Source organism: Xenopus tropicalis, chromosome 9 (assembly GCF_000004195.4).
Source record: "Xenopus tropicalis strain Nigerian chromosome 9, UCB_Xtro_10.0, whole genome shotgun sequence".
NCBI lineage: Eukaryota > Metazoa > Chordata > Amphibia > Anura > Pipidae > Xenopus > Xenopus tropicalis.
The window spans coordinates 890-72,012 of NC_030685.2; the positions used below are offsets into that span (position 1 = coordinate 890).

Below are 71,123 nucleotides of genomic sequence, written 5' to 3' on the forward strand. Positions count from 1 at the left end.
TCATCTCTCATCATCTCTCATCATCTCTCATCATCTCTCATCATCTCTCATCATCTCTCATCATCTCTCATCTCTCATCATCTCTCTCCCTATGCTAATGCAGAGGCAGCAGAAAGTAGAGGACGCTGAGAATTGCTAGCCTGTGCGGCCCTCTCTCCCTATGCTAATGCAGAAAGTAGAAGGTGCTGAGCATTGCTAGCCGGCAAGGCTAGCTAGCCTGTGCGAACCTCTCTCCCTATGCTAATGCAGAGGCAGCAGAAAGTAGAGGATGCTGAGGATTGCTAGCCTGTGCGGCCTTCTCTCCCTATGCTAATGCAGAGGAAGCAGAAAGTAGAGGGTGCTGAGGATTGTTAGCCTGTGCGGCTCTCTCTCCCTATGCTAATGCAGAGGCAGCAGAAATTAGAGGACGCTGAGGATTGCTAGCTGGCAAGGCTACCTAGCCTGAGCGACTCTCTCATCTCTCATCTCTCCTCATCTCTCCTCATCTCTCCTCATCTCTCCTCATCTCTCCTCATCTCTCCTCATCTCTCCTCATCTCTCCTCATCTCTCCTCATCTCTCCTCTCTCCTCTCTCCTCTCTCCTCTCTCCTCTCTCCTCTCTCCTCTCTCATCTCTCATCTCTCATCATCTCCTCTCTCATCTCTCATCTCTCATCATCTCCTCTCTCCCTATGCTAATGCAGAGGCAGCAGAAAGTAGAGGACGCTGAGAATTGCTAGCCTGTGCGGCCTTCTCTCCCTATGCTAATGCAGAAAGTAGAAGGTGCTGAGCATTGCTAGCCGGCAAGGCTAGCTAGCCTGTGCGAACCTCTCTCCCTATGCTAATGCAGGGGCAGCAGAAAGTAGAGGATGCTGAGGATTGCTAGCATGTGCGGCCCTATCTCCCTATGCTAATGCAGAGGAAGCAGAAAGTAGAGGGTGCTGAGGATTGCTAGCCTGTGCGGCCCTCTCTCCCTATGCTAATGCAGAGGAAGCAGAAAGTAGAGGGTTCTGAGGATTGCTAGCCGGCAAGGCTACCTAGCCTGTGCGGCCCTCTCTCCCTATGCTAATGCAGAGGCAGCAGAAAGTAGAGGACGCTTAGGATTGCTAGCTGGCAAGGCTACCTAGCGTTAGCTACCCTCTGCGGCAATCTCTCATCTCTCATCTCTCATCTCTCATCTCTCATCTCTCATCTCTCATCTCATCATCTCTCATCATCTCTCATCATCTCTCATCATCTCTCATCATCTCTCATCATCTCTCATCATCTCTCATCATCTCTCATCATCTCTCATCATCTCTCATCATCTCTCATCATCTCTCATCATCTCTCATCATCTCATCATCTCATCATCTCTCATCATCTCTCATCATCTCTCATCATCTCTCATCATCTCTCATCATCTCTCATCATCTCTCATCATCTCTCAATCATCTCTCATCTCTCATCTCTCATCTCTCTCTCCCTATGCTAATGCAGAGGCAGCAGAAAGTAGAGGACGCTGAGAATTGCTAGCCTGTGCGGCCCTCTCTCCCTATGCTAATGCAGAAAGTAGAAGGTGCTGAGCATTGCTAGCCGGCAAGGCTAGCTAGCCTGTGCGAACCTCTCTCCCTATGCTAATGCAGAGGCAGCAGAAAGTAGAGGATGCTGAGGATTGCTAGCCTGTGCGGCCTTCTCTCCCTATGCTAATGCAGAGGAAGCAGAAAGTAGAGGGTGCTGAGGATTGTTAGCCTGTGCGGCTCTCTCTCCCTATGCTAATGCAGAGGCAGCAGAAATTAGAGGACGCTGAGGATTGCTAGCTGGCAAGGCTACCTAGCCTGAGCGACCCTCTGCGGCTCTCTCATCTCTCATCTCTCATCTCTCATCTCTCATCTCTCATCTCTCATCTCTCATCTCTCATCTCTCATCTCTCATCTCTCATCTCTCATCTCTCATCTCTCATCTCTCATCTCTCATCTCTCATCATCTCTCATCATCTCTCATCATCCTCTCATCTCTCATCATCTCTCATCATCTCTCATCATCTCCTCTCTCATCATCTCCTCTCTCATCATCTCCTCTCTCATCTCTCCTCTCTCATCATCTCCTCTCTCATCATCTCCTCTCTCATCATCTCCTCTCTCATCTCTCCTCTCTCATCTCTCCTCTCTCATCATCTCCTCTCTCATCATCTCCTCTCTCATCATCTCCTCTCTCATCATCTCCTCTCTCCCTATGCTAATGCAGAGGCAGCAGAAAGTAGAGGACGCTGAGAATTGCTAGCCTGTGCGGCCTTCTTTCCCTATGCTAATGCAGAAAGTAGAAGTGCTGAGCATTGCTAGCCGGCAAGGCTAGCTAGCCTGTGCGAACCTCTCTCCCTATGATAATGCAGGGGCAGCAGAAAGTAGAGGATGCTAAGGATTGCTAGCATGTGCGGCCCTATCTCCCTATGCTAATGCAGAGGAAGCAGAAAGTAGAGGGTGCTGAGGATTGCTAGCCTGTGCGGCCTTCTCTCCCTATGCTAATGCAGAGGAAGCAGAAAGTAGAGGGTGCTGAGGATTGCTAGCCGGCAAGGCTACCTAGCCTGTGCGGCCCTCTCTCCCTATGCTAATGCAGAGGCAGCAGAAAGTAGAGGACGCTTAGGATTGCTAGCTGGCAAGGCTACCTAGCGTTAGCTACCCTCTGCGGCAATCTCTCATCTCTCATCTCTCATCTCTCATCTCTCATCTCTCATCTCTCATCTCTCATCTCTCATCTCTCATCTCTCATCTCTCATCTCTCATCTCTCATCTCTCATCTCATCATCTCTCATCTCATCATCTCCTCTCTCCCTATGCTAATGCAGAGGCAGCAGAAAGTAGAGGACGCTGAGAATTGCTAGCCTGTGCGGCCTTCTTTCCCTATGCTAATGCAGAAAGTAGAAGGTGCTGAGCATTGCTAGCCGGCAAGGCTAGCTAGCCTGTGCGAACCTCTCTCCCTATGCTAATTCAGGGGCAGCAGAAAGTAGAGGATGCTGAGGATTGCTAGCATGTGCGGCCCTATCTCCCTATGCTAATGCAGAGGAAGCAGAAAGTAGAGGGTGCTGAGGATTGCTAGCCTGTGCGGCCTTCTCTCCTTATGCTAATGCAGAGGAAGCAGAAAGTAGAGGGTTCTGAGGATTGCTAGCCTGTGCGGCCCTCTCTCCCTATGCTAATGCAGATGAAGCAGAAAGTAGAGGGTTCTGAAGATTGCTAGCCGGCAGGCTACCTGCCTGTGCGGCCTCTCTCCCCTATGCTAATGCAGAGGCAGCAGAAAGTAGAGGACGCTTAGGATTGCTAGTTGGCAATGCTACTAGCGTTAGCTACCCTCTGCGGCACTCTCTCATCTCTCATCTCTCATCTCTCATCTCTCATCTCTCATCTCTCATTCTCTCATCTCTCATCTCTCATCTCTCATCTCTCATCTCTCATCTCTCATCTCTCATTCTCATCATCTCTCATCTCTCATTTCTCTCATCCTCTCATCTCTCATCTCTCCATCTCTCATCTCTCTCCCTATGCTAATGCAGATGCAGGAGAAAGTAGAGGACGCTGAGAATTGCTATCCTGTGCGGCCCTCTCTCCCTATGCTAATGCAGAAAGTAGAAGATGCTGAGCATTGCTAGCCGGCAAGGCTAGCTAGCCTGTGCGAACCTCTCTCCCTATGCTAATGCAGAGGCAGCAGAAAGTAGAGGATGCTGAGGATTGCTAGCCTGTGCGGCCTTCTCTCCCTATGCTAATGCAGAGGAAGCAGAAAGTAGAGGGTGCTGAGGATTGTAAGCCTGTGCGCTCTCTCTCCCCTATGCTAATGCAGAGGCAGCAGAAATTAGAGGACGCTGAGGATTGCTAGCCGGCAAGGCTACCTAGCCTTAGCGACCCTCTGCGGCTCTCTCATCTCTCATCTCTCATCTCTCATCTCTCATCTCTCATCTCTCATCTCCATCTCTCATCCTCTCATCTCTCACTCTCAATTCTCATCTCTCATCTCTCATCTCTCATCTCTCATTTCTCTCTCCCTATGCTAATGCAGAGGCAGCAGAAAGAGAAGGACGCTGAGAATTGTTAGCCTGTGCGGCTCTCTCTCCCTATGCTAATGCAGAGGCAGCAGAAATTAGAGGACGCTGAGGATTGCTAGCCGGCAAGGCTAGCCTTAGCCCTCTGCGGCTCTCTCCTCTCTCCTCTCTCCTGCTCTCCTCTTCCTCTTCTCCTCTCTCCTCTCTCCTCTCTCCTCTCTCCTCTCTCCTCTCTCGCTCCTCCTCATCTCTCATCAATCTATCATCTCTCATCACTCTCATCATCTTCATCTCTCCTCTCTCCCTATTGCTAATGCAGAGGCAGCAGAAAGTAGAGGGCGCTGAGGATTGCCCTAAGCCTGGCGGCCCTCTCCTCCCTATGCTTTGCAGAAAGTAGAACTGAGCATTTGCTAGCCGGCAAAGGCTAGCTAGCCTGTGCGAACCTCTCACCCTATGCTTATGCTGAGGCAGCAGAAAGTAGTGGGCGCCGAGGATTGCTAGCCGCCAAGGATAGCTTTAGTGGCCGTCCCTCTGCGGCCCTCTCTCCCTATGCTAATGCAGAGGCAGCAGAAAGTAGAGGGTGCCGAGGATTGCTAGCCGCTAATGCTAGCTAAACTTGCCGGCCCTCTCTCCCTATGCTAATGCAGAGGCAGCAGAAAGTAGAGGGTGCCGAGGATTGCTAGCCGCCAAGGATAGCTATACTGGCCAGCCCTCTGCGGCTCTCTCACCTTATGCTAATGCTGAGGCAGCAGAAAGTAGAGGGCGCCGACGATTGCTAGCTGCCAAGGCTAGCTAAACTGGCCGGCTCTCTCACCCTATGCTAATGCAGAGGCTGCAGAAAGTATAGGGCACCGCAGATTGCTAGCCGCCAAGGCTAGCTAAACTGACCAGCTCTCTGCGGCTCTCCCTATGCTAATGCAGAGTCAGCAGAAAGTAGAGGGCTCCGCGGATGGCTAGCCATCAAGGCTAGCTAAACTGGCCGGCCCTCTGCTCTCTCTATGCTAATGCAGAGGCAGCAGAAAGTGGAGGGCGCCGCGGATTGTTAGCCTCCAAAGCTAGCTAAACTGGCTGGCTCTCCCTATGCTAATGTAGAGGGTGCCGCGGATTGCTAACCGCTAAGGCTAGCTAAACTGGACGGCCCTCTGCGGCCCTCCTTATGCTAATGCAGAGGCTGCAGAAAGTAGAGGGAGCCGCGGATTGCTAGCTGCCAAGGCTAGCTAAACTGGCCGGCCCTATGCTCTCCCTATGCTCTCCCTATGCTCTCCCTATGCTCTCCCTATGCTCTCCCTATGCTCTCCCTATGCTCTCCCTATGCTCTCCCTATGCTCTCCCTATGCTCTCCCTATGCTCTCCCTATGCTCTCCCTATGCTCTCCCTATGCTCTCCAATGCAGAGGCAGCAGAAAGTAGAGGGCGCCGCAGATTGCTAGCCAGTGATCGCTTCTTGGCCTTTTTGCTCAGACCAAGTGTAGGACTGAGTCATTAGGTGCTGAAGGACACCTCTCCTCAGCCTTTGTTCATTGGTGGGTAACACCACCTTAAAGGACAACTAAAGCCTAAAAAAGAATATGGCTGGAAATGTTTAGCTATGTGTTTTGGGCCCTTGTACCAGCCCAGAATCCCCAAAGCTATATAGAAATAAAGATTCATGCCCCTGAAGATGCCCACAGTAGCTCTCCATCTTTTGCCTTGCCCAACTACTGCACATGTTCAGTTTGCTCTTGACTGATGTCAGTGACCTGAGCTTAGGGATTGACTCACAATATTTTTCTTTCCCCTGCCAGCTTGGTCTGGTCACTATTAAACATGCATACTAGCCAACCAATCACAGTCCTGTCTGGCTGCTCTCTTAAAAACTAAAGGCCTTTTGAGCTTGGGGTGAGACTTTAGCTGAATCCTTAGTGTGGCTTCTCTTTCCACCTTGTAATGATCCCAAATACTGAGCTGTGTAACAAATATAAGTTACAAAGGTTGGAAACAGAGGCAGAAGCTGTGACAAAGGTTTCAGTCACTTTGCTGTTACAAACAGCCCCTCTGGGAATAAACTTTCCCATTGGAAAGGTTTCTCTGTATGTAACACAGTGACTGTATCTGCCCCTTACACTCCCCCCCATGGCTAAGGTACAGAATATTATTAGCTTTAGCACTGGGGCTTGCTTTTTTTTTTTTTTTTCTTTTATATCCAACCACACAACAGACAAATAACTTCTCTCAGTGTATATGAAGCAGTTGCATGGGGGTGTGTGTGCATTACACACGGGGAGAGGCCAAACTGTGCCAGTAGGTGTATAGGCAGAACAACATGTACAGGGGAACCTCTGCACAAACACTATGTTCCTTCCCAGGCATGCTGATTTGCATATGCAAAGTGACTGACACTGAGCTCAGAGTTTGTGTCTCACTATTATAAACAGGCTGTGTATGGAACCCCCAGTCTGTATGGAACACCCAGTCTGCTCATCTGCCCTTTGCTTTGGGCAGTGTAATGTGAGTATAAGAAAAAGTCATTTGTAGAAGGATAGAATTCAGAATGTGTTTATGTCAGAAAAAGCCTCAATTATCTCCTGAGCTGATATTTTGGGGGATGGGGATATGGGAATATTTGGGAGTCTGTAAACAAGTTATGTCTAAATACTGAGCTAAAGCTTGTTTGTATTGATATCCTGTAATACAATGTGTATAATAGGGCAGCGCTAGTTTATATGTACCTGTACCCATGATGCACCTGTGTCTCTGTGCCAATGGGATCATTTGTAGGTTGAAGGAAAAAATATATACACAAAAGCATTGACCAATGAGAATGCTGATTAGATTCCCAGCACTATATCAGCCATTTTGATATTATCTTACATATAGAGATAATGATGCCATTTTCCCGTCATTATATGGCACAGGAATCAGACATGGGGATAAAGGGACAGACTTGTTCAGTGCTGGGAAACTGTGCTTATTGCTCCCAACTCCAATTGCAGGAACAGAGAACAGGGAGCCGGATTTACTCACATCAGCTGGGATTCTCATTGGGGGATTCTTTTGCATATTTATGCAGCCACTGGCTTTGTGCTGTTGTTTTGATAATTTACTACGTTCCCTAAGCTCAGCCTCCCAACAGCAGCCCAGAGCAAACTGAGCATGTGCAGGAGCCAGATCTTATAGAAGATGGTATAACAAAGTAACAAGATGGCGGCCCCCTGTGGACAACTTTGAAAGCATAAATCATTATTTAAATTAGGCTTCTCAACCCCTGGGCTTGTGCAGTAAGTTCAGAATGTTTATGTTTATGTTCAGTATATAAAATACAGCATTTCTAATGATTTTCTATTTTAGGGTTTAGTTCTCCTTTAAACTCTTCAGTGGGCCCCTGGTGTTCATATTTAGGGTGTTTTATCTTGGTACCTAATGCTATGTGGGAGATAAGATGCTGGAAACTGGAAGCTTTGAGTGGATTTTTGGAAATGTTATCAAAATTGCCAACTTTAGGAAAGCTTTGCGGCTTGGTACTGTGGAGTAGAAAGACATGGGTACCCATTTTAGATTCGGGGGAATGTGTACTTTCCAAAAATATATGGCTTTCTGGGGTGAATGTACTTTTTACTAGTTTTATCCCACATCTAATGATGTAAATGTTGATTTTGCAGAAGCTGAAATGACAGTACATATGGGGGTATGTTCCCATTGGGGCCCCTACATGCCACATACTTAGCTAAACCTATACATATTGGGCGTCAAACTGTTCAGTGGGCCCCTGGTGTTCATATTTAGGGGGTTTTATTTGGTTACTTTATGACCTTTAGGAGTTAAGATACTATAGACTGGAAGCTTTGAAGCGATTTAAAAAAAATTTCGCAAATTTTGATAAAAACCAATAACTTTAGGAAAGCATTGCGACTTCATAGTTTGGAGTAGACAAACAGTTGTGCCTATTCTGGATTCCCCAGAATCTCTTCTTTCTAAAAATTTAAAATTTTCTGGGATAAACTTTCTGTTAGTGGAATTTTTGGCCTTGAAATCTAAAGTATGCAGCTTTCTGGAGCAGTGCTTTGGAAATTTGGTAGTGTACTGCTGGGTGTTTTTGACCTATAAAAGTGAGAAATCTCCATAAAACTATATATATTTGGTATTGGCACGTTCAGGAGACATAAGACTTTCCAAATCAGTTGTAATTTCATGCATAAACTAATTTTTGTTTCTGGTGCATGTGTTTATATTATGGAAAATATGATTTTTTTTTATTTTTTAGACATTTAGAAGCCTATATCTTGTTACAGAATTGGAATTACACAAATATTCTACCATATTTTAAAAGCTTAGGTTGTCCTGAAAAAAACAATATATAGTTTTCCTGGGTAAACTAAAAGTCCCCCCAAGGAAAGGCCCCTAAAGTGAAACAGTTCAAAAACTGTCTGGCAGTAGAAGTTCCGCTTTGTCCAAAACGGCTGGCAGTGAAAGGGTTAATGCCATTTTACTTGCCTATGCAGTACTGCTCTGTCCATTTATTTTGGAAGAGTCCAATATTGAAGGGGCATAGTAGAACCCCCACTCTGCAGGCAACTTCAACCGTCTCTTCAAAACATTATTTAGTAGAATTAAGTTTAAAACAACTGGAAGGGTGGATGGGTAGAATTCCCTACCATGCAGTTGAACTGAAGAAGCCACTCGGATGAGGGTGAAATGTTTTCAAGAAAACTCAGAAAGTCCAGTTGTTTTAGACCTAATTCTACTAGATACTGTATATCATGGGCTGGGTGAATGAGAAGCTTCATAAACATCTCTTTAAAACATTATTAACCAACAATGGGCAAATCTGCCCCTTTTCACTGCGCAAATAAAATTGCGAAATGGCAAAAATTCACAAAGCACATTGAATTCACAAGGGTTTTTTTTTTCCAATTCTTGGCATTTTATTTTCCAGAGCACAATACATTGGAGTCTATGGAGCAAAGCCCGGCAAAAAAAAAGTTGCTTATCACTATTAGTAAATACAGCACCAACATATTCCTAAGGATTTGCAGACATGCTTGGATTTGTGCAACAAGTGACATCCTAGCCCAAAGCCATCGCTTGATAAGGTTATAGCAATAGGACAAGCCATATATACCCTACTGTACAAAACTCTAGTTCATGTTTTTATCTGTATATAGGCTGATGCCACACAGGGCTGAGGTACACACAGTGGATTTTGGTGTGGAAATGAATCCTCACATATGTACCTGCCCCGGGCCGGAGCAATGGTTCTGGGTGCAGACAAGGAAGGAGGTTGATGCCAGCATGGGGCTGATTCTCAGCCTGTGATTTTCCCACATTCACATACATTTGGCACAGCACATACATAATAATAGTAATAATAATGCTTTATACAATGTTAATTTTGCCTAAACCTTAACCTTAAGCTTTAGTGGCCTTTAAACTTGATTAGATCAGTGATTCTGCTCCTGTACAGCAGGGCCCCCCATAGAGTTACAAGGAAGAACGTTACCATTTAGAAGATGAGACAAATGACTTCTTGCTGCCAGAGATGCAAAATGGATCATTGCTCCTTCTATATTGCTGCAGTTGCAGTTGGTCAGTGCAGTTGGTGGAACAGACAGGGAGCTGCTCTATTTATTAGGACAGTGAGGGTGGGTATCATGGTGCTTATATACAGTTCCCTGTTTGCTGATGGCTCTTATGTGATGCTTGGAGCTACAGGGAAGAAATGATTCCCAAAATACCAGAGTTTAATACAGATATATAGAAAATTAAACATTTATAGGCACAAATGGAACTCACAGTAGATGGATTTGCTGAGGTAAAGAGGCCCAGGCACACTAAGTACCAGAGCGTATCCCACACTCACACTCCTCTCTGGGGACTGAGCAGGATCCCACTCCCCTCTGTGTGACACCCTGTAGGGGGCCTGGGTCACTTCCAGTGGAACCTCCAGGCCCTCAGTCTTCGCAGTGAATTTCCACATTTCGCCATTGGCAAATTGTTTCGCGAAACTTCTGTGAAAATTCACCACGAAAAATTTGGCGCGTGGAAATGTTTTTGTTGCGCGTCAAATTGGGCATGGTCGCATCAAAATGGGCATGTAGTGTCAAAAAAGGGTGCGGTCACGTCAAATAAGCGAGGGCGACAAAAAAATAGACACGAGTGACAAAAAAATAGCCACAGGCGACAAAAAAATCACAGAACAAATGCGTTTCACTAATTTTTGGCCATTTCGCGAATTTTCTGGCAAAGCGAAATGGGACAGATTCGCTCATCACTACTGTTATGGCAAAGAAAGCAGTGCCAGAGTGAAGCCCCATGATTAATTACATCACAGAGTCAGTGCAAGTTCAGGAAGTGGTGGTTGCACCTACGTTGGGGGGGTGCCCCTTTCCAAACCCACAGCAGAGGGAAGCAGCCAGAAGGAATTGTGGGCCTCACTCAAATGGGTGCGGCTGAGCTTTAGAAGACCTGCTCAGAGCATGCAGCAGATGTGAAGGTGAGATCCAAACCTACAAGAGACACTAAACCCTGCTGTGCAACACTGCTCAACCAAACTTTACTCAGTTAGTAGTGAATTAAAAATCCCAGTGTAGGGGACTGGAAAAATATCTACCACTTTCTCGGGCAGTTTCTCCTAGACAAGGCTGGCACCAGACAAAAGAGGCACCTGCCTAGGGCACAACTCTGGGGGGGGCACCAGTCAATTACCTCTCCTGCCTACCCCTGGTCCTAGGGCACCCAGTCAGCTTGGGCCTCCCCTGTTCCTTGATCTTAGAAAGCTAAGGAGGATCCTTGGGTATAGAGGGGCCCTAAAGTCCTGTTCCTAAGGTAAAGTTTGCCCCTGGCAGTTTAGAAACTAAACCACAGTCCAGAGAGAAAATCTGGAGAGTAACTTCTAAAACTTCTATATGCACCACATTAAAGGGAAACTAAAGTCTAAAATAGAAAATAATTAGAAATTCTGCATTTTGTATACAGAACATAAACATTATGAACTTGCTGCACCAGCCCAGAGATTGAGAAGCCTAATTAAAGTAAAGCTTTAGGGTTTCAAAGTTGTCCACAGGGGGCCGCCATCTTATTACTTTGTTAGACCTTTATTATAAGGGCTTGCACATGCTCAGTGAGCCCTGGGCTGCTGTAAGGAGGCGGAGCTTAGGGAATGTAGTAAATTATCAAAACAAACAACACAAGTCACATTACATCTGCCATAGAAGCTGATACAGCAAAGCTGATTAATAATAAGAATCATAATATGCAGCCTGCACTGGTTCCTGTGTTGCCCTGTAATGTAATGTGGGTTTTAGAGTTTTTTTCTTTTGTTTAATACAAGTTTTCCCAGCTCCTCAGTGTCAGTTGCTGCATTAATATGCAAAAGAATCCTCCAATGAGAATCCCAGCTGATGTGAGTAAATCCGGCTCCCTGTTCTCTGTTCCTGCAATTGGAGTTGGGAGCAATAAGCACAGTTTCCCAGCACTGAACAAATCTGTCCCTTTATCCCCATGTCTGATTCCTGTGCCATATAATGACGGGAAAAATGACATAATTATCTCTATATGTAAGATAATATCAAAATGGCTGATATAGTGCTGGGAATCTAATTAGCATTCTCATTGGTCAATTTTTCCAACCAAAACACCTTCTATCCTTCTATCCTTCTATCCTTCTATCCTTCTATCCTTCTATCCTTCTATCCTTCTATCCTTCTATCCTTCTATCCTTCTATCCTTCTATCCTTCTATCCTTCTATCCTTCTATCCTTCTATCCTTCTATCCTTCTATCCTTCTATCCTTCTATCCTTCTATCCTTCTATCCTTCTATCCTTCTATCCTTCTATCCTTCTATCCTTCTATCCTTCTATCCTTCTATCCTTCTATCCTTCTATCCTTCTATCCTTCTAATTACACTGACCAAAGCAAAGGTTTGCTGAGCAGCCTGGGGGTTCCACACAGCCTGGGGGTTCCATACACAGCCTGTTTATAATAGTGAGACACAAACTCTGAGCTCAGTGTCAGTCACTTTGCATCCTGGGAAGGAACATAGTGTTTGTGCAGAGGTTCCCCTGTACATGTTGTTCTGCCTATACACCTACTGGCACAGTTTGGCCTCTCCCCGTGTGTAATGCACACACACCCCCATGCAACTGCTTCATATACACTTTGTCAGGAGTTATTGGGCTGTTGTGTGGTTGTATATATAAGGAAAAAACACCAAAAACACCAAAAACACCAAAAACACCAAAAACACCAAAAACACCAAAAACACCAAAAACACCAAAAACACCAAAAACACCAAAAACACCAAAAACACCAAAAACACCAAAAACACCAAAAACACCAAAAACACCAAAAACACCAAAAACACCAAAAACACCAAAAACACCAAAAACACCAAAAACACCAAAAACACCAAAAACACCAAAAACACCAAAAAAAAGCCCCAGTGCTAAAGCTAGTAATATTCTGTACCTTAGCCCTGGGGGGGAGTGTAAGGGGCAGATACAGTCACTGTGTTACATACAGAGAAACCTTTCCAATGGGGCAGTTTATTCCCAGAGGGGCTGTTTGTAACAGCAAAGTGACTGGAACTTTTGTCACAGCTTCTGCCTCTGTTTCCAACCTTTGTAACTTATATTTGTTACACAGCTCAGTATTTGGGATGATTACAAGGGGGAAAGAAAAGTCCCACAATAAGGATTCAGCTAAAGTCTCTCCCCAAGCTCAAAGTGCCAGAGCAGGACTTCAGTTATTTAGGGAGCAGCCAGACAGGACTGTGATTGGTTAGCAATAGCAGTATTGGGGAGCTCAACCCTCTGTTAACTTACCCAAACGGGTATCAGGTGCAAATACTGGAAGAACCTCACCTTGCATGGGGGTCAATAGTCAACAGCAAAAAAAAATAAAAAAATCCAGTAGCATACTGAAGATGCAAGCCGTGAAAAAAATGTGTTTTATTTGCCCAAGTACATATAAACAAGCAAAGAGCAACGTTTCAGGCCCCTCCGGACCCTTTCTCAAGGACTGTGATTGGTTGCCTATTATGCATGTTTAATAGTGACCAGACCAAGCAGGCAGGGGAAAGAAAAATATTGTGAGTCGATCCCTAAGCTCAGTGACATCAGCCAAGAGCAGACTGAGCATTTAGTGTCCTTTTAAAGGAGAACTAAACCCTAAAATAAAAAATCAGTAGAAATGCTGTATTTTGTATACTGAACATAAACATAAACATAAACATAAACATTCTGAACTTACTGCACAAGCCCAGAGGTTGAGAAGCCTAATTTAAATAATGATTTATGCTTTCAAAGTTGTCCACAGGGGGCTGCCATCTTGTTACTTTGTTATACCATCTTCTATAAGATCTGGCTCCTGCACATGCTCAGTTTGCTCTGGGCTGCTGTTGGGAGGCGGAGCTTAGGGAATGTAGTAAATTATCAAAACAACAGCACAAAGCCAGTGGCTGCATAAATATGCAAAAGAATCCTCCAATGAGAATCCCAGCTGATGTGAGTAAATCCGGCTCCCTGTTCTCTGTTCCTGCAATTGGAGTTGGGAGCAATAAGCACAGTTTCCCAGCACTGAACAAGTCTGTCCCTTTATCCCCATGTCTGATTCCTGTGCCATATAATGATGGGGAAAATGCCATCATTATCTCTATATGTAAGATAAGATCAAAATGGCTGATATAGTGCTGGGAATCTAATCAGCATTCTCATTGGTCAATGCTCTTGTGTATATATTTTTTCCTTCAACCTCCATAGAGGACTAGGTGGAACCTAGAAATGATCCCATTGGCACAGAGACACAGGTGCATCATGGGTACAGGTACATATAAACTAGCGCTGCCCTATTATACACAGTTTATTACAGGATATCAATACAAACAAGCTTTAGCTCAGTATTTAGACATAACTTGTTTACAGACTCCCAAATATTCCCATATCCCCATCCCCCAAAATATCAGCTCAGGAGATAATTGGGGCTTTTTCTAATATAAACACATTCTGAATTCTATTCTTCTACAAATGACTTTCTCTAATACTCACATTACACTGACCAAAGCAAAGGATTGCTGAGCAGCCTGGGGGTGCCATACAGACTGGGGGTGCCATACAGACTGGGGGTGCCATACAGCCTGGGGGTTCCATACACTGTTTATAATAGTGAGACACAAACTCTGAGCTCAGTGTCAGTCACTTTGCATCCTGGGAAGGAACATAGTGTTTGTGCAGAGGTTCCCCTGTACATGTTGTTCTGCCTATACACCTACTGGCACAGTTTGGCCTCTCCCCGTGTGTAATGCACACTCACCCCCATGCAACTGCTTCATAAACACTTTGACAGAAGTTATTGGTCTGTTGTGTGGTTTTATATAAAAGCAAAAAAAAAAAAAAAAGCAAGCCCCAGTGCTAAAGCTTCTGTTCTGTACCTTAGCCATGGGGGGGAGTGTAAGGGGCAGATACAGTCACTGTGCTACATACAGAGAAACCTTTCCAATGGGGCAGTTTATTCCCAGAGGGGCTGTTTGTAACAGCAAAGTGACTGAAACTTTTGTCACAGCTTCTGCCTCTGTTTCCAACCTTTGTAACTTATATTTGTTACACAGCTCAGTATTTGGGATCATTACAAGGGGGAAAGAAAAGTCCCACAATAAGGATTCAGCTAAAGTCTCGCCCCAAGCTCAAAAGGACTTCAGTTATTTAGAGAGCAGCCAGACAGGACTGTGATTGGTTGGCTAGTATGCATGTTTAATAGTGACCAGACCAAGCTGGCAGGGGAAAGAAGAATATTGTGAGTGGATCCCTAAGCTCAGGTCACTGACATCAGCCAAGAGCAGACTGAGCATGTGCAGTAGTTGGGCAAGGCAAAAGATGGAGATCTACTGTGGGCATCTTCAGGGGCATGGATCTTTATTTCTATAGAGCTTTGGTGACTTTGGGCTGGTACAGGGGCCCAAAACACATAGCTAAACATTTCTAGCCATATTCTTTTTTAGGCTTTAGTTGTCCTTTAATGCAGCCATTAGCTCTAGAGAGCTGGAAAAAAGTATATTAAACAGTACAAAAGAAAACTATAAAACCCACATTACATTACAGGGCAACACGTAAACCAGTCCTGTTTGAATATTATGGTTCTAATTTTTAATCAGCTTTTATGTTTCTATGGGATGTTACCTGCAGTTTCATAATTTACTATTATCTCTAAGTTCTGCCTCCCAACAACAGCTTAGAGCCCACTGAGCATGTGCATGGTCTTGGTCTTACTAACACCGCACTTTTCTTTTTCACTTTTCTAAAACGCATTGTCTTTTTGGAATTTGTAATTCAAATTATACTTCTGTAAAGACATAAATGTTCCTTATAGAAGGTAGAAGGTATTTAAAAAGTTATGAGAACTTGTTTCCAAGTAAATGGGACTTTGTATTCATCTCAGGTCTAAATAAAATAATGTAACATTTGGGCAGAAATATAGAGGCTAAAAGCCCTGCGCTTGAGGTGAGAATGGCAAATATCTCCACACACACAGTGTTTTTGCCTTTGGTGCTCAGATAGGCCAGGATCATTGTGATCCAAACACTGCAGAAGAGCAGCATGCTGAAAGTGATGTACTTGGCCTCATTAAAACTGTCCGGTAAGCTCCGAGCTAAAAATGCTAAAACAAAACTAACAGCTGCCAGAAGCCCCATATACCCAATAACTGAGTAAAAGCCAATAGCTGAGCCCTCATTGCACTGAATGATGATGGTTCCAGGGGAAGTGTGAATGTCCAGTTCCTGAAAGGGAGGAGAAATGGCCAACCAAGTCATGCAGATGATTATTTGAATGGATGAGCAGAACAAGACTACAGAATTGGACAGTTTGACTCCCAGCCATTTTCTCCATGAGCTCCCTGGCTTGGTGGCTTTGAAAGCAACACAAACCATGATAGTCTTGGCCAGGAGAGAAGAGACAGCTATGGAGAAGGTGATTCCAAAAGTGATGATGCGCAGCATGCAGGTTATATCCACAGGGCGACCGAGGAACAGAAACACACTGAGGAAGCTCAGCTTGATGGAGACAAGGAGGAGGAAGCTCAGGCTCCGGTTGTTGGCTCTCACTATGGGGGAGTCTCGGTATGTAATGAAGAAGCCTAATATTAGTAGAGTTATAAGAAAAAACAGAACTGAAATTGATGAAAAAAATACAGAAATCATATCACTTGTATATGAGAGAAATTGTTCTTGCAATACACTGATTTTTTTCTCTCATTGGGCCATTCCATGTCTGGGCATCTGATGCAGTTCTCATTATCTGTAACAATAACAAAACAAATGCAAAATAAAATATATTTGGTAATCGGTGATAAACGATTAAAAGAATAAAATTAAGAGTGTACTTACTAATGCTAGCACTGCGCTACGAATACTGTCACGTACAACTAGCTTAATTTGGTAGGTAAATGAACACAAATCCCAGCACTAAAGCTGCCCCACCGCGCCCCCTAGTTCTCTATAGAAGTTGATAAAAAAACATAATTTTACATGGAAACCAATTCCCCAATGTGAATTCTACCAAAAACTTCATTATAGATGCAAGAGAAGTGACCAATGAGAATGCTGATTCCCTGTGTCAGGCCCCTTGCTGGTACCTTACATATAGAGATAATGATGGCATTTTCCCGTCATTATATGGCACAGGAATCAGACATGGGGATAAAGGGACAGACTTGTTCAGTGCTGGGAAACTGTGCTTATTGCTCCCAACTCCAATTGCAGGAACAGAGAACAGGGAGCCGGATTTACTCACATCAGCTGGGATTCTCATTGGGGGATTCTTTTGCATATCAATGCTGCCAATGCGGGCACTGGGGAGCCTGAAAAGTTTTATTGTGCAATATTGCTTTAAGAATCCAAACCTGATGTTGCTGGACTTCAGCTCCCAGCATGCCTCACCCTTCATTATATGTTACATTATTCTGGGATTTGTAGTCCAACAACAGCTGAGTAAAGTTTGGTTGAGCCGCGCTGTGCAGCAGGGTTTAGTGTCCCTTTAAGACTTCAGTTTGGCCAAATTCAAAAGCTGAATCCTACATGACACAACTTCTAGATATAAAAATTTGTTTATATAAAATAGAGAGCCATTAAACGGTCAGTGGTCAGTGGTCAGTGGTCAGTGGTCAGTGGTCAGTGGTCAGTGGTCAGTGGTCAGTGGTCAGTGGTCAGTGGTCAGTGGTCAGTGGTCAGTGGTCAGTGGTCAGTGGTCAGTGGTCAGTGGTCAGTGGTCAGTGGTCAGTGGTCAGTGGTCAGTGGTCAGTGGTCAGTGGTCAGTGGTCAGTGGTCAGTGGTCAGTGGTCAGTGGTCAGTGGTCGCCCCTACACCCACGACCCCCAGGCCAAAAGGCACTTAGGTGCAAGGGTCAATGGGAACCTTCACACAAAGGCTAGGGCGCACCCCTTTATCCCACAACCCCCAGGCCAAAAGGCACTTAGGTGCAAGGGTCAATGGGAACCTTCACACAAAGGCTAGGGTGAGCCCCTTTATCCCACGACCCCTAGGCCAAAAGGCACGTAGGTGCAAGGGTCAATGGGAACCTTCACGCAATGGCTAGGGCAAGCCCCTTTATCCCCAAGCACCAGGCCAAAAGGGTCATTAACTCACCTTCACCTGAAGGTTAGGGAGAGCCCCTTTATCTAAACACACAGCGCAAAAGGCACAAAGGTTGTTGGCTTCACATTCACCTAAAGGCTTATAAAAACCCCTTTATCCCTGACCCACAGGCCAAAAGGCACTAAGGTGCAAGGGTAATTGGATTCACCTTTGCCTGAAGACTACACTTGCTTGTACAGTTATGAAACATCCCGTAGACCTACTACAGTACCCCCAGCATGTGCCCAGTCCATTCACCATGGGGGAAAAGGCAGAAGGTCTATAGGCAAAACCCCATGCTAAGTACAGGGAAACCATTGCACAGACACTATATACCTTCCCAGGCATGCTGATTTGCATATGCAAAGTGACTGATTTTAGGGTGCCCCATTGCACAGCTCTGTCAGGGGCTGTACGGCCATATTGAAGAACGGGTTCGCAAACTTTTTTTCTGAGGTTCGCTACATCTCTACCCATAACTTCCTGCCTTCCCAGCAGGTCCGACCTCAGCTTCATAGAGTTTGGCCTGGAGGGAATGTGCCATTGTGCTTGCTGTACTAGTGATTGGCAAGTTAAAGGGGATGTAAGAGCTCTGCGCAGGGGCAGTATCATAGCCAATGAGGTCAAACTGAGGCGTGATTATTGCTAATTGTGATGAAGCTGAAGCTTGATGAAAGCAGAGGGGCTGTGTTCCCATTAGGGAGGAGCTTCTGGCTTATTTTTTGTCGGGGGCTTCGCACATGCTCCTTCTGCCCAATCAGCTTCACTTCCTTTGCCCCAGCCATTAGGTGGGCGGGAGGTATTTTTCTTTTATTCCTTCCAGCTGCCAGCTGGAGCCTTACCAAGGCAAGATTTGTGCACCCTGGATAGGTGTCATAGTCCTCTGGGCTTGACCCTAGGCCAAGACTTGGTGGGTCTCACCCTAGCTTCAGCGAAGGTGGATCTGCCCACACAGGCTGTTCATTGGCGAAAGCCTTGGGCACATGAGTATCGGAGCCCATACCTTTGGGTAGGACTCACAGGCGTAAGAACTGAAACAACATTCCCAGACACAGAAACCATCCCCCACACAGATTCTGTAGATGATCCAGCCCAGCAGCCCTCTCCCCCCACTGATACAAACCCCCTTACACTTAGGGAGACTATCTTTAGAGACATGCAAATGTGCAGTTGTTACACCATGCAGCCATATTGGGATTCTGTAGAACTACAGCTGAAGAAACAAACATTCTGCGGGTTTCCCTCACTTTCCAAATTGCAGGAGTCTCGGGGCTGGAACATGAAGCAACCCCCCCCAAATCCCCAGCAGTAAAGACAGTAGATGGTTTAGCTCTATTAGCCGGACTACACACTTCATGCACAGCAAGATTTTTGTTCCCACTTTGCACGTCCATTGACTCCCCCACCTCATCCCCAGCTGTGTCCCAGACAATCTCTCCAGGGATATTTCCATCAGAAAGTGGACTCACAGAACTTCCAATCAAGAATTCCTCCAATACACCTGCAGTTTGGCTCCCATCATGGGCCCCACCCCCTTCCACTGTATGCCCCTCCCCCACACTCTCCAGTGTAGCCCCCTCAGCTATTGGCTCAATCACAGGGAATAATTCAGTTTCAGCAACAACATTTTCAGAATTGTCCCTAAGAGACAGCCCACCCCCAGATTCCCCTCACCCCTTCAGCCTCAGGGGGTTCAGCCCTTCTCACAATCCCTGCATAGGGCACCCCAGCTGCTCAAACTCTGGGGCAGTTTCTAGCCGGATGCTCCTGGCTTTCCCATATATCCAACCGCCTTGGCTGTATGCAAGCGCCAGCTTCATGGCCCACATTAGCACAATTGCCCCAGCACTTACCCTTAGGGCAGGCATCATGGATATGGCCATAAGTAAAGCATTGCCTACAGTACTTGGGTACCAGGGTAATACACAAAACCCTGTTCCCAGAAATAGAAACATTTGCCGGAGGGTGCTTAACCCCTCCAATGCCATCCGGGCCAGGACTGAGCTTCACCCAAAATTTCAGCTTTCCATTAAATATTTTAAAGCAGTTGGTTTGCCTTATACCTCCTTTAATTTTACTGCAGTACTTTTTTGAAAAGAACAGAATCAGGTCCTAATCCGTAATATTAAGCATGTGCAGAATAAGGGGTTTTTCCTCCATAAGGTATAGCGGGAGCACATCAAAACCTCTAAAGGAGCCATGTTTCATGTTAAATCTTTCAAAAATATCCCCACACATAGATACATTATATAATCACATCATACGATCTAAGCAATATATAATCCTGCCGGCAGAAAATGTCTTTTACCTGAAGCTCAAATTCTGCTATTATTATCTCTTTTCCAAAAGCTCCCAACCCAACTCCTGCCCCACATACAGGCTTCTCCGGAAAATGTAAAATTTAACTTACAGACACAGTCTCCTTCATTTCTATTATGCAAGAGTTACAACACAAACAAAACAAGAGTTTGCTGAGCAGACGACTGGGGGTTCCATACAGACTGGGGGTGCCATACGCAGCCTGTTTATAATAGTGAGACACAAACTCTGAGCTCAGTGTCAGTCACTTTGCACCCTGGGAAGGAACATAGTGTTTGTGCAGAGGTTCCCCTGTACATGTTGTTCTGCCTATACACCTACTGGCACAGTTTGGCCTCTCCCCGTGTGTAATGCACACACACCCCCATGCAACTGCTTCATAAACACTTTGACAGAAGTTATTGGTCTGTTGTGTGGTTGTATATAAAAGAAAAGAAAAGAAAAAAACAAACAAACAAACAAACAAACAAACAAACAAACAAACAAACAAACAAACAAACAAACAAACAAACAAACAAACAAACAAACAAACAACCAACCAACCCTGGTGCTAAAGCTAATATATATATACAGGCTAAAAGGCCCACGCTTGAGGTGCTGAAAGTGATGTACTTGGCCTCATTAAAACTGTCTGGTTAGCTCCAAGCTAAAAATGCTAAAACAAAACTAACAGCTGCCAGAAGCCCCATATACCCAATAACTGAGTAAAAGCCAATAGCTGAGCCCTCATTGCACTGAATGATGATGGTTCCAGGGGAAGTGTGAATGTCCAGTTCCTGAAAGGGAGGAGAAATGGCCAACCAAGTCATGCAGATGATTATTTGAATGGATGAGCAGAACAAGACTACAGAATTGGACAGTTTGACTCCCAGCCATTTTCTCCATGAGCTCCCTGGCTTGGTGGCTTTGAAAGCAACACAAACCATGATAGTCTTGGCCAGGAGAGAAGAGACAGCTATGGAGAAGGTGATTCCAAAAGTGATGATGCGCAGCATGCAGGTTATATCCACAGGGCGACCGAGGAACAGAAACACACTGAGGAAGCTCAGCTTGATGGAGACAAGGAGGAGGAAGCTCAGGCTCCGGTTGTTGGCTCTCACTATGGGGGAGTCTCGGTATGTAATGAAGAGGCCTAATATTAGTAGAGTTATAAGAAAAATCAGAACTGAAATTGATGAAAAAAATACAGAAATCCCATCATTAGTGTACAAGAGAAATTGTTCTGTTCCTGCAATACACTGATTTTTTTCTCTCATTGGGCCATTCCATGTCTGGGCATCTGATGCAGTTCTCATTATCTGTAACAATAACAAAACAAATGCAAAATAAAATATATTTGGTTATCGGTGATAAACAATTAAAATTAAGAGTGTACTTACTAATGCTAGCACTGCGCTACGAATACTGTCACTTACAATTAGGATAATTTTGTAGGTAAATGAACACAAATCCCAGCACTAAAGCTGCCCCACCGCGCCCCCAAGTCCTATAGAAGTTGATAAAAAAACATAATTTTACATGGAAACCAATTCCCCAATGTGAATTCTACCAAAAACTTAATTAATGATACAAGAGAAGTGACCAATGAGAATGCTGATTCCCAGCACTGCGTCAGGCCCCTTGCTGGTACCTTACATATAGAGATAATGATGGCATTTTCCCGTCATTATATGGCACAGGAATCAGACATGGGGATAAAGGGACAGACTTGTTCAGTGCTGGGAAACTGTGCTTATTGCTCCCAACTCCAATTGCAGGAACAGAGAACAGGGAGCCGGATTTACTCACATCAGCTGGGATTCTCATTGGGGGATTCTTTTACATATCAATGCTGCCAATGCGGGCACTGGGGAGCCTGAAAAGTTTTATTGTGCAATATTGCTTTAAGAATCCAAACCTGATGTTGCTGGACTTCAGCTCCCAGCATGCCTCACCCTTCATTATATGTTACATTATTCTGGGATTTGTAGTCCAACAACAGCTGAGTAAAGTTTGGTTGAGCTGCGCTGTGCAGCAGGGTTTAGTGTCCCTTTAAGACTTCAGTTTGGCCAAATTCAAAAGCTGAATCCTACATGACACAACTTCTAGATATAAGTGGTCAGTGGTCAGTGGTCAGTGGTCAGTGGTCAGTGGTCAGTGGTCAGTGGTCAGTGGTCAGTGGTCAGTGGTCAGTGGTCAGTGGTCAGTGGTCAGTGGTCAGTGGTCAGTGGTCAGTGGTCAGTGGTCAGTGGTCAGTGGTCAGTGGTCAGTGGTCAGTGGTCAGTGGTCAGTGGTCAGTGGTCAGTGGTCAGTGGTCAGTGGTCAGTGGTCAGTGGTCAGTGGTCAGTGGTCAGTGGTCAGTGGTCAGTGGTCAGTGGTCAGTGGTCAGTGGTCGCCCCTACACCCACGACCCCCAGGCCAAAAGGCACTTAGGTGCAAGGGTCAATGGGAACCTTCACACAAAGGCTAGGGCGCACCCCTTTATCCCACAACCCCCAGGCCAAAAGGCACTTAGGTGCAAGGGTCAATGGGAACCTTCACACAAAGGCTAGGGTGAGCCCCTTTATCCCACGACCCCCAGGCCAAAAGGCACTTAGGTGCAAGGGTCAATGGGAACCTTCACGCAATGGCTAGGGCAAGCCCCTTTATCCCCAAGCACCAGGCCAAAAGGGTCATTAACTCACCTTCACCTGAAGGTTAGGGAGAGCCCCTTTATCTAAACACACAGCGCAAAAGGCACAAAGGTTGTTGGCTTCACATTCACCCAAAGGCTTATAAAAACCCCTTTATCCCTGACCCACAGGCAAAAAGGCACTAAGGGGCAAGGATCATTGGATTCACCTTTGCCTGAAGACTACACTTGCTCATACAGTTATAAAACATCCCTTAGACCTACTACAGTACCCCCAGCATGTGCCCAGTCCATTCACCATGGGGGAAAAGGCAGAAGGTCTATAGGCAAAACCCCACGCTAAGTACAGGGAAACCATTGCACAGACACTATATACCTTCCCAGGCATGCTGATTTGCATATGCAAAGTGACTGATTTTAGGGTGCCCCATTGCACAGCTCTGTCAGGGGCTGTACGGCCATATTGAAGTTTCCTATAGAAGGAGTTGCATTTTTTCCCCCTTTTCTAAATTTTCCACCTTAGAGACAAAGATATGCCTGGATTTCTCCTAAAAATAAACAACGCAATTAGACCCTGACAAATTCACTGACATAATCACAGTAACATTGCTTGTGGCATCTCTTTGCTCCCCCATAACTAGAGATGTAGTGAACTGGTCGCCGGAGAACTAATTCGCACGAAAATCGGGTGTTCACAAGCCGCGATGTACATGGCAGCCAATCAGGCAGCCCTCCCTCCTGGACCACCCCCAGACCACTCCCTTCCATATATAAACTGAAGCCCAGCAGCCATTTTACATTCTGCCTGTGTGTGCTTGTTGAGTTAGCATAGGGAGAGAGCTGTGCAGGGGTTTGAGGGACAGTTTAGGTAGCTTTGCTGACTAGTAATCTACTTTCTACTGCTCTGTATGTAGCTGCTGTGGGCAGCTGTCCTGCTGATCTCATCTGCTGTAACCCAATAGTCCTTGTAAAAGCAGTTTATTACACAAGTTTAGAAATGTAGTGTGATTTCTGCCCTTTACAGCACAAAACACAACGTTGTGTCAACAACGTATTTTTCAGAGAAATTTTTGCCCTTGATCCCCCTCCTGCATGCCACTGTCCAGGTCGTGGCACCCTTTAAACAACTTTAAAATCAGTTTTCTGGGCAGAAATGGCTTTTCTAGGTTTTAAAGTTCGCCTTCTCATTGAAGTCTATGGGGTTCGCAAAGTTCGCGAACGTTCGCACTTTTTGGCAGAAGTTCACGAACGGGTTTGCGAACTTTTTTTCTGAGGTTCGCTACATCTCTACCCATAACTTCCTGCCTTCCCAGCAGGTCCGACCTCAGCTTCATAGAGTTTGGCCTGGAGGGAATGTGCCATTGTGCTTGCTGTACTAGTGATTGGCAAGTTAAAGGGGATGTAAGAGCTCTGCGCAGTGGCAGTATCATAGCCAATGAGGTCAAACCGAGGTGTGATTATTGCTAATTGTGATGAAGCTGAAGCTTGATGAAAGCAGAGGGGCTGTGTTCCCATTAGGGAGGAGCTGCTGGCTTATTTTTTGACGGGGGCTTCGCACATGCTCCTTCTGCCCAATCATGCTTCACTTCCTTTGCCCCAGCCATTAGGTGGGCGGGAGGTATTTTTCTTTTATTCCTTCCAGCTGCCAGCTGGAGCCTTACCAAGGCAAGATTTGTGCACCCTGGATAGGTGTCATTGTCCTTTAGGCTTGACCCTAGGCCAAGACTTGGTGGGTGTAAGGTCCCTGACCGCCGATCTTAGATTTAGTAATCCGTGGGAGCCCTCCTACCAGGACAAAGGCGTATACGGGGACAAGAACAACACAATCCCAATGGAAGTTCAAACTTGTTTATTCTTACGTGATCATAGAATTTATACCACTCGTGTACATGCAGAGACAAAGGAATCATTATAAAATAAAGATGGAGTAGAACCTCATTATCTTCAAGGATGGCCTTCAAGGATGGCTAATACGGGACAGGAATTTAAAGGAGGATACAAGGAGTAGAAAAGGCGTTATTGCATAGATAAGATTAAGCTGTTTTTTAAGGCTTATGTTTTGTCAGGTGCAAGTTGTGCAAGGGTACTATTATGGGATGTTTCAAGCCTTGCTGGTTGCTGTTACAAAATGGAGATACATCTCTAAAATGGAGTATGATATGCTAAGCATCAAAGTGTATCAAAGTATCAAAATACATGTATATATGAATATATGACTATATGATATTATATCAAACCTTACAGTGGGTCTCACCCTAGCTTCAGCGAAGGTGGATCTGCCCACACATGCTGTTCATTGGCGAAAGCCTTGGACACATGGAGCAACCCCCCCCAAATCCCCAGCAGTAAAGACAGTAGATGGTTTAGCTCTATTAGCCGGACTACACACTTCATGCACAGCAAGATTTTTGTTCCCACTTTGCACGTCCATTGACTCCCCCACCTCATCCCCAGCTGTGTCCCAGACAATCTCTCCAGGGATATTTCCATCAGAAAGTGGACTCACAGAACTTCCAATCAAGAATTCCTCCAATACACCTGCAGTTTGGCTCCCATCATGGGCCCCACCCCCTTCCACTGTATGCCCCTCCCCCACACTCTCCAGTGTAGCCCCCTCAGCTATTGGCTCAATCACAGGGAATAATTCAGTTTCAGCAACAACATTTTCAGAATTGTCCCTAAGAGACAGCCCACCTCCAGATTCCCCTCACCCCTTCAGCCTCAGGGGGTTCAGCCCTTCTCACAATCCCTGCATAGGGCAACCCAGCTGCTCAAACTCTGGGGCAGTTTCTAGCCGGATGCTCCTGGCTTCCCCATATATCCCACCACCTTGGCTGCATGCAAGCACCAGCTTCATGGCCCACATTACCACAATTGCCCTGAGCACTTACCCTTAGGGCAGGCATCACAGATATGGCCATAAGTAAAACATTGCCTACAGTACTTGGGTTGGCCGGGGTAATACAAAAAAAACCCTACTCCCAGCAATAGAAACATTTGCCGGAGGGTGTTTAACCCCTCCAATGCCATCCAAGTAAGGCCTGAGCTTCACCCAAAATTTCAGATTTCCATTAAATATTTTAAGCAGTTGGCTTACCTTATACCTCCTTTAAGCCCACTGCTGCTATAGGGGAGAGGTCATTCCTAAGGCAACGGGCGGCGATCAACCACTCCAGTGGTAACCCTGAGCTGTGGGGGAAGCTGGGAGTGTTCCTACGATGGCTACGATGGAAGATGGTGTTCCTGTCTTCGTCCGAGTTAAGCACTCGGTAAGAATCATGTCGATCGATCTTTTGGATGTGGAGAAAAACCTGAGCTACGTCGTGAAGGGGATCTTGGAGGATGTCGGGAGAGTCGCTGCAAGAGAGATCTTAGCGATCCAGGACTACCCAATGCGGGGTGTCTACGACGTCACGTTAGATAGAGAAGGAGTCTATTGCAGTTTCCTGAAAATCTTGGAGGAGTCTGCGGCTGATCCCCGGTTAAAGGGGTTTAAGATTCTGCCTCATTTTGCGGAGGAGGAGAAAGTTCTTGTGGTCAAATCGTATTCTCCATTTGTCCCTTTAAAGGAAATCGAGGCAGTCATTGGTAGGTACTGCAAGAAGCTTGAGTTTGCAGGTAAGGTCCTAAATGAGTTAACAAATTGATTAAGGTGTGCTACACAATGGACAAACCAGCTAATTGTAGCCCCAGGTGCAAGCTGAACCCTCAGCCAGGGTAAAACAATATCCAGGATAAAATGAAAAAACAGCAGCACTCCGGAAATGTTGTAGAAAAAAGTGACTTTACTCAAGTGCACACAGCTGTGTGCACTTGAGTAAAGTCACTTTTTTCTACAACATTTCCGGAGTGCTGCTGTTTTTTCATTTTGTCCTAAATGAGTTAGGTATTTGGACTTCTAAATACCGCTTTAAGGCTGTCTTCGAGAAGGGACTAATTCCGCCAGCGAGGTTTCACTTAGGAACTGTAAATTTTGACTGTTTTTTTCCTGGTATGCCCGAGTTCTGCAGGAGATGCCGACGGTATGGACATACAGCTGAAAGTTGTGAGTTATGCCAAAATTGTGGTAAGACCGGGCATGAGGTGATGAACTGTGTTCTTCCAAAGAAATGTAACCTTTGTTTGCAGGAAGGTCACTTATATGCTAAGTGTCCTCAAAGGAAAGTGGAACCTGTCTCGGTAGACCAGGGTAAGATTCCGGATCCAGTTGATCTAGCCCGCGGGTCTTCTGGTGAGGGAGTTTTTGCTGGAGATGATTCGCAAGAAGGACTCGCAGTAAAGCGCAAAAAGGAGAAAAAATAGAGAAAAGAGAAGAAAAAGAAAGAAGAAAGTGCTGATGTAAGTTCTAGTAGAGATTCGAGTAGTTCTACTGATGTGCAATCTCTTTCCAGGGGCCAGAAACTCTTCAGGTATTATAAGAGTAAGTCTGATGCAATTCTACAGGAAGCATTAAAGGAGTGGCCGGTTAAAGAAGAATATGAGGAAATGGTTGAAACGTGTATTAAAGGTCAACATGCAGATTTTGTAAGGTTTAACATATTGAACTACATGAGAGACTTAAAGTAAATTTTAACTTAAAAATTACAAAAAAAAATAATAATAAAAGATTGGTTTCTAATGATTTTGTGAAGTGGTCGGTGGGTTTCCACTGATTTACTTTATTACTGAGTTGAAACTGAGTCAGAGGTGACCAGGAACATTGCCCCTTGGCCTTGTAGCATCGGCTATCAGCCTTAAGCTACTTGCTGCTTTTGGGGGGCTTTCTATCCTGGGCAACGGGAGGCGATCACCCATCGCTCCAGCGATAACCCTATCCTGAGAGGGAAACTGGGAGTGGCTTTGTGATGGCGGCGACGGACGGCGAATCGATTCCTGTCTTCATACGAGTCAAGAATTCTGTGAGAATCCTCGCAGCTGATCTTTTGAATGCGGAGAAAGGCCTGGCTTACATCGTACAGGTGATCTTGGAAGAGCTCGGCAGAGTTTCCAGACGGGAGATCTTAGCGATCCAGGATTATCCCAGGAAAGGAGTCTACGATGTCACCTTTGAGGGCGAAGGTGTTTACCGCAGCTTCTTGAGCATCCTGGGCGAAAATTTGGCGGATCCTCGACTGAGTGGATTTAAAGTCGTTCCACATTTTGCAGAGGAGGAAGTCTTTCTGATTGTCAAATCTTACTCTCCTTTTGTGCCACTTAAGGAGATTGAGACGGTAATAGGTAGGTACTGCAAAAAACTTGTTTTTGTAGGTAAAGTCCTCAACGAACTTGGTATTTGGACGTCAAAATACAGGTTCAAGGCCGTCTTTGAAAAGGGTACTTTCCCTCCTGCGAGGTTTCGTTTGGGCACAGTCAATATAGACTGCTTTTTCAAAGGTATGCCGGAGTTCTGCAGAAGGTGTAGACAGTATGGGCATGTATCGGAAGGATGTACAGCATGTCAGAATTGTGGTAAGACTGGTCACGAGGTAATGAATTGTGTTCTCCCCAAGAAGTGCAACTTTTGTTTACAGGAAGGCCACTTGTACGTAAGATGTCCTCAAAGGAAAGTGGAACCTGTGGAAGTTTCGGCAGATTTGGGTGAGTTATTTGTGCCAGTTGATCTAACCCCCAGGTCTTCTGGTGAGGAAGCCTTGGCTGTGACAGAATCGCAAGAAGGACCTGCAGTAAAGCGTAAGAAGGAGGAAGAAAAAAAAGAGAAGAAAAAGAAACCAGAGAAACCTGAGAAACAAGATGTAAGTTCTGGTATGGAATCTAGTAGTTCTACTAACGTGCCTTCTCCTACCAGGGGGCAGAGACTCTTTAAGTTTTATGACTGTAGGTCTGACAGAATCCTCCAGGAAGCTTTAAGTGACTGGCCGTATAAAGAAGAATACGAAGAGATGGTGGAAACATGCATTAGAGATCAACCAGCAGATATGGTTAGATTCAGATTGTTGAATTATATAAGTCAATTAAAGTAAATTTTATTTTTCAAAAAAATTACAAAAAAAGAAATATAATAAAGAAAAAATATACTGGTTTCTTATGATGCTGTAGAGTGGGTTGGCGGATTTATCTGTCGATTCATTTTATTACTGAGTTGAAACCCTCTACTGAGTCAGAGGTGCCCAGGGACATCGCCCCTTGGCCTTGTATCATCGGCTATCAGCCTTAAGCTACATGCTGCTTTTGGGGGGCTTTCTACCCTGGGCAACGAGGAGCGATCACCCCTTGCTGCAGTGAGAACCCTAACCCGTGGGGGAAACTGCGAGCATTCCTAAGATGGCTACGAGTGAGGATTCGGTTCCAGTCTTCGTGAGAGTCAGGAATTCGATCAGAATCGTTGCTGTGGATCCTTCGAACGCTGAGCAGAATCTGAAGTATGTGGTGCAGAAGGTTCTAGAGGAATTCGGCAGAGTCTCCAGGAGGGAAATTCTCGCTATTCAAGACTACCCGAAGAGAGGAGTGTATGATGTTACCTTCGATGGAGAGGGAGTCTTTCGGAGCTTCATGAGTATCCTGGAGGGAAACTTGGCTGATTCGAGATTGGAAGGATTTAAAGTTTTCCCACATTTTGCTGAAGAAGAAGTCTTCTTGGTGGTGAAATCTTATTCACCGTTCGTGCCGCTAAAAGAGATTGAAGCGGTCATTGGCAGGTACTGTAAAAAGCTTTCTTTTGCCGGTAAAATTTTGAATGATTTGGGCATTTGGACTTCCAAGTACCGTTTTAAAGCAGTCTTTGAGAAAAAGGGTACGTATCCCCCTGCAAGATTCCGGCTGGGTACGGTAAATATCTATTGCTTTTTCAGTGGGATGCCAGATTTCTGCAAACGGTGTCGGCAGTACGGTCATGTTACAGACAGTTGTGTTCTGTGTCCAAATTGTTGTAAGGAAGGCCATGAGGTTGTGAACTGTTCTCTTCCGAGAAAATGTCATTTTTGCCTACAGGAAGGACATTTATATTCAAAGTGTCCGCAGAGGAAAGATAAACTTGAAAAGATTGTAAAACCTGCTGGTAAGTTAACTATTGTAGAATCAGTGACCTCTGGGGAGGAGTCGGAGCTAAGACAAGTTTCACAGGAGGGCCCTATTGTGAAGCGTACAAAGAAAGAGGAAAAGACAAAGGAAGATGGAAGTTCTGGAAGCAGTAGAGTAAGTACGCCTGCTAAATCTAGTAAATCTGTTTCTAAGTCTGTTTCTAAGTCTCTTTCTAAAGGTGAAAAGTTGTATCAGTATTACAAGGACAAGCCAGACAGAGAAGTTCGAGAGTTTTTTGAAGAATGGTCGGATGAAGAGGATTTTGATAGAATTAAAGGACAAATGAAAGGACTGACTCAAAATGAAATAAGGGAAATGGTACTGGGTCATATTAGGAATTTAAAGTAATTTTAAAATTTAAAAATAACAAAAAATTTAATAAAATTTAAAAATTGGTTTTTCTGTGATGTTGTAAAGTAATCAGTGGGTTTTCCTACGAAGTTGCTTTATTACTGAGTTAAAACCCTGACAGTAGAAAGCAGACGGCGCCGAGGATTGCTAGCCGCCAAGGCTAGCTAAACTAAATGGCCCTCTGTGGCCCGCTCTCCCTATGCTAATGCAGAGGATTGCCAGCCGCCAAGGCTAGCTAAACTGGCCGGCCCTCTCTCCCTATGCTAATGCAGAGGCAGCAGAAAGTAGAGGGCACTGAGAATTGCTAGCAGCCAAGGTTATCTAAACTGGCCGGCCCTCTCTCCGTATGCTAATGCAGAGGCAGCAGAAAGTAGTGGGCGCCGAGGATTGCTAGCCGCCAAGGCTAGCTAAACTGGCCGGCCCTCTGCGGCTCTCTCTCCCTATGCTAATGCAGGGAGGATTGTTAGCCGCCAAGGATAGCTATACTGGCTGGCCCTCTGCGGCCCTCTCTCCCTATGCTAATGCAGAGGCAGCAGAAAGTAGAGGGCACCGAGGATTGCCAGCTGCCAAGGCTAGATAAACTGGCGGGCCCTCTCTCCCTCTGCTAATGCAGAGGCAGCAGAATTTAGAGGGCGCCGAGGATTGCTAGCCGCTAATGCTAGCTAAACTGGCCGGCCCTCTCTCCCTATGCTAATGCAAAGGCAGCAGAAAGTAGAGGGCGACGAGGATTGCTAGCCGCTAAGGCTAGCTAAACTGGCCGTCCCTCTCTCCCTATGCTAATGCAGATTCAGCAGAAAGTAGAGGGCGCGGAGGAGTGCTAGCCGCCGAGGCAAGCTAAACTGGCTGGCCCTCTCTCCCTATGCTAATGCAGAGGCAGCAGAAAGTAGAGGGCGCCGAGGATTGCTAGCCGCTAAGGCTAGCTAAACTGGCTGGCCCTCCACTCTCCCTATGCTAATGCTGAGGCAGCAGCAGTAGAGGGCGCCGCGGATTGCTAAACTGGCTGGCCCTCCGCTCTCCCTCCGCTCTCCCTCCGCTCTCCCTCCGCTCTCCCTCCGCTCTCCCTCCGCTCTCCCTCCGCTCTCCCTCCGCTCTCCCTCCGCTCTCCCTCCGCTCTCCCTATGCTAATGCAGAGGCAGCAGAAAGTATAGGGCGCTGAGGATTGCTAGCCGCTAAGGCTAGCTAAACTCTGTGGCCCTCTGCGGCCCTCTCTCCCTATGTTAATGCAGAGGCAGCAGAAAGAAGAGGGCGCTGAGGATTGCTAGCCGCCAAGGCTAGCTAAACTGGCCAGCCCTCTGCGGCTCTCTCTCCCTATGCTAATGCAGAGGCAGCAGAAAGTAGAGGGCGCTGACGATTGCTAGCCGCTAAGGCTAGCTAATCTGGGCGGCCCTCTCTCCCTATGCTAATGCAGAAGCAGCAGAAAGTAGAGGGCGCCGAGGATTGCTAGCTGCCAAGGCTACCTAAACTGGCCGGCCCTCTGCGGCCCTCTCTCCCTATGCTAATGCAGAGGCAGCAGAAAGTAGAGGGCGCCGAAGATTGTTAGCCGCAAAGGCTAGCTAAACTGGCCGGCCCTCTCTCCCCCTATGCTAATGCAGAGGCAGCAGAAAGTAGAGGGCGCCGAGGATTGCTAAGGCTAGCTAAACTGGCTGACCCTCTTTGGCCCTCTCTCCCTATGCTAATTCAGAAGCAGCAGATAGTAGAGGGCACCGAGGATTGCAAGCCGCTAAGGCTAGCCAAACTGGCCGGCCCTCTCCGGCCCTCTCCGGCCCTCTCTCCCTATGCTAATGCAGAGGATTGCTAGCTGCCAAGGCTAGCTGAACTGGCCGGCCCTCTTCGGCCCTCTTCGGCCCTCTTCGGCCCTCTTCGGCCCTCTTCGGCCCTCTTCGGCCCTCTTCGGCCCTCTTCGGCCCTCTCTCCCTATGCTAATGCAGAGGATTGGTAGCCGCTAAGGCTAGCTAAACTGGCCGGCCCTCTGCAGCCCTCTCTCCCTATGCTAATGCAGAGGCAGCAGAAAGTAGAGGGCGCCGCAGATTGCTAGCCGCCAAGGCTAGCTAAACTGGCCGGCCCTCCGCTCTCCCTATGCTCTCCCTATGCTCTCCCTATGCTCTCCCTATGCTCTCCCTATGCTCTCCCTATGCTCTCCCTATGCTCTCCCTATGCTCTCCCTATGCTCTCCCTATGCTCTCCCTATGCTAATGCAGAGGCAGCAGAAAGTAGGGGGCGCCACGGATTGCTAGCCGCCAAGGGTAGCTAAACTCAGCGGCCCTCCACTCTCCCTATGCTAATGCTGAGGCAGCAGCAGTAGAGGGCGCCGCGGATTGCTAAACTGGCTGGCCCTCTGCGGCCTTCCGCTCTCCCTATGCTCTCCCTATGCTCTCCCTATGCTCTCCCTATGCTCTCCCTATGCTCTCCCTATGCTCTCCCTATGCTCTCCCTATGCTCTCCCTATGCTCTCCCTATGCTCTCCCTATGCTCTCCCTATGCTCTCCCTATGCTCTCCCTATGCTCTCCCTATGCTCTCCCTATGCTCTCCCTATGCTAATGCAGAGGCAGCAGAAAGTATAGGGCGCCGAGGATTGCTAGCCGCTAAGGCTAGCTAAACTCTGCGGCCCTCTGCGGCCCTCTCTCCCTATGTTAATGCAGAGGCAGCAGAAAGAAGAGGGAGCTGAGGATTGCTAGCCGCCAAGGCTCGCTAAACTGGCGGGCTTCTCTCCCTATGCTAATGCAGAGGCAGCAGAAAGTAGAGGGTGCCGAGGATTGCAAGCCGCCAAGGCTAGCTAAACTGGCCGGCCCTCTCTCCCTATGGTAATGCAGAGGCAGCAGGAAGTAGAGGGCGCTGAGGATTGCTAGCCGCCAAGGCTAGCTAAACTGGCCGGCCCTCTCTCCCTATGCTAATGCAGAGGATTGCTAGCCGCCAAGGCTAGCTAAACTGGCCGGCCCTCTCTCCCTATGCTAATGCAGAGGCAGCAGAAAGTAGAGGGTGCCGATGATTGCAAGCCGCTAAGGCTAGCTAAACTGGCCGGCCCTCTCTCCCTATGCTAATGCAGAGGCAGCAGAAAGTAGAGGGGGCTGAGGATTGCTAGCCACTAAGGCTAGCTAAACTGGCCAGCCCTCTCAACCTATGCTAATGCAGAGGCAGCAGAAAGTAGAGGGCGCCAAGAATTGCTAGCCGCCAAGGCTAGCTAAACTGGCCGGCCCTCTCTCCCTATGCTAATGCAGAGGCAGCAGAAAGTAGAGGGCACAGAGGATTGCTAGCCGATAAGGCTAGCTAAACTGGCCGGTCCTCTGCGGCCCTCTCTGCCTATGCTAATGCAGAGGATTGCTAGTCGCCAAGGCTAGCTAAACCCTCCCTCCCTCCCTCCCTCCCTCCCTCCCTCCCTCCCTCCCTCCCTCTCTCTCTATGCTAATGCAGAGGCAAAAGAAAGTAGAGGGTGCCGAGGATTGCTAGCCGTCAATGCTAGCTGAACTGGCTGGCCCTCTCTCCCTATGCTAATTCAGAGGCAGCAGAAAGTAGAGGGCACTGAGGATTGCTAGCCGCTAAGGCTAGCTAAACTGCCCGGCCCTCTGCGGCCCTCTCTTCCTATGCTAATGCAGAGGCAGCAGTAAGTAGAGTCCACCGAGAATTGCTAGCTGCCAAGGCTAGCTAATTTGGCCGGCCCTCTCTCCCTATGCTAATGCAGAGGCAGCAGAAAGTAGAGGGCGCCGAGGATTGCTAGCCGCAAAGGCTAGCTAAACTGGCCAGAACTCTCTCCCTATGCTAATGCAGAGGCAGCAGAAAGTAGAGGGTGCCAAGGATTGCTAGCACCAAGGCTAGCTAAACTGGCCGGCCTTTTGGGTCCTTTTCTCTCTATGTTAATGCAGAGGCAGCAGAAAGTAGAGGGCGCCGAGGATTGCTAGCCGCCAAGGCTAGCTAAACTGGCCGGCTCTTTTCGGCCCTCACTTGCTATGCTAATGCAGAGGCATCAGAAAGTAGAGGGCGCAGAGGAATGCTAGCCGGCCCTCTGCGGCCCTCTCTCCCTATGCTAATGCAGAGGCAGAAGAAAGTAAAGGGAGCCGAGGATTGGAAGCCGCCAAGGCTAGCTAAACTGGCCTGCCCTCCCTCCCTATGCTAATGCAGAGGCAGCAGAAAGTAGAGGGCACCGAGGATTGCTAGCCGCCAAGGCTCGCTAAACTGGCTGGCCCTCTCTCCCTATGCTAATGCAGAGGCAGTAGAAAGTAGAGGGCGCCGAGGATTGCTAGCCGCCAAGGCTAGCTAAACTGGCCGTCTCTCTCTCCCTATGCTAATGCAGAGGTAGCAGAAAGTAGGGGGCGCCGAGTATTGCTAGCCGCAAAGGCTAGCCAAACTGGCCGGTTCTCTCTACCTATGCTAATGCAGAGGCAGCAGAAAGTAGAGGGCGCCAAGAATTGCTAGCTGCCAAGGCTAGCTAAACTGACCGGCCCTCTCTCCCTATGCTAATGCAGAGGATTGCTAGCCGAAAAGGCTAGCTAAACTGGCCGGCCCTCTGCAGCCTTCTCTCCCTATGCTAATGCAGAGGATTGCTAGCCGCCAAGTCTAGCTAAACTGGCCGGCCCTCTGCGGCCCTCTATCCCTATGCTAATGCAGAGGCAACAGAAAGTAGAGGGTGCCGAGGATTGCTAGCCGCCAAGGCTAGCTAAACTGGCCGGCCCTATGCTAATGCAGAGGCAGCAGAAAGTAGAGGGCGCTGAGGATTGCTAGCCGACAAGGCTAGCTAAACTGGCCGGCCCTCTGCGGCCCTCTCTCCCTATGCTAATGCAGAGGATTGCTAGCCGCCAAGTCTAGCTAAACTGGCCGGCCCTCTGCGGCCCTCTCTCCCTATGCTAATGCAGACGCAGCAGAAAGCAGAGGGCGCTGAGGATTGCTAGCTGCTAAGGCTAGCTAAACTGGCCGGCCCTCTCTCCCTATGCTAATGCAGAGGCAGCAGAATGTAGAGGGCGCCGAGGATTGCTAGCCGCTAGGCTTTCTAAATTGGCTGGCCTCTGTGGCTCTCTCTTCCTATGCTAATGCAGAAGATTGCTAGCCGCCAAGGCTAGCTAAACTGGCCTGCCCCCTGCGGCCCTCTCTTCCTATGCTAATGCAGAGGCAGCAGTAAGTAGAAGGCGCCGAGAATTGCTAGCCGCCAAGGCTGGCTAAATTGGCCGGCCTCTTTGGCCCTCTCTCCCTATGCTAATGCAGAGGCAGCAGAAAGTAGAGACCACCGAGAATTGCTAGCTGCCAAGGCTAGCTAATTTGGCCGGCCCTCTCTCCCTATGCTAATGCAGAGGCAGCAGAAAGTAGAGGGTGCTGAGGATTGCTAGCCGCAAAGGCTAGCTAAACTGGCCAGAACTCTCTCCCTATGCTAAGGCAGAGGCAGCAGAAAGTAGAGGGTGCCAAGGATTGCTAGCACCAAGGCTAGCTAAACTAACCGGCCTTTTGGGTCCTTTTCTCTCTATGTTAATGCAGAGGCAGCAGAAAGTAGAGGGCGCCGAGGATTGCTAGCCGCCAAGGCTAGCTAAACTGGCCGGCTCTTTTCGGCCCTCACTTCCTATGCTAATGCAGAGGCAGCAGAAAGTAGAGACCACCGAGAATTGCTAGCTGCCAAGGCTAGCTAATTTGGCCGGCCCTCTCTCCCTATGCTAATGCAGAGGCAGCAGAAAGTAGAGGGTGCTGAGGATTGCTAGCCGCAAAGGCTAGCTAAACTGGCCAGAACTCTCTCCCTATGCTAAGGCAGAGGCAGCAGAAAGTAGAGGGTGCCAAGGATTGCTAGCACCAAGGCTAGCTAAACTAACCGGCCTTTTGGGTCCTTTTCTCTCTATGTTAATGCAGAGGCAGCAGAAAGTAGAGGGCGCCGAGGATTGCTAGCCGCCAAGGCTAGCTAAACTGGCCGGCTCTTTTCGGCCCTCACTTCCTATGCTAATGCAGAGGCATCAGAAAGTAGAGGGCGCAGAGGAATGCTAGCCGGCCCTCTGCGGCCCTCTCTCCCTATGCTAATGCAGAGGCAGAAGAAAGTAAAGGGAGCCGACGATTGGAAGCCGCCAAGGCTAGCTAAACTGGCCTGCCCTCCCTCCCTATGCTATTGCAGAGGCAGCAGAAAGTAGAGGGCACCGAGGATTGCTAGCCGCTAAGGCTCGCTAAACTGGCTGGCCCTCTCTCCCTATGCTAATGCAGAGGCAGCAGAAAGTAGAGGGCGCCGAGGATTGCTAGCCGCAAAGGCTAGCCAAACTGCCCGGTTCTCTCTACCTATGCTAATGCAGAGGCAGCAGAAAGTAGAGGGCGCCAAGAATTGCTAGCTGCCAAGGCTAGCTAAACTGACCGGCCCTCTCTCCCTATGCTAATGCAGAGGCAGCAGAAAGTAGAGGGCGCCGAGGATTGCTAGCTGCCAAGGCTAGCTAAACTGGCCGGCCCTCTGCAGCTCTCTCTCCCTATGCTAATGCAGAGGATTGCTAGCCGCCAAGTCTAGCTAAACTGGCCGGCTCTCTGCGGCCCTCTATCCCTATGCTAATGCAGAGGCAACAGAAAGTAGAGGGTGCCGAGGATTGCTAGCCGCCAAGGCTAGCTAAACTGGCCGGCCCTCTGAGGCCCTATGCTAATGCAGAGGCAGCAGAAAGTAGAGGGCGCTGAGGATTGCTAGCCGACAAGGCTAGCTAAACTGGCCGGCCCTCTGCGGCCCTCCCTCCCTCCCTATGCTAATGCAGAGGATTGCTAGCCGCCAAGTCTAGCTAAACTGGCCGGCCCTCTGCGGCCCTCTCTCCCTATGCTAATGCAGAGGGCGCAGAGGATTGCTAGTCGCCAAGGCTAGCTAAACTGGCCGGCCCTCTGCGGCCCTCTATCCCTATGCTAATGCAGAGGCAACAGAAAGTAGAGGGTGCCGAGGATTGCTTGCCGCCAAGGCTAGCTAAACTGGCCGGCCCTCTGAGGCCCTATGCTAATGCAGAGGAAGCAGAAAGGAGAGGGCACTGAGGATTGCTAGCCGCTAAGGCTAACTAAACTGGCCGGCCCTCTCTCCCTATGCTAATGCAGAGGCAGCAGAAAGTAGATGGCGCCGAGGATTGCTAGCCGACAAGGCTAGCTAAACTGGCCGGCCCTCTGCGGCCCTCCCTCCCTCCCTATGCTAATGCAGAGGATTGCTAGCCGCCAAGTCTAGCTAAACTGGCCGGCCCTCTGCGGCCCTCTCTCCCTATGCTAATGCAGAGGGCGCAGAGGATTGCTAGTCGCCAAGGCTAGCTAAACTGGCCGGCCCTCTGCGGCCCTCTATCCCTATGCTAATGCAGAGGCAACAGAAAGTAGAGGGTGCCGAGGATTGCTTGCCGCCAAGGCTAGCTAAACTGGCCGGCCCTCTGAGGCCCTATGCTAATGCAGAGGAAGCAGAAAGGAGAGGGCACTGAGGATTGCTAGCCGCTAAGGCTAACTAAACTGGCCGGCCCTCTCTCCCTATGCTAATGCAGAGGCAGCAGAAAGTAGAGGGCACTGAGCCGCTAAGGCTAGCTAAACTGGCCAGCCCTCTGCGGCCCTCTCTCCCTATGCTAATGCAGAGGCAGCAGAAAGTAGAATGCGCTGAGAATTGCTAGCCAAGAAGGCTAGCTAAATTGGCCGGCCCTCTGCGGCCCTCTCTCCCTATGCTAATGCAGAGGCAGCAGAAAGTAGATGGCGCCGAGGATTGCTAGCCGCCAAGGCTAGCTAAACTGGCCTGCTCTCTGCGGACCGCTCTCCCTATGCTAATTCAGAGGCAGCAGAAAGTAGAGGGCGCTGAGGATTGCTAGCCGCCAAGGCTAGCTTAACTGGCCAGCCCTCTCTCCCTATGCTAATTCAGAGGCAGCAGAAAGTAGAGGGTACTGAGGATTGCTAGCCGCCAAGGCTAGCTTAACTGGCCAGCCCTCTCTCCCTATGCTAATGCAGAGGCAGCAGAAAGTAGAGGGCACCAAGGATTACTAGCCGCTAAGGCTAGCTAAATTGGCCGGCCCTTTGCGGCCCTCTCTCCCTATGCTAATGCAGAGGCAGCAGAAAGTAGAGGGCGCTGAGAATTGCTAGCTGCTAATGCTAGCTAAACTGGCCAGCCCTCTGCGGCCTATGCTAATGCAGAGGATTGCTAGCCGCTAAGGCTAGCTAAACTGGCTGGCTCTCTGCGGCCCGCTCTCCCTATGCTAATGCAGAGGCAGCAGAAAGTAGAGGGCGCCGAGGATTGCTAGCCGCCAAGGCTAGCTAAACTGGCCGGCCCTTCTCGGCCCTCCCTCCCTATGCTAATGAAGCGGCAGCAGAAAGTAGAGGGCGCCGAGGATTGCTAGCCGCCAAGGCTAGCTAAACTGGCCCTCCCTCCCTATGCTAATGCAGAGGCAGCAGAAAGTGGAGGGTGCCGAGGATTGCTAGCCGATAAGCTAGCTAAACTGGCCGGCCCTCTCTCCCTATGCTAATGCAGAGGCAGCAGAAAGTAGAGGGAGCGGAGGATTGCTAGCTGCCAAGGCTAGCTAAACTGGCGGGCCTCTCTCCCTATGCTAATGTGGAGGCAGCAGAAAGTAGAGGGTGCCGAGGATTGCTAGCTGCCAAGGCTAGCTAAACTGGCGGGCCTCTCTCCCTATGCTAATGCAGAGGTAGCAGAAAGTAGAGGGAGCCGAGGATTGCTAGCTGCCAAGGCTAGCTAAACTGGCGGGCCTCTCTCCCTATGCTAATGCGGAGGCAGCAGAAAGTAGAGGGTGCCGAGGATTGCTAGCCGCCAATGTCATGAAAATGACCTAACAAGTGTAGGCTCAAACGCTGGGGAGAAACCGTGTAGCATTCCAGCACTTTATTTTTGTAATCACACAGTGACAAATCCTTCTAAGAAGTAAAATAGCAAAAAGGCAGTCCCAAAGTCCCACAGAAGTATATCCACAGTCTGAAGAAAATAATGGCCGAAGAGTAACTGAAGCGGTTGATCCAAAGTGCAGGAATCCTTTCCTCTCTCTCTCTCTGGAGACTGACTTCCAAGCTCTCTTTGGGGCTCTTTTTATGTCCCTGTGGGCCCATTCTCCCAGCAAGCCCCTATTGTTTCTATGCAGGGGTGAGGAGACATATAGGTGCCAGGGTAACTGGATTATCTACCTATTGTTTCCAATCAGGCCAGGGCAGATGTGTTGGAGCCTTTGGGTATCAGTCCCTAATCTCATCAGAGAGAAATTAAATCAATTCCGCCATTGTTTAAGATAAACCCGTCACATGGCTCCCCCCCAGTGGATGTGCATTGATGGGACTCCCCTCAGTAGGGAGAGACCCAGACGCACTGGGAATCAAAGTCGCTTGGGAAGAATGTACAAATCTGCTGGGTTCCAGGTTGAATCCGTAGTTCCGTGATGCAGGGGCCAATCCATTCACATTTATATGTTTCCTGCGCCTCTGCCTAATGGAGAATTCAACTCTGATTTGCCTTCCACACAAAGTCTTTCCATTGAGCCCTTGGACTGCAGCAGCTGCATCATGGGGTTTCTCAAACTCTACAAATGCAAAGCCTGGGGGCTTCTGAGCAACCCAAACCCGACGCAAAAGCCCATAAACACCAAATGCCTGCTCTAATACAGCTCTGTTGACATGCTGACCAAGATTTACATAGTAAGTTGGGTTGAAAAAAGACATACGTCCATCAAGTTCAACCATAATGCCTATATATAACCTGCCTAACTACTAGTTGATCCAGAGGAAGGCAAAAACCCCATCTGAAGCCTCTCTAATTTGCCGCAGAGGGGAAAAAATTCCTTCCTGACTCCAAGATGGCAATCGGACCAGTCCCTGGGGCAACTTGTACTGAGAGCTATCTCCCATAACCCTGTATTCCCTCACTTGTACTGAGAGCTATCTCCCATACCCCTGTATTCCCTCACTTGTACTGAGAGCTATCTCCCATAACCCTGTATTCCCTCACTTGTACTGAGAGCTATCCCCCATAACCCTGTATTCCCTCACTTGTACTGAGAGCTATCCCCCCTACCCCTGTATTCCCTCACTTGTACTGAGAGCTATCTCCCCTACCCCTGTATTCCCTCACTTGTACTGAGAGCTATCTCCCCTACCCCTGTATTCCCTCACTTGTACTGAGAGCTATCCCCCCTACCCCTGTATTCCCTCACTTGTACTGAGAGCTATCCCCCCTACCCCTGTATTCCCTCACTTGTACTGAGAGCTATCCCCCCTACCCCTGTATTCCCTCACTTGTACTGAGAGCTATCCCCCCTACCCCTGTATTCCCTCACTTGTACTGAGAGCTATCCCCCCTACCCCTGTATTCCCTCACTTGTACTGAGAGCTATCTCCCCTACCCCTGTATTCCCTCACTTGTACTGAGTGCTATCCCCCCTACCCCTGTATTCCCTCACTTGTACTGAGAGCTATCTCCCCTACCCCTGTATTCCCTCACTTGTACTGAGAGCTATCTCCCCTACCCCTGTATTCCCTCACTTGTACTGAGAGCTATCTCCCCTACCCCTGTATTCCCTCACTTGTACTGAGAGCTATCTCCCCTACCCCTGTATTCCCTCACTTGTACTGAGAGCTATCTCCCCTACCCCTGTATTCCCTCACTTGTACTAAGAGCTATCTCCCATAACCCTGTATTCCCTCACTTGCTAAGAATCCATCCAGCCCCTTCTTAAAGTTATATAATGTATCAGCCAGTACGACTGATTCGGGGAGGGGGGACCCCAGAACCTCACAGCTCTCACTGGAAAAAATCCTTTCCGAATGTTTAAATGGAACCTCCCTTCTTCTAAACGGAGTGGGTGCCCTCGTGTCCGTTGGAAGGACCTACTGGTAAATAAAACATTAGAAAGGTTATTATATGATCCCTTTATATATTTATACATAGTTATCATGTCACCTCTTAAGCGCCTCTTCTCCAGTGTAAACAGACCCAACTTGGCCAGCCTTTCCCCATAACTGAGACTTCCCATACCCTTTACCAGCTTAGTTGCCCTTCTCTGGACCCTCTCTAACTCAATAATGTCCCGTTTGAGCACTGGAGACCAAAACTGAACAGCATATTCTAGATGGGGCCTTACCAGCGCTCTGTAAAGGGGAAGAATAACCCCCTCCTCCCGTGAATCTATACCCCTTTTAATACAGCTCAAAACCTTGTTTGCCCTTGCAGCTGCTGCCTGGCATTGCTTGCTACAGCCAAGTTTATTATCTACAAGGACTCCAAGGTCCTTCTCCATTAGGGATTTGCCTAGTGCAGTCCCATTAAGGGTATACGGGGCTTGCATATTTTTACATCCCAGGTGCATGACCTTACATTTATCCACATTAAATCTCATCTGCCACTTAGCTGCCCAGATTGCCAGTTGGTCAAGATCCTGCTGCAGGGATGTCACATCCTGGATAGAACTGACTGGTCTGCAGAGTTTTGTGTCATCTGCAAACACTGATACATTACCCATAATACCCTCCCCTAAGTCATTTATGAACAAATTAAACAAAAGTGGACCCAGTACAGAACCCTGAGGGACCCCACTGAGAACCTTACTCCAAGTAGAGAATGTACCATTAACAACCCCCCTCTGTACCCGATCCTGTAGCCAGTTTTCTATCCATGTGCAAACGGCTTCACTAAGACCAATAGACCTTAGCTTAGAAAGCAGTCGTTTGTGGGGAACGGTATCAAATGCTTTGGCAAAATCCAAATAGATTATATCTACTGCCCCCCCACTGTCCCACTACTGCCCCCCCCACTGTCCAGCTTCTTACTTACCTCATCATAAAAAGCAATTAAATTGGTCTGACATGACCTGTCCTTCATAAAGCCATGCTGATTACTGCTCATAATGGCATTCTCCACTACATAATTTTGAATGTGATCCCTTAACAAGCCTTCAAATAACTTGCCCACCACGGATGTCAGACTTACAGGCCTATAATTGCCAGGCTGAGATCTTACTCCCTGTATAAATATAGGAATGACATTCGCCTTCTTCCAATCCCTAGGTACCATACCTGATGAAAGAGAGTCTGAGAATATCAGAAACAAGGGCCACTGCAATTCTGCCCCTAGCTCTCTCAGTACCCGAGGGTGTATTCCATCTGGCCCAGGTGCCTTGTTTACATTTATCGTGTGTAACCCTTTAAGCACCATATCCTGTGCCAACCACTGTGTAGTTGGAGCTGAGGCAACAGTGCAGCTATTGGGTGGGACTTGGCCCACTGGCTCCCCCTACTGTATACACAGAAGAAAAGAACTGGTTAAGCACATCTGCCTTTTCTGTACCCGCTGTAACCATATTGTTATTATAACTCAATGGGGCCACACCCTCAACCTGCATCTTTTTACTATTAATATACTAAAAAAACTTTTTGGGGTTAGTCTTGGCCTCGGCCGTGATGCGCTCCTCATTTTCTATCTTTGCCTTCCGGATTGCTGTTTTACAACACTGGGAGTCAGCTCCCAGATTAAGGTGTTACTTTCCCCAACAGCTGCAATTACACTGTGATGTTTTCACTAATTTTGTATCTCAATTAATTTGTGAACTAACTAAAGTGCATGGTTAGGTGTCCTTTTTGTTCCAGATCCAACCTTCACTGAGGGAACTGCAGCTCGAGGACTAAATGATGCTAAAGAAATTCGTTTGGAACCACACCTCCCACTACAAAGGATCCCAGTTCTGGAAGGAACATTTGCATCCGGGCAATAATAACTTATATCCTTTTCTGTATTACACAGTTCTGATACAACTCCTCTAATACATAGCCTCATGCCTTATTTATCTTAGACATATGTGTCAGGGTTAATGCATGTAGAAATGGAAGGATTATGGTTTAATAGACAGTTTATGGCAGTTGTATTAGCCTGTAAACAAGAAGGTTTCAGAGAATATTAGAGGACATATGGCACAATTATATTAGTATCCGGACATTTGTCCATTAGATCAAATTAACCTGCCGTGTGGGCTATTTTCCAAAATCAATGTAGGATGTGTGTCTTGTACCCCCTACAAAGCATTCTTAAAGACCCACACACCTGCTTATCAAAAACAGTATCCCTGGTATCAAGAGAAGATATACGGGCCATCAACAAACTCATGCACCCGATGGTACACATTGTAACAGACATTAACCCCTTACTTACCTCTACACCTTCAGACTCAACATACTACAGTGTCATAAATTTAGGGAATGCATACCATTCTATATCAGTGAGTGAGAAGACAAGGCCCTTGTTTGCCTTCACGTGCGATCGGCGTCAATCACCTCTGCGCAATTAGCAATGAAGTACGCCGCTAACAGCGTGATTTATGGGTATGTACTCCGCAAATCTCTAAAGGGCTGGGGATATCAGTCAGGGTCAACTCCCCTGCAATATGTTGATGATTTATTGTTGTGTAGTGCAGACCGAGAAAGTTGTGAAAAAGACACTATTTCACTGCTGAATTACCTGTGTGAGGAGGGGCACAAGGTATCATCAAAAAGGTGCAGTATTGCAAACCATCTGTACAGTACTTGGGTTTCTTGCTATCACAGGGGCAGAGACTAATAAACCCACAGAGAATCCAGGCAATCTCAGCCATAGAAAGCCACAAACTAAGGAACAATTGCTCACATTCTTGGGCACGGTTGGTTTTTGCAGACAATGGATTCCAGACTGTTCATATTTTGAAAGCATTTTAAGGAGCATACTTACAGACTCTGAATCTGACAATTTGCAATGGACTTAAACTGGCACAAATGCATTTAAAGCTTTACTGTGGGTATTGGCATCTGCACCTATACTCAGTCTGCCTAACTATAATCTGCCTTTGTGTTGTACTGCAGGAAATTGTAAGACCATGGTTGCAGGCTTAGCCCAGATTTACGGAAACAGTTAAAGACCCATAGCATACTTCTTTAAGGTGCTACCGCTCATTGCGCAAGGCATATCTGCCTACCTGTGGGTGCTAGCAGCTTGCGCGGTAGCTGTTGAGTCTTCTATTGCTAAGACCGTATTCTATCCTATAACTTTCTATATTTCACAAGTGTTGATGGTAAGCCTATGGCACATGCTATTTATATAGAAGAATTGTGACAAGCCCTTATGCTTCCACACACCCTAGTGGTAGTTAAGTGCCATGGGCACTCTACCGCCGGTGGCTGCCCACCCAATTGACCCCCCTGCGCAGCCCCCACCTGATATTACTGCATTATGTGTGCCACATCTCTGCCACATGGTTTGCTCTTATATGAGCTACAGTTATATGATAATATGTTGACCATCGACAACAATGGTCTCTGGTCAAAAGGAGGGATAATAGGTCTCCAGAAATATGCAGCACCACTGTTCATTATGTAGTTCATGGTGCATATAAACAGGAAAGTCACAGCAAGTGCATATAAACAGGAAAGTCATAGCAAGTAAAATACTGAAATGTGTCATGTAAAAAAAAGGAAAGTCATAGCAAGTGAAACATTGAAACTGGAGGGTATCAATACCCCTTTGTCATAGTAGACAGGTTCAGTAGGTAAATGGGAGCACAAAAATTCCATTTGAAATCTTAATGGGTAAGCCTTTTCCCACTCCGTGGACAAGGACTCCCATAGATCACTATACCAGGCGATTTGGATCAGATACGGGAACAATATGTAACTGAATTGATAAAGGTTTTGAATAGTCACAACAATGATGTTTATCTCTCTTTTCACAGAAACATACACATCCATATTAACCAGGAGACATTGTGCGAGACTCCATCCAAAGAAAGGGGGAACCACCCCATACGGAGATCTCACGACCGTGATAGACATCACCAGAACCACAGTCCTGACATCTGACAGCAATCAATGGATACACGAAATGCACCTAAAGAGGGCCCCCACCCCATGAGGATTACTCCACAGGATACACCATCCTCAGATGACAACGGTGACCCCCCCCTTTGAGGCCCTACCCAGTCCTCACCCCAGGAAACGGCGATCGAGTCTGAAAATCTACCTCATCATTTTCCTCAGCAAAATTCTTGTTTTAGCAGGATTTGTCTACTTTATCATTTTCCTTAGCACCACGTGTGCACATCACCATGAGGAGTTACCCTGTTTGTGTGGACAGTCTCCGGACCGCCCCAACAGGAACATAACAGTAGACAAGAGAGCATTAGACATACATGATGACAATTTGTGGGAATACATGGCACGGATTGTTCTTAACACTAGTTACAGGTGTTTAAAGGATGTCACTAGTGCAACTGAACTGATTGAGACTTGTTTTGTAGCTGTTGCTACTCCCACCATTGTGCTTACTGACATTTTCCATGCTAAAAATGACTCTGAAGTGCAAGATTCTGATATTGAAACACATGTCTCTGTATATGCTTATGTTACAGATCAAAATGCTACTAGACGCATGCGAAAGAATTTTGCTTCCATAGTTACTCACAATGTAACTGCAAGTGACATATGCTATAACATGACTTGTAATGTTAGCGACATCCCTGTGTGCATTCAGGCACGTGTGACTAAGAGTACTGACCCGCACCCAGTGTGCAGTAGGATGACTTCTCAATGCATCATTATCACCACAATTATGTCATGTAATCATACCATCCTGGCACCTAGTTTAGCTAAGCATGTGCCAATGCCCAGAGGTTGGTTCTTCTCTTTTAGGAACAACTCGTTTAATTACATTCCAGCTAATATTTCTGGTGGACCCTGTGCATTAACTAGACTTAGTTTAGCTGTTCCTACAGCCCACCCAGGCCCAGCGCCCTAATAGAGGCACAGATTATGAATACATACCTAGGATTGTAAGACACGTAATGTCTAAGTCTGAAATAATAGCGCTAGGATTCTCACTGGTAGGAGTACCAGGATTGACTGTATATCAGGGTAAACAAACTAATAAAATAGTTTGCATCATAGTTAAGAGCATTAATGCTGCCAGCATTGCAATTGCAAATCTATTGACTGACATAGGAGACGCTAGAAAAGCTGTACTACAAAATCGTGCAGCGATCGATTATTTGTTTTTCAAGCCTAATCATGGTTGTGAATACTTTGAAGGCTTATTCTGCTGTAATTTTTTCAAAGTTGTCATTATTATCATTTGTTTGATTATCATTCAGTGTGTGCCTTCACTAATCCACATGTGTTGTTCATGTTATAATGATATAACTTTAAGTGTTATCACTTCGTGATAAAAGGAAGGGTACCTAAAATTCTCCCTCCATAGATTTAATCTTCAATATGTTATCACTTCGTGATAAAAGGAGGGATTGTAAGGTTTGATATAATATCCTATAATCGTATATTCATGTAATTATACATTCACATATGCATGTATTTTGATACTTTGATACACTTTGATGCTTAGCATATCATACTCCATTTTAGAGATGTATCTCCATTTTGTAACAGCAACCAGCAAGGTTTGAACATCCCATAATTAGCTGTTTTTCCCAAATAGTACCCTTGCACAACTTGCACCTGACAAAACATAAGCCGTGAGAAACAATTTAATCTTATCTGTGCACTAACGCCTTTCTACTCCTTGTATCCTCCTTTAAATTCCTGTCCCGCATTAGCCATCCTTGAAGGCCATCCTTGAAGATAATGAGGTTCTACTCCATCTTTAATTTATAATGATTCCTTTGTCTCTGTATGTACACAAGAGGTATAAATTCTATGATCACGTCAGGATAAACTGGACAGGTTTGAACTTCCATTGGAGCTGTGTCGTTCTTGTCCCCGTATACGCCTTTGTCCTGGTAGGCGGGCACCCACGGATTACTAAATCTAAGATCGGCGGTCAAGGACCTTACACTTGCCAGCTAGCAATCCTCTGCGCCCTCTACTTTCGGCTGCCTCTGCATTAGCATAGGGAGAGAGGGCCGCAGAGCTTAGGTAGCCTTGCCGGCTAGCAATCATCAGCGCCCTCTACTTTCTGCTGCCTCTGCATTAGCATAGGGAGAGATAGCCGCAGAGCTTCGGATACCTGGCCGGCTAGCAATCCTCAACATCCTCTAGTTTCTGCTGCCTCTGCATAAGCATAGGGAGAGAGGGCCGCAGAGCTTAGGTAGCCTTGCCGGCTAAAAATCCTCAGCGCTCTCTACTTTCTCCTGCCTCTGCATAAGCATAGGGAGAGAGGGCCGCAGAGCTTAGGTAGTCTTGCCGGCTAGCAATCCTCAGTGGCCTCTACTTTCTGCTGCCTCTGCATTAGCATAGGGAGAGAGGGCTGCAGAGCTTAGGTAACCTTGCCGGCTAACAATCCTCAGCGCCCTCTACTTTCAGCTGCCTCTGCATTAGCATAGGGAAAGAGGGCCGCAGAGCTTAGGTAACCTTGCCGGCGACCAATCCTCAGTGTCCTCTACTTTCTGCTGCCTCTGCATTAGCATAGGGAGAGAGAGCCGCAGAGCTTAGGTAGCCTTACCGGCTAAAAATCCTCAGCAACCTCTACTTTCTGCTGCCTCTGCATTAGCATTAGCATAGGGAGAGAGGGCCGCAGAGCTTACGTAGCCTTACCGGCTAGCAATCCCCAGCGCCCTCTACTTTCTGGTATCTCTGCATTAGTATAGGGAGAGAGGGCCGCAGAGCTTAGGTAGCCTTGCCGGCTAGCAATCTTCAGCGCCCTCTACTTTCTGCTGCCTCTGCATTAGCATAGAGAGAGAGGGCCGCAGAGCTTAGTTAGCCTTGCCAGCTAGCAATCCCCAGCGCCCTCTACTTTCTGCTGCCTCTGCATTAGCATAGGGAGAGAGGGCCAGAGAGGGCCGCAGAGCATAGGTAGCCTTGCCGGCTAGCAATTCTCAGCACCCTCTACTTTCTGCTGCCTCTGTATTAGCCTAAAGAACGAGGGCAAGAGAGGGCCGCAAAGCTTAGGTAGCCTTGCCGGCTAGCAATCCCCAGCACCCTCTACTTTCTGCTGCCTCTGCATTAGCATAGGGAGAGAGGGCCGCAGAGCTTAGGTAACCTTGCCGGCTAGCAATCCTCAGCGCCCTCTACTGTCTGCTGCCTCTGCATTAGCCTAAGGAAAGAGGGCCAGAGAGGGCCAGAGAGGGCCAGAGAGGGCCAGAGAGGGCCAGACAGGGCCGCAAAGCTTAGGTAGCCTTGCCGGCTAGCAATCCCAAGCGCCCTCTAATTTCTGCTGCCTCGGCATTAGCATAGGGAGAGAGGGCCGCAGAGCTTAAGTAGACTTGCCGGCTAGCAATCCTCAGCGCCCTCTACTTTCTGCTGCCTCTGCATTAGCATAGTGAGAGAGGGCCGCAGGGCTTCGGTAGACTTGCCGGCTAGCAATCTTCAGCGCCCTCTACTTTCTGCTGCCTCTGCATTAGCATAGGGAGAGAGGGCCGCAGGGCTTCGGTAGCCTTGCCGACTAGAGATCCTAAGTGCCCTCTACTTTCTGCTGCCTCTGCATTAGCATAGGGAGAGAAGGCCGCAGAGCTTAGGTAGCCTTCCGGCTAGCAATTCTCAGCACCCTCTACTTTCTGCTGCCTCTGCATTAGCCTAAGGAACGAGGGCCAGAGAGGGCCGCAAAGCTTAGGTAGCCTTGCCGGCTAGCAATCCCCAGCGCCCTCTACTTTCTGCTGCCTCTGCATTAGCATAGGAAGAGAGGGCAGCAGAGCGTAAGTAGACTTGCCGGCTAGCAATCCTCAGCGCCCTCTACTTTCTGCTGCCTCTGCATTAGCATAGGGTGAGAGGGCTGCAGAGCTTAGGTAGCCTTGCCGGCTTGAAATCCTCAGCACCCTCTACTTTCTGCTGCCTCTGCATTAGCCTAAGGAACGAGGGCAAGAGAGGGCCGCAAAGCTTAGGTAGCTTTGCTGGCTAGAAATCCTCATTGGCCTCTACTTTCTGCTGCCTCTGCATTAGCATAGGGAGAGAGGGCCACAGAGCTTAAGTAGCCTTGCCGGCTACCAATCCTCAGTGGCCTCTACTTTCTGCTGCCTCTGCATTGGGAGAGAGGGAGAGAGGGAGAGAGGAAGAGAGGGAGAGAGGGAGAGAGGGAGAGAGGGAGAGAGGGAGAGAGGGAGAGAGGGAGAGAGGGAGAGAGGGAGAGAGGGAGAGAGGGAGAGAGGGAGAGAGGGAGAGAGGGCAACAGAGCTTAGGTAGCCTTGCCGGCTAGCAATCCTCAGTGCCCTCTACTTTCTGCTGCCTCTGCATTAGCATAGGGAGAGAGGGCCACAGAGCTTAGGTAGTCTTGCCAGCTAGCAAGACTCAGCACCCTCTACTTTCTGCTGCCTCTGCAATAGCATAGGGAGAGAGGGCCACAGAGCTTAGGTAGCCTTGCCGGCTAGCAATCCTCAGTGCCCTCTACTTTCTGCTGCCTCTGCATTAGCATAGGGAGAGAGGACCACAGAGCTTAGGTAGCCTTGCTGGCTAGCAATCCTAAGCTCCCACTACTTTCTTCTGCCTCTGCATTAGCATAGGGAGAGAGGGCCGCAGAGCTTAAGTAGCCTTGCCGGCTAGCAATCCTCAGCGTCCTCTACTTTCTGCTGCCTCTGCATTAGCATAGGGAGAGAGGGCCACAGAGCTTAGCGTGCCTTGCCGGCTAGCAATCCTCAGCGCCCTTTACTTTCTGCTGCCTCTGCATTAGCATAGAGAAAAAGGGCAGAAGAGGGCCGCAGAGCTTAGGTAGCCTTGCCGGCTAGCAATCCACACCGCCCTCTACTTTCTGCTGCCTCTGCATTAGCATAGGGAAAGAGGGCCGCAAAGCTTAGGTAGCCTTGCTGGCTAGCAATCCTCAGCGCCCTCTACTTTCTGCTGCCTCTGCATTAGCATAGGGAGAAAAAGCCGCAGTGCTTAGGTAGCCTTGCCGGCTGGCAATCCTCAGCGCCCTCTACTTTCTGCTGCCTCTGCATTAGCATAGGGAGAGAGGGCCGCAGGGCTTAGGTAGACTTGCCGGCTAGCAATCTTCAGCGCCCTCTACTTTCTGCTGCCTCTGCATTAGCATAGGGAGAGAAGGCCGCAGAGCTTTATTTAGCCTTCCGGCTAGCAATTCTCAGCACCCTCTACTTTCTGCTGCCTCTGCATTAGCCTAAGGAACGAGGGCCAGAGAGGGCCGCAAAGCTTAGGTAGACTTGCCGGCTCACAATCCTCAGCACCCTCTACTTTCTGCTGCCTCTGCATTAGCATAGGGAGAGAGGGCCGCAGAGCTTAGGTAGCCTTGCCGGCTAGCAATCCTCAGCACCCTCTACTGTCTGCTGCCTCTGCATTAGCCTAAGGAAAGAGGGCAAGAGAGGGCCGCAAAGCTTAGGTAGCTTTGCTGGCTAGAAATCCTCATTGGCCTCTACTTTCTGCTGCCTCTGCATTAGCATAGGGAGAGAGGGCCACAGAGCTTAAGTAGCCTTGCCGGCTACCAATCCTCAGTGGCCTCTACTTTCTGCTGCCTCTGCATTAGGAGAGGGGGAGAGGGGGAGAGGGGGAGAGGGGGAGAGGGGGAGAGGGGGAGAGGGGGAGAGGGGGAGAGGGGGAGAGGGGGCAACAGAGCTTAGGTAGCCTTGCCGGCTAGCAATCCTCAGTGCCCTCTACTTTCTGCTGCCTCTGCATTAGCATAGGGAGAGACGGCCACAGAGCTTAGGTAGTCTTGCCAGCTAGCAAGACTCAGCACCCTCTACTTTCTGCTGCCTCTGCAATAGCATAGGGAGAGACGGCCACAGAGCTTAGGTAGTCTTGCCAGCTAGCAAGACTCAGCACCCTCTACTTTCTGCTGCCTCTGCAATAGCATAGGGAGAGAGGGCCACAGAGCTTAGGTAGCCTTGCCGGCTAGCAATCCTAAGCGCCCACTACTTTCTGCTGCCTCTGCATTAGCATAGGGAGAGAGGGCCACAGAGCTTAGCTTGCCTTGCTGGCTAGCAATCCTCAGCGCCCTTTACTTTCTGCTGCCTCTGCATTAGCATAGAGAAAAAGGGCAGAAGAGGGCCGCAGAGCTTAGGTAGCCTTGCCGGCTAGCAATCCACACCGCCCTCTACTTTCTGCTGCCTCTGCATTAGCATAGGGAAAGAGGGCCGCAAAGCTTAGGTAGCCTTGCTGGCTAACAATCCTCAGCGCCCTCTACTTTCTGCTGCCTCTGCATTAGCATAGGGAGAAAAAGCCGCAGTGCTTAGGTAGCCTTGCCGGCTGGCAATCCTCAGCGCCCTCTACTTTCTGCTGCCTCTGCATTAGCATAGGGAGAGAGGGCCTCAGAGCTTAGGTAGCCTTGTCGGCTAGCAATCCTCAGCACCCTCTACTTTCTGCTGCCTCTGCATTAGCATAGGGAGACAGGGCCGCAGAGCTTACCTAGCCTTGCCCGCTAGCAATCCTCAGCGCCCTCTAATTTCTGCTGCCTCCGCATTAGCATAGGGAGAGAGGGCCGCAGAGCTTAGGTAGCCTTGCCGGCTAGCAATCCTAAGCGCCCACTACTTTCTGCTGCCTCTGCATTAGCATAGGGAGAGAGGGCCACAGAGCTTAGCTTGCCTTGCTGGCTAGCAATCCTCAGCGCCCTTTACTTTCTGCTGCCTCTGCATTAGCATAGAGAAAAAGGGCAGAAGAGGGCCGCAGAGCTTAGGTAGCCTTGCCGGCTAGCAATCCACACCGCCCTCTACTTTCGGCTGCCTCTGCATTAGCATAGGGAAAGAGGGCCGCAAAGCTTAGGTAGCCTTGCTGGCTAGCAATCCTCAGCGCCCTCTACTTTCTGCTGCCTCTGCATTAGCATAGGGAGAAAAAGCCGCAGTGCTTAGGTAGCCTTGCCGGCTGGCAATCCTCAGCGCCCTCTACTTTCTGCTGCCTCTGCATTAGCATAGGGAGAGAGGGCCTCAGAGCTTAGGTAGCCTTGCCGGCTAGCAATCCTCAGCGCCCTCTACTTTCTGCTGCCTCTGCATTAGCATAGGGAGAGAGGGCCTCAGAGCTTAGGTAGCCTTGCCCTCTAGCAATCCTCAGCACCCTCTAATTTCTGCTGCCTCCGCATTAGCATAGGGAGAGAGGGCCGCAGAGGGCCTCAGAGCTTAGGTACCCTTGCCGGCTAGCACTCCTCAGGGCCCTCTACTTTCATTAGCATAGGGAGAGAAGGCCGGAGAAGGCCGGAGACCTTAGGTAGCCTTGCCGGCTAGCAATTCTCAGCGCCTTCTACTTGCCTCTGCCTCTGCCTCTGCCTCTGCCTCTGCCTCTGCCTCTGCCTCTGCCTCTGCCTCTGCCTCTGCCTCTGCCTCTGCCTCTGCCTCTGCCTCTGCCTCTGCCTCTGCCTCTGCCTCTGCCTCTGCCTCTGCCTCTGCCTCTGCCTCTGCCTCTGCCTCTGCCTCTGCCTCTGCATAGGGAGAGAGGGCCGAAGAGCTTAGGTAGCCTTGCCGGCTAGCAATCCTCAGCGCCCTCTACTTTCTGCTGCCTCTGCATTAGCATAGGGAGAGAGGGCCGCAGGGCTTAGGTAGCCTTGCCGGCTTGCAATCCTCAGCGCCCTCTACTTTCTGCTGCCTCTGCATTAGCATAGGGAGAGAGGGCCGAAGGGCTTAGGTAGCCTTGCCAGCTAGCAATCCTCAGCGCCCTCCACTTTCTCCTGTCTCTGCATTAGCATATGGAGAGAGGGCCGGAGAAGGCTGCAGACCTTAGGTAGCCTTGCCGGCTAGCAATCCTCAGCGCCTTCTACTTTCTTCTGCCTCTGCCTCTGCCTCTGCATTAGCATTCGCATTAGTATAGGGAGAGAGGGCCGCAGAGCTTAGGTAGTGTTGCCGGCTAGCAATCCTCAGCGCCTTCTACTTTCTTCTGCCTCTGCCTCTGCCTCTGCCTCTGCCTCTGCTGCCTCTGCCTCTGCCTCTGCCTCTGCCTCTGCCTCTGCCTCTGCCTCTGCCTCTGCCTCTGCCTCTGCCTCTGCCTCTGCCTCTGCCTCTGCCTCTGCCTCTGCCTCTGCCTCTGCCTCTGCCTTAGTATAGGGAGAGAGGGCCGCAGAGCTTAGGTAGTGTTGCCGGCTAGCAATCCTCAGCGCCCTCTACTTTCTGCTCCCTCTGCATTAGCATAGGGAGAGAGGGCCGGAGAAGGCCGCAGACCTTAGGTAGCCTTGCCGGCTAGCAATCCTCAGTGTCACAACCTCAGGGCCGTGAGTTCCCAGACATAGGGCAGGACCCAAAGAGCAAACAGTTGGTATCACAGGATGAGGCGTTTATTGGAGAAATGGCAAGTAGCCATCAGCAGGTTCCCATAAGCCAGTAGGTGGTAGCCAGCCTGCACTCTTGTTCCTTAGGGAGTAGGGAAATACACACAGTTGGGGGGAATCTTCTTGCCGCAGCTAAGGTAGATTCCAGGGAACACAGGGGAGGGGGTCCTGCCGTAGCTAAGGTTACACCCCAGACAAAAGGCCCCTTGGAACTCTTGGCAGCCACCTTTGTAGCCAGAAAGGGAGCAGCCCCTGTCGTAAAACCAAAACAGGATTTGGCTCCTTCTGCCAACCCAAAGGCAGCTTCCAGAGGGGCCAATCATAGCTAATCCCACTGGGCCTATGGGAAGCCACCTAGGGAGCATGCCCAGTTCAGTCTTTTGCATTTACTAGACAGAGCATTGCTCTCACAAGGGGTAACTATGTGTATTGTGTCACTATGGGGTCTGGCTCTGTGTGCCCTCACAATAGGGGCAATTACATGGGGAGGGCCAGACAGAGCCGGCTGGATACACACAATACACACCTAGATGAGATTAACCTACACAATGCATTTGCTACAACAGGTAGGAGGGGGCAGGGGGTACATTTCAGCATAAACAGAAATATATAATAGTTTCATCCAACTTATACAGTTTGTTATGTCACATTTCTCCCCCTTCCCAAATAGTGAGCCTGCTGGGGGCCTACACAGGTTCCCAGCAGCCTCACTAGCCAATTCCCATAAAGCAAAAGTCTTTAGTTCCTTGGGGGGGGGGGCATATTGGCAAAACAGGAATAAAAAGATGGGGTATAAACAGAACCCACAGGATCTAAGAGGGATATTTCAGGGCGGCCATCATTAACCCTCTCTCCTCCATATGGGCGACCCTGTAATGTCACAGTTCTGGCCTCCAGGACAATAAAGGGGCCTTCCAGGGAGAAGGGAACAATCCCAGGTGGTACAGTCTGTATTCCCCCCCCAAGCAGTCAGGCCAAGGTGACTCATCTTCAAGTGACCCCAATGACCAGTGGACCCCAAAGAGTATTAGACAAATGTTTATCCCCCTGTCTTTTCTTTAATTCCACCCAACCTCTCTCAAGGCCCCGGTCCCTGTAACATTACACAATGGGGGACCCCTCCATCTGGGAGATATTGTCGGGACAGCACGGGGACTCACCAGTGTTTTATTTCTCTGTGGGGTAATTCTCTGGCCTTGTTGTCTGCCAGAGGGGGTTTCCGGAACAACTGCCCTGGTTACACGTTGTGCTTTTCGGGTGCCCCTTACTCCATTCCCAGAACTGACTGCTCTGATAGACATTGGGGAATGCTGAGCAATGCTTTCCTCTTGGTCCTGTTCCTGGTCCTCTCCAGCCAGCAACAACTCAGGTAGTGGGGAATCCTCATCTCTTCCCTCCTTGGAGCTTTTTTCAAACTGAGCAGCTCCAGGCTCCACACAATTAGGGATTTCACTTGGGGAGGCCTCAGCCTCTGCCAAGCCTTTAAAGTGGCAGCACCCACTCTCCGGTTCTGCCAGCCCAGGGGTAACACAACCACTGGACTCCATACAGACTGGGATTTCACTTGGGGAGGCCTCAGCCTCTGCCAAGCCTTTAAAATGGCAGCACCCACTCTCCGGTTCTACCAGCACAGGGGTAACACAACCACTGAACTCTAAACAAACAGGGTTTTCACTCGGGGAGGCCTCAGCCTCTGCCAAGCCTTTAAAGTGGCAGCACCCACTCTCCGGTTCTACCAGCACAGGGGTAACACAACCACTGAACTCTAAACAAACAGGGTTTTCACTCGGGGAGGCCTCAGCCTCTGCCAAGCCTTTAAAGTGGCAGCACCCACTCTCCGGTTCTGCCAGCACAGGGGCAACACAACCACTGGACTCCTCACAAACAGGGATTTCCCTTGGGGACCAAAATAAAGTTGTTTGGGAAGCTTCTTGTTCCTCCCCCACCCCGGCACTGACTGTACTGGGGGTAAGTGAAAGTCTTTTGGACCTACAGTACCAAGGCAGGGCTGTGCCTGCTGAAAACCACAAAAAGATGGTGCACATACCCTCAGTGCTTCCTTGCGTTGGTTTTCCAATTCCTGGATACTTCCATACTCTTTTATCAATTCCAGTTCCTGATACACCAGGTCAGCAAGCCAGTCCCTCCGTTCCTCTGTATCATTCATTCCTATATAAAAGAAGCGCTGTGCATAGAGGGTATGGAATTCCCCCTCTGGGTTACCCACAAAGGTGCTATAGTCACAGAAATTCAGCCTCTCCCATTGGCCGTGCCATTCCGCCAAGCTACAGGGAAGCGGGAGCACTGTATAGGGACTGTGCCAATATCTCCCACCTGGTTGGTGCATGGTGCGCTGCAGAACATAGTACCCATCCTCCAGGTCTGCCTCTCCTGCCACTAACTGCCCTACTCCATATGCCAGACCCTCATCCCCAGATAGTCCCAGTGACTCACATCTCAGCCAGAACAGGGTCCTCTCTCTGGGATCAGTAGGGATCTCTGGAGTCCAGGAGTAATCCATGCAAGCGAAGAGATCCAATGGGTCAGCGTAGAATCCAGGTGGGGTGCTCATGGTGCCTTTTGGGTCCTGGGATCCTATCCCACTGCTTGCCACCAAATTATGTCACAACCTCAGGGCCGTGAGTTCCCAGACATAGGGCAGGACCCAAAGAGCAAACAGTTGGTATCACAGGATGAGGCGTTTATTGGAGAAATGGCAAGTAGCCATCAGCAGGTTCCCATAAGCCAGTAGGTGGTAGCCAGCCTGCACTCTTGTTCCTTAGGGAGTAGGGAAATACACACAGTTGGGGGGAATCTTCTTGCCGCAGCTAAGGTAGATTCCAGGGGAACACAGGGGAGGGGGTCCTGCCGTAGCTAAGGTTACACCCCAGACAAAAGGTCCCTTGGAACTCTTGGCAGCCACCTTTGTAGCCAGAAAGGGAGCAGCCCCTGTCGTAAAACCAAAACAGGATTTGGCTCCTTCTGCCAACCCAAAGGCAGCTTCCAGAGGGGCCAATCATAGCTAATCCCACTGGGCCTATGGGAAGCCACCTAGGGAGCATGCCCAGTTCAGTCTTTTGCATTTACTAGACAGAGCACTGCTCTCACAAGGGGTAACTATGTGTATTGTGTCACTATGGGGTCTGGCTCTGTGTGCCCTCACAATAGGGGGCAATTACATGGGGAGGGCCAGACAGAGCCGGCTGGATACACACAATACACACCTAGATGAGACTTTCTGCTGCCACTGCATTAGCATAGGGAGAGAGGGCCGCAGAGCTTAGGTAGCCTTGCCGGCTAGCAATCCTCAGCGCCCTCTACTGTCTGCTGCCTCTGCATTAGCCTAAGGAAAGAGGGCAAGAGAGGGCCGCAAAGCTTAGGTAGCCTTGCTGGCTAGAAATCCTCATTGGCCTCTACTTTCTGCTGCCTCTGCATTAGCATAGGGAGAGAGGGCCACAGAGCTTAGGTAGCCTTGCCGGCTAACAATCCTCAGTGGCCTCTACTTTCTGCTGCCTCTGCATTAGCATAGGGAGAGAGGGCCACAGAGCTTAGGTAGTCTTGCCAGCTAGCAAGACTCAGCACCCTCTACTTTCTGCTGCCTCTGCAATAGCATAGGGAGAGAGGACCGCAGAGCTTAGGTAGCCTTGCCGGCTAGCAATCCTCAGTGCCCTCTACTTTCTGCTGCTTCTGCATTAGCATAGGGAGAGAGGGCCACAGAGCTTAAGAAGCCTTGCCAGCTAGCAATCCTCAGCGCCCTCTACTTTCTGCTGCCTCTGCATTAGCATAGGGAGAGAGGGCCACAGAGCTTAAGAAGCCTTGCCGGCTAGCAATCCTCAGCGCCCTCTACTTTCTGCTGCCTCTGCATTAGCATAGAGAAAAAGGGCAGAAGAGGGCCGCAGAGCTTAGGTAGCCTTGCCGGCTAGCAATCCACACCGCCCTCTACTTTCTGCTGCCTCTGCATTAGCATAGGGAAAGAGGGCCGCAAAGCTTAGGTAGCCTTGCCGGCTAGCAATCCTCAGCGCCCTCTACTTTCTGCTGCCTCTGCATTAGCATAGGGAGAAAAAGCCGCAGTGCTTAGGTAGCCTTGCCGGCTGGCAATCCTCAGCGCCCTCTACTTTCTGCTGCCTCTGCATTAGCATAGGGAGAGAGGGCCGCAGAGGGCCTCAGAGCTTATGTAGCCTTGGCGGCTAGCAATCCTCAGCGCCCTCTACTTTCTGCTGTCTCTGCATTAGCATAGGGAGAGAGGGCCGGAGAAGGCCGCAGACCTTAGGTAGCCTTGCCGGCTAGCAATCCTCAGCGCCTTCTACTTTCTTCTGCCTCAGCATTAGCATTGGCATTGGCAGAGAGGGCCGCAGAGCTTAGGTAGCCTTGCCAGCTAGCAATCCTCATTGGGCTCTACTTTCTGCTGCCTCTGCATTAGCATAGGGAGAGAGGGCCACAGAGCTTAGGTAGCCTTGCCAGCTAGCAATCCTCAGTGCCCTCTACTTTCTGCTGCCTCTGCATTAGCATAGGGAGAGAGGGCCACAGAGCTTAGGTAGTCTTGCCGGCTAGCAATCCTCAGCGCCCTCTACTTTCTGCCTCTGCATTAGCATAGGGAGAGAGAAATGGCTTTTCTAGGTTTTAAAGTTCGCCTTCCCATTGAAGTCTATGGGGTTCGCACTTTTTGGCGGAAGTTCGCGAACGGGTTTGCAAACTTTTTTTGTGAGGTTCGCTACATCACTAATTTCTAGACCCAGTAAAGTAATAATTGGGGGGAGACACACTGCAGTATGCATTATACACCCATAATATGGGGATACTCTGTACAATAAAGGCAAGTATTTCTTGACCCAGTAGAGTACAAGTTGGGGTGAGACACTCTCGGTGAGTAATCCCAGTCCTGCTGAGGAGGGTTTTATACACCACTAGTTGCTCATACCACTACACACAGGGGTACTAGTTACACTTTAAGGAAATAGTGCAGGTAAGGAAGATTAATGTAATGTAATGTAAATAATTAAAACTGGGCTATATTTCCGAGCATGCTCCATTAACCAGATGACCCTTAACAGTGAGGTGTTAAACTTGGGTGCATAAGCCATAGGAAATAATACAAATTGGAATACAGTTCCCAGCATTCTAAACAGGACATATGATATCAGGAAGTGCTGGTAAGATTGGGCTAGGCATCCCAGTAAATGCCAGTAACCAAAGGATATTGGCAAATGGTGGTACAAAATCTTGGCCTACATTTCCCAGCATGCTCTATAATTTAGTGTATAACTGGAAGAAGTAATACAAGTTGGGTTATGTTTCCCAGCAAACTGCAGTTTCTACCAACATTTCCCAGCATGCTTAACAAGCAAAAGGATAATTGGGCTTGGCATCCAAGCAAACTTTATAACCAGGGGATAGTTAAAAATACCAGTACAATATGGACTAAATTTCCCATCGTGCCCAACAAGCCAGATGATAATAGGTAGTGCTGGAAAGATTGGGCTAAGCATCCAAGAAAACTCCATTAACCGACAAATAATAGCAAATTGTGTTACAACATTGCACTAACTTTAACCAGTATGCTATACAATTCAGTATACAACAGGAAAATCTAATACACATTAGACCATGTTTATTAGCAAACTGCATAAACCAGAGGGTGATGGAAAATGGTAATACATTTCCCAGCAAGCTCTATAAATCACTATATAACTAGAAGAACTAATACAAATTTGGCTATGATTCTTTTCAAACTGCGAAAACCAGAGGATGGTGGGAAATGGTGGTATAAATTGGACTATATTTCCCAGCATGCTCTGTTATTCATTGGATTAGGGTTAGGGTGTTAGTAATAGTACAAGGTAACCTATGGTTCTGTTAGCTAGAATGGAAAGTGCTGGTACAAACTCGGCTATGAACTGTGGCTGGGGAGTAGCTAAACACAAACAGCAGTAGAAGAATACACACAGCAATAAATAAGACAGCCAGACTTACCTTGCAGATTTGTGATCCCCAAGCTGCTGAACTTGCCTTGCTTTTGTGACCAAAAAACCCTTATACTGGCCCCATGTTTAGCCAGTGCATGATCTAGCCAAGATGGTGGCAGCCCATTGTTCTGTTTTCCCGCAGAAAGGGTTTTAAACAAAGAAGCTCCCAGAAGTCCCCTCCAGAGGAGCTGGGCAAGTCCCTCCTAGGTTAAACCCCTCCCCTAATGATGCTGCAGGGGACCCTGCCAATTGGAGCTGCTAGGGTTGGGTTAAGCAGAAGCAGGGTCAGCCTCCTAACCAATCAATCCTAGGGGGTGTGGAAAAGAGGGGAGGTACCAGCAGCAGGGTAGAAAACCCAGAGGTTGTGGGTGGAGAGGGAGCTTTTTGTTGATCTGGGTGTAACCTCGCTACGGCAGGACACCCTCCCCTGAGGTTCCTTGGGATCCATCCTAGCTCAGGCAGGAAGATTCCCTCCAACTGGATTACCCTAACCCCTGTGGAAGGACTGTTTGCCCCTGGAACCAAGGTAGTGTGTTTCTGTGGAACTACCCAAAAAGGAACTTTGTTTATTCCCATTGGAACTGCCTGGGGAGGCTACCCAGGTAATTGTGACTGTCTGGGTGGGACACCTTTGTGTATTGGGGGTTGGGCTGGGAGACTCTGCCTTTGTTCCCTGGAGACTGTGCAGAGGGGGGTTGCCCTGAAGACTCCCTGTAGGAGGATTGATGTGATTGGGACTTGTGGACCTTCCATGCGTATTGCCCTTTCCCTGTTTATCTACGTTTGGTTGTAATAAACCCCTGTGAAACAACCCCTGTGGAACGTGTGGTATTTCCCTGATTGTGCTAGCGGCTCATACGTCATACGTTGTGTGACATTTCTGGTGGCAGTGGTGCGGATATGGATGCTAGCACATCAGGGAACTACTTGGACCTTACAGCTCATGAGCTCTCCGAGCTCCGGCTACCCACGCTGCAACGGCTCTGCCACCGGTGGGGTATTGACCCAGAGGGGAAGCGGAGACACGAGCTGATGGAGCTACTCACTCCCCATGCTCAGCCTACCCAAGAAGGCGACACCCAGGGGGGACCCGGAGACTCCTGAGGGGGAGAAGAGATGTGTAACTTGCATCAAGATGCAGCGGGGGGAGGTGAGGATAGCACTCTCACTATGTTCCATAAACACTTAGCTGCCATTGGCCCAGGCCTGTCCCCAGCAGAACGGCTAGAGGTATGGCGCCTAACTTTGCAGGCCAATCAGCCTGGGCCCTTGAGCTCTGGGCCTGCTGTGGGGTCACCCAATGCTCAGCGGCGAGTGGTGAAATTGACTCATGCTGCTTTCCCCACATTTGATGAATGTAAGCAGAGCATAGACGGTTTCCTTCGCTCCTTTGAAGGTTTGTGTGAGGACCACCGAGTCCCTCAGGAGGAGTGGGTGCTTATCCTGGCGGGTAAGCTCACAGGCAAAGCTAATGAAGTTTATCAGGAAATCCCATATCCTCAGAGGGCGAATTATGGGGAAGTACGGCGGATACTTTTAGCCAGCTATTCCATTACGCCTGATTCCTACCGGAGAACATTCCGTAGCCTGGTTAAAATCCCTCAAGATACCTACCAGAACTTTGGTGGGAAACTACAAAGGGCATTTCGCCACTGGATACGCGGCAACAAGACCCACACTCTGGAAGACTTATGCCAGCTTATCCTTAAGGAACAATTCCTTGAACGATGCCCCACTGAGGTACGGGAGTGGGTAAGTGACCGCAAGCCAGGCACCCTAGATGAGGCCACCCAGCTGGCGGATGAGTATATTGAGAACCGCTCCCAGGCCCGCCCCCTTACCCTTGCTTCAGGTACTATGGTCAACACCCCTGGTCTGGACCGCCCCCAGCCTCTGCGGTTAAACCATTTACCTAATCGCACCCTCTCAGCACCTACTCGCGCAGCCACACCCCGGACCTGTTTCCGTTGTGGATCTCTGGCCCATTTATCTCCAGCCTGCCCTTTAAATCTACGTCCTGCCCCGCCAGGGCCCACAGGGAGGCTCTCTGCACCTCGGCAGGTCGCTGCTGTCTCTTCACCAGGACCCAATATTCGTCAGCAGGTTATCCAGACAGTACGGCAGCTTACCACAGACCCAGCGGTTGCCCCTCCCAGGCCGAGAGAGGATGTAATAGAGGAATATGTTGTCTTGGGGATGGGCTGGAACAACAGTGGACAGCCCAGAAAACATGTACTTCCTGTCAGGATCAATGGTAGGCAGGTGGAGGGGTTCTTAGACTCAGGATCATTTATTACCCTAGTGGAGCCCCATATTGTCTCTGCAGATGCAGTGATTCCTGGCAAAACTGCCCGCATTGTTCTGGCTGGGGGGCACAAACAAGATATTCCCATAGCCCAGGTCACCTTGGATCTAGGACACGGACCGTTTACTCATCGAGTTGGCATACTGCGACAACTGCCTGCTGAGATCCTCCTGGGCAATGATGTGGGCCATATTGAATGCAGCCTCTCCCGAAATACTAATGAAGTCAACGCTGTCTCCATGGATGCGCCACAAGGGGTAAGAGAACCTGCAGCTGACTGTGACAGTCCCCCTACCCCTGACTTGCTCCACCCCACTACCTTTAGGGAAGCTCAGCACACTGACCCTACCTTAGAATGTATACGAATTAAGGCAGGGAAACCCCCAAATGAGCGAGGGGAACAGATTGTTTGGGAGCGGGGGCTACTCTATAGGATTGTGAAGGGGAACCCCAACCAGCCATGGAAGTGTTCCCGACAACTTATAGTACCCCTGAGTTACCGGGCTCAGCTTCTTCACATGGCCCATGAGATCCCTTTAGCTGGACACCAGGGGGTTACCCGTACTCGACACCGATTGACCCAAAATTTTTACTGGCCTGGCATCTCACAGGAGGTGACGCGGTACTGCCGCACATGTGACAGCTGTCAGAGGACTGGCAGGGCCAATGATAAGCCCAAGTTTCCCCTCTGCCCCTTGCCCATCATCAGTGAGCCCTTCCAACGGGTGGCAGTTGATCTTATTGGGCCCCTTAGCCGGCCAAGCCGTTCTGGAAAACAGTATATCCTCACTGTAATGGATTATGCCACCCGGTACCCAGAAGCTGTAGCATTGCGTAAAATTGATGCCCCCACAGTGGCTGATGCCCTTATCCAGATTTTCAGCCGGGTGGGCTTTCCTAGTGAAATATTGTCAGACCAGGGACCCCAGTTCACATCCCAACTACTGCAATGCCTGTGGCAGCGTTGTGGGGTCCGGGCGATCCACTCATCCCCATACCACCCCCAAACAAATGGTCTTTGTGAGAGATTTAATGGGACACTAAAGACCATGTTACGGACATTTGTGGAATCTGGCGAGAAGGACTGGGAGCGTTATTTGCCCCATTTGCTATTTGCCTATCGAGAAGTTCCCCAAGAGTCCACAGGATTCTCTCCCTTTGAACTGTTGTATGGTCGAAGGGTCCGAGGCCCCTTAGATTTACTATGTGAATATTGGGAAGGGGCCCCACAATCACAAGAGGTCCCCATAATCCCCTATGTATTAAAGTTCCGCCAGCGTCTGGAACAAATGACCAGCCTGGCACATGATCACCTCTCCGCAGCTCAGCAAAGACAGAAAGTGTGGTATGACCGCAAGGCCAGGGAACGCAGGTTTATGGAAGGAGACAAGGTGCTTCTCCTAGTACCCACACGTCATGACAAGCTCCAGGCTGCATGGGAAGGACCCTATGTGGTCACTCATAAGCTTCATGATACAACCTATGTGGTAACTCCCCCCGAGGACCCATCTCACTATAAGACTGTCCACATAAATATGATGAAGCCTTATCACATCAGAGAGGACATTGTTAGTGCCATATGCAGTGCACCAGTTGAAGGTACTGATGATCCTCCAATCCCCAACCTTATTGAGGAGGCCACTCCAGCCAGGGGAATAGATGCAGTTACCATAAGTGACCACCTTCACCTATCTCAACAAGACCAACTTCGTAAAATTTTACATTCCTATTCTCCCATGTTTTCGGCGAACCCAGGGCGCACCCACTGGGCTGAACATAAAGTTGATACAGGAACTCAGTTACCTATACGTAGCCCTGCTTACCGAGTGGCCGAAGCAGTTCGGCCAGAGATGAAAAGTCAGATAGATGAGATGTTGGCCTTTGGGGTTATTACTCCCTCCCATAGCCCATGGGCTTCACCTGTGGTGCTGGTGCCCAAGAAAGATGGTAGTACCCGATTCTGTGTGGACTATAGACGACTTAATGATGTGACCACCACTGATGCTTACCCAATGCCCAGGGTAGATGAGCTCTTAGACCGGCTGGGAAATGCAAAATATTTGACTACCCTTGATCTCAGCCGCGGTTACTGGCAGATTCCCCTTGCCCCTAGTGCCCAGGAAAAGTCAGCCTTCCTCACCCCCTTTGGTTTATATCATTTTACGGTAATGCCCTTTGGTATGAGAAACGCGCCCGCAACTTTCCAACGCCTGGTGAACAGGCTGCTGGAGGGAATGCAGGACTTTGCTCAGGCCTATCTAGATGACATAGCTGTCTTTAGCCAGACTTGGGAGGCGCATCTCCAGCACCTCCAGCGAGTTTTTGCTCAAATTCAGGATGCTGGGCTTACCCTTAAGCCAGAAAAGTGCCACTTAGCCATGGCCGAGGTACAATACTTGGGACATAGAGTTGGGGGTGGACAGCTTCGCCCTGATCCTGCTAAAGTTGAGGCAATTTGTCAGTGGCCTATACCCAAAACTCAAAAACAGGTATTAGCCTTCTTAGGAACTTCAGGTTATTATCGGAAATTTATCCCTAACTATAGTACTGTTGCCAAACCCTTGACAGATCTGACAAGTCGCCAACGTTCTCGAACCATTGTGTGGACCCCAGAATGTGAGTCAGCCATGAACGCTCTAAAGCAAGCTCTGGCTAGTTCCCCTGTGCTGGCGGCCCCAGATTTCTCCCGGCGCTTCATTTTGCAGACTGATGCTTCCAATTTTGGCCTTGGAGCAGTACTTTCCCAAGTTAATACCTATGGTGAGGAGCACCCCGTTGCCTACCTGAGCAGGAAACTGTTACCCCGAGAGGCTGCCTATGCCACCATTGAAAAGGAGTGCCTGGCAATTGTATGGGCTTTACAAAAACTGCAGCCCTATCTGTATGGCAGAGAATTCACTGTTGTGACAGATCACAACCCCCTCAGTTGGTTACAGAGGGTCTCAGGAGACAATGGGAAACTTCTAAGATGGAGCCTCCTGCTTCAACAGTATAACTTCACCATTCAACACCGAAAGGGAAAAGAGCATCACAATGCAGATGGACTCTCACGCCAGGAGGACTAACCGACCAGCGGTGGTTCCTGAGGGCCCTCCCTAATAAAGGGGAGCCCCAGGGAAACCACCTGCGCCAGGGGGGAGAAGTGTGACCAAAAAACCCTTATACTGGCCCCATGTTTAGCCAGTGCATGATCTAGCCAAGATGGTGGCAGCCCATTGTTCTGTTTTCCCGCAGAAAGGGTTTTAAACAAAGAAGCTCCCAGAAGTCCCCTCCAGAGGAGCTGGGCAAGTCCCTCCTAGGTTAAACCCCTCCCCTAATGATGCTGCAGGGGACCCTGCCAATTGGAGCTGCTAGGGTTGGGTTAAGCAGAAGCAGGGTCAGCCTCCTAACCAATCAATCCTAGGGGGTGTGGAAAAGAGGGGAGGTACCAGCAGCAGGGTAGAAAACCCAGAGGTTGTGGGTGGAGAGGGAGCTTTTTGTTGATCTGGGTGTAACCTCGCTACGGCAGGACACCCTCCCCTGAGGTTCCTTGGGATCCATCCTAGCTCAGGCAGGAAGATTCCCTCCAACTGGATTACCCTAACCCCTGTGGAAGGACTGTTTGCCCCTGGAACCAAGGTAGTGTGTTTCTGTGGAACTACCCAAAAAGGAACTTTGTTTATTCCCATTGGAACTGCCTGGGGAGGCTACCCAGGTAATTGTGACTGTCTGGGTGGGACACCTTTGTGTATTGGGGGTTGGGCTGGGAGACTCTGCCTTTGTTCCCTGGAGACTGTGCAGAGGGGGGTTGCCCTGAAGACTCCCTGTAGGAGGATTGATGTGATTGGGACTTGTGGACCTTCCATGCGTATTGCCCTTTCCCTGTTTATCTACGTTTGGTTGTAATAAACCCCTGTGAAACAACCCCTGTGGCACGTGTGGTATTTCCCTGATTGTGCTAGCGGCTCATACGTCATAGCTTTCACTTCCATCCTGTACTCCTTGGGCACATCAGTTAGTTAGTCTACAAGAGAGGAAAAGATGGAGGGACACATTGGCTAGTGAATTCAAATAGCAGACAATTGCAGTGACTGGAGAGCAAAAGCCTGTATGCACTTATGGGGTACGCCCCTAGGAATTTTTCATGGCTGTGTTGCTCCCCAACTATTTTTATATTTAAATTTTGCTCACAGATAATAAAGGTTGGGGACCCCCTGTCTTAAAATGCCTGACATGGGGTTTCTACTGTTATACATAACACTGGCCACAAGATGTCAGCAGAGACCAAATTATCTGTTTCTCCATAGACAAAATTAATATAGATTGTATGTATGTGAGTGTGTATGGATATTCTTATTTATATAGCATTATTTATATACGCAGCCCTGTACAGCAGAACAATAAATAATACAAAGGGGGTCATTATAATAATAGATTAAAAAAAGTATGATAATAATGTAACCCTTTCTTTGCACACTCACACTCACTTCTTTGGGCTGTATACTTGCTTAAACAGGAGATTTAGTTCTCTTCGCAACGTGAAAGATACTGGGAACTGGGATTTTAGCACAGTGTCTCCACCTAATGGACACTGAGGAGCAGCACACCTCAAGGGGGTTTCCACTAGAAAAATTAATTAGCACACACTTTACAGCAAGGATAACTTTATATAACAGTTGAAATAAAATGAAAACAACTTTATGGATAACATTATCATGCCCTGAGAACCTTTGCAGTCTATCCACCCCTGGCACAGTCTCTTTAGGTGCCCGGTTCCACACTTGGATCCGGATAGACCCCCAACCCTTTATTCAGTTCAGTCCCTTCCCCAGAGCTCTTAAGTCCCCCCAGGTAGCGCTACCTGCCCCAGAGTACCTTCCCCTTTGGAAAGGTGGCTGTTCCCACTTAGCAGGCAATTGAGCAATACCTGTCCTCACCAGGGGACACACATGGAGATTCCACAGAGGACTTAGTAATCACGAACAGCCCAGCAGACTTCAGACTGTAGTCTGAACACACAGTAAGTGGTACTGGCTACTCATTCTGGATCTCTTTTCAAAAAGCGGCAAAAAAAACAGGGGCTCCCTTTATAAACTGCTGGGCCCGCCCCTGATTTTTGGCTCCAAACCTCTTCCAACAGAGCACTGGGGCATCCAGCCAATCGGATTTCTCCCCAGTCTGAAGCCAGGCTGGATGATGTTATAGACAGAGAAACAGGGGAAAGAGTTCTCTGATCTCCTACAATAAATACAAATAAATGGAAAGTACAGTTGGATTAAGGATTGCACTGAGCTAAACATGAAAGAGACAAGAAGATGGAGGTCCCTGTCCTGTAGAGACTAAAATCTAAATATTGTACACACACACACACATATATATATATATAATTATTAGTCTCAGACTAATATGTTTGTATAGGTAACTCCAGCGCACCCACTGACTCCCCATACCTTTCCCAGAGTGACTACTGTAAGGTTATAGTTTAAACAGTAAGTTCATTTTTATTAATCAAGTGAAAATAGCAGGGATCTGAATGGAACCAACATTAAGCAAATAATATATTATAAAGCACTAACACAATTGGAATCACATATATAAAATACAAAATAATAAATATGAACACTCTGATACTTTATCTCGCTAGACTAAATTCACCTATTAACAGTTGCAAATGATTTGTGCCTATTGGGGCCTTTATTTCTCCAAGTGAGTGGCTATTGGTAGTGTCCCTTAGCCAGTTATCAGTATTAAGCTGGCAGCTCAGTAGGATGTAGAGCAGACACTATCCTTCAGGGTGAGGAACAGTATAGCAAAGTGTATAGTTCAGCCACAGCAGGATTAACCCCTATAGATTAATGGGCACACAGTTCCCCAATAGTGTAGAACACTTACAGATTACTCACAGTCTGTGCTCCTAAATCACTGGATCACTCTGAGTAGCAGATCTGGGCTGAGATGATACAGACAGCTCTGTCCTCCAGCAGCTGCAATCCCCTGGGCCTCTGTGCCTCCCTCCAGCCTGGGACTTTCCTACCAAACAGCCAGACAGCTTCCCCTGCTCCCTCTCTGGCTAGCACTGATACCAGCTCTTTTACAGGTGCTAGTCCCAAACTGGGATAGCAGGGTCAGCTTCTCTCCAGGCTCCCTCTCTGTAGCAGCTTCCCTTGGGGCAGGATCTCTCCAGGCTCCCTCTCTGTAGCAGCTTCCCTTGGGGCAGGATCTCTCCAGACTCCCTCTCTGTAGCAGCTTCCCTTGGGGCAGGATCTCTCCAGACTCCCTCTCTGTAGCAGCTTCCCTTGGGGCAGGATCTCTCCGGGCTCCCTCTCTGTAGCAGCTTCCCTTGGGGCAGGATCTCTCCAGGCTCCCTCTCTGTAGCAGCTTCCCTTGGGGCAGGATCTCTCCAGGCTCCCTCTCTGTAGCAGCTTCCCTTGGGGCAGGATCTCTCCAGACTCCCTCTCTGTAGCAGCTTCCCTTGGGCAGGATCTCTCCGGGCTCCCTCTCTGTAGCAGCTTCCCTTGGGGCAGGATCTCTCCAGGCTCCCTCTCTGTAGCAGCTTCCCTTGGGGCAGGATCTCTCCAGGCTCCCTCTCTGTAGCAGCTTCCCTTGGGGCAGGATCTCTCCAGGCTCCCTCTCTGTAGCAGCTTCCCTTGGGGCAGGATCTCTCCAGACTCCCTCTCTGTAGCAGCTTCCCTTGGGGCAGGATCTCTCCAGGCTCCCTCTCTGTAGCAGCTTCCCTTGGGGCAGGATCTCTCCGGGCTCCCTCTCTGTAGCAGCTTCCCTTGGGGCAGGATCTCTCCAGGCTCCCTCTCTGTAGCAGCTTCCCTTGGGGCAGGATCTCTCCAGACTCCCTCTCTGTAGCAGCTTCCCTTGGGGCAGGATCTCTCCAGGCTCCCTCTCTGTAGCAGCTTCCCTTGGGGCAGGATCTCTCCAGGCTCCCTCTCTGTAGCAGCTTCCCTTGGGGCAGGATCTCTCCAGGCTCCCTCTCTGTAGCAGCTTCCCTTGGGGCAGGATCTCTCCACACTCCCTCTCTGTAGCAGCTTCCCTTGGGGCAGGATCTCTCCAGGCTCCCTCTCTGTAGCAGCTTCCCTTGGGGCAGGATCTCTCCAGGCTCCCTCTCTGTAGCAGCTTCCCTTGGGGCAGGATCTCTCCAGGCTCCCTCTCTGTAGCAGCTTCCCTTGGGGCAGGATCTCTCCAGGCTCCCTCTCTGTAGCAGCTTCCCTTGGGGCAGGATCTCTCCAGGCTCCCTCTCTGTAGCAGCTTCCCTTGGGGCAGGATCTCTCCAGACTCCCTCTCTGTAGCAGCTTCCCTTGGGGCAGGATCTCTCCAGGCTCCCTCTCTGTAGCAGCTTCCCTTGGGGCAGGATCTCTGTGGCTCTTTCCCCCAACAGGTACTCAGGAGTCGGAATTCCCCCCTGCTGCTCTCTCCTTTTATACAGTAGTCAGAAAGGGCAGCCCCTCCACAAACATACCACCAATCATCAAAATGGGTGCAGCATGAGTCCCAGCAGGGTCATAGGCTCTGATGCATGCTGGGAAATGTAGTCCTTTTAACTGTCTATACAAACATTTGCATTTCTTCCTTAAATTAGGGGTGTTACGCACATATACAATAAACCTATCCCTACAAAATGTTTTGTTTTTTAAACAATTAGAGAGCATGTTATATTGTGTTTATTCTCTGTTTTGTGCCTAAACTAGGCCCTGGCTGGCTTTTCTGCCCCATACCCATTACTCCTGATACATTATGTGCTCTGTATAAACAATTCATGCTCTGGTTTTGTGTCATACTGAACCCTGTATTATACCCTATGAACATGGCCTTTACAATATTTTCTCTGTATTCCCACTTTCATTTATTTACTTTTAAACTCATGGAGACTTTGTGCAGATTGAGACACTGAATGACAGGGAGTTGTATCTCTACGATGTGACTATATTTCCCCTGTCATTCGGGTCTGGTCTGATTATACACCAATATTATTCTTTGGAATCATGTGACTCTGCCCAGGTGATTGTGTAGTGATTAGTGCTGGGCGGTATGACCAAAAATTTATATCACGGTATTTTTCAAAATTATATCGGTATCACGGTATTTGACGGTATTTTTTTTTCCCCATGCATGATTAGGTGACCACCCCAAACACCCCCCCATCCGCGCCCCCCCGCCACCCCAAACACCCCCCCATCCGCACCCCCCCCCGCCACCCCAAACACCCCCCCATCCGCACCCCCCCGCCACCCCAAACACCCCCCATCCGCACCCCCCACCACCCCAAACACCCCCCCATCCGCACCCCCCCACCACCCCCCCATCCGCACCCCCCGCCACCCCAAACACCCCCCCATCCGCACCCCCCCGCCACCCCAAACACCCCCCCATCCGCACCCCCCCCGCCACCCCAAACACCCCCCCATCCGCACCCCCCCCGCTACCCCAAACGCCACCCCAAACACCCCCCCATCCGCACCCCCCCGCCACCCCAAACACCCCCCCATCCGCACCCCCCCCGCCACCCCAAACGCCCCCCCATCCGCACCCCAAACACCCCCCCATCCGCACGCACCCCCCCACCCCACCCCACCCCAAACACCCCCCATCCCCTTCACATAAATATAACCCCCCACCCCAAACACCCCCCCATCCCCTTCACATAAATATAACCCCCCACCCCAAACACCCCCCCATCCCCTTCACATAAATATAACCCCCCACCCCAAACACCCCCCCATCCCCTTATCCCCTCACATAAATATAACCCCCCACCCCACGCACCCCCCCCCACCCCACCCCAAACACCCCCCATCCCCTTGACATAAATATAACCCCCCACCCCAAACACCCCCCCATCCCCTTCACATAAATATAACCCCCCACCCCAAACACCCCCCCATCCCCTTCACATAAATATAACCCCCCACCCCAAACACCCCCCATCCCCTTCACATAAATATAACCCCCCACCCCAAACACCCCCCCATCCCCTTCACATAAAATACAATTACTGGCCAGGCACCCCCGACAGCTCACATTGGTATCCGACTCTGAATGATGCATCCTAGCGATGGCGCTGACGTCACGCGCGCACCCGGAAGTATTTGGAAAAATTGCCAGGAAGCGCGCCCACTGGTATGGGGGTATGTAAAAAATTTATATCGTTTTTTTAAAAAAGACCGGTTTTTACCGGTATACCGCCCAGCACTAGTAGTCATGGTAACGTTTCTATAGGGCATCTGACCCGTGCTTTTAAAGATGATTTAAAGGGGACGTTCACATTACATTACATTACATTACATTAACATTTATTTATAAAGCGCCAACATATTCCGCAGCGATGTACAATAAGTGGGTTACATACATTGGACATACAGAGTAACATATAAAGCAATCAATAACCGATACAAGAGGGGAAGGGAGCCCTGCCCCAAAGAGCTTACACTCTACAAGGAGTAACATATAAAGCAATCAATAACCGATACAAGAGGGGAAGGGAGCCCTGCCCCAAAGAGCTTACACTCTACAAGGAGTAACATATAAAGCAATCAATAACCGATACAAGAGGGGAAGGGAGCCCTGCCCAAAAGAGCTTACACTCTACAAGGAGTAACATATAAAGCAATCAGTAACTGATACAGGAGGGGAAGGGAGCCCTGCCCAAAAGAGCTTACACTCTACAAGGAGTAACATATAAAGCAATCAGTAACTGATACAGGAGGGGAAGAGAGCCCTGCCCAAAAGAGCTTACACTCTACAAGGAGTAACATATAAAGCAATCAGTAACCCATACAGGAGGGGAAGGGAGCCCTGCCCAAAAGAGCTTACACTCTACAAGGAGTAACATATAAAGCAATCAGTAACCGATACAGGAGGGGAAGGGAGCCCTGCCCAAAAGAGCTTACACTCTACAAGGAGTAACATATAAAGCAATCAGTAACCGATACAGGAGGGGAAGGGAGCCCTGCCCAAAAGAGCT

At 48.8% G+C, this 71,123-nt stretch overlaps 2 protein-coding genes and 2 pseudogenes across 2 annotated transcripts; 3 read left to right on the forward strand and 1 right to left on the reverse strand.

The window, feature by feature from the left end:
• The first annotated feature begins 18,172 nt into the window (after positions 1–18,172).
• Positions 18,173–18,339, forward strand: LOC116407882 (annotated as a pseudogene).
• A 5,581-nt stretch (positions 18,340–23,920) lies between these two features.
• On the forward strand, positions 23,921–24,087 carry LOC116407888 (annotated as a pseudogene).
• Positions 24,088–27,345: 3,258 nt separating this feature from the next.
• On the forward strand, positions 27,346–28,474 carry LOC116407615 (zinc finger CCHC domain-containing protein 3-like). The gene has a single exon (XM_031893290.1). It carries the CDS (start codon positions 27,359–27,361, stop codon positions 28,472–28,474), a length of 1,116 nt encoding a protein of 371 aa, XP_031749150.1. The 5' UTR covers positions 27,346–27,358.
• Positions 28,475–42,660: 14,186 nt separating this feature from the next.
• On the reverse strand, positions 42,661–55,602 carry LOC105945931. The gene is made up of 2 exons (XM_012954981.2): positions 54,679–55,602; positions 42,661–42,679 (listed from the first exon to the last, which is right to left on the reverse strand). The coding sequence occupies exons 1-2, from the start codon at positions 55,476–55,478 to the stop codon at positions 42,661–42,663; spliced, it is 819 nt and encodes a 272-aa protein (XP_012810435.2). The 5' UTR covers positions 55,479–55,602.
• Between the last annotated feature and the right edge of the window lie 15,521 nt (positions 55,603–71,123).

Coding starts and splice junctions, on each gene's coding strand:
- LOC116407615 (XM_031893290.1), top strand. CDS start 27,359: ATGGCGGCGACGGACGGCGAATCGATTCCTGTCTTCATACGAGTCAAG.
- LOC105945931 (XM_012954981.2), bottom strand. CDS start 55,478: ATGAGCACCCCACCTGGATTCTACGCTGACCCATTGGATCTCTTCGCT.